Source organism: Papaver somniferum, chromosome 4 (assembly GCF_003573695.1).
Source record: "Papaver somniferum cultivar HN1 chromosome 4, ASM357369v1, whole genome shotgun sequence".
NCBI classification, from domain to species: domain Eukaryota; kingdom Viridiplantae; phylum Streptophyta; class Magnoliopsida; order Ranunculales; family Papaveraceae; genus Papaver; species Papaver somniferum.
Window position 1 is genome coordinate 99,516,509 of NC_039361.1, and position 72,089 is coordinate 99,588,597.

The 72,089-nt window shown below is 36.9% G+C and overlaps 3 protein-coding genes across 3 annotated transcripts; 1 reads left to right on the forward strand and 2 right to left on the reverse strand.

Moving 5' to 3' along the window:
* Nucleotides 1-19,342: 19,342 nt before the first annotated feature.
* On the reverse strand, nt 19,343-21,508 carry LOC113276179 (inorganic phosphate transporter 2-1, chloroplastic-like). Its single transcript, XM_026525752.1, has 3 exons — nt 20,681-21,508; nt 20,384-20,575; nt 19,343-20,288 (listed from the first exon to the last, which is right to left on the reverse strand). The coding sequence occupies exons 1-3, from the start codon at nt 21,422-21,424 to the stop codon at nt 19,467-19,469; spliced, it is 1,758 nt and encodes a 585-aa protein (XP_026381537.1). The 5' UTR covers nt 21,425-21,508; the 3' UTR covers nt 19,343-19,466.
* A 351-nt stretch (nt 21,509-21,859) lies between these two features.
* Nucleotides 21,860-24,177, reverse strand: LOC113276180 (L-type lectin-domain containing receptor kinase S.1-like). Its single transcript, XM_026525753.1, has one exon. It carries the CDS (start codon nt 23,976-23,978, stop codon nt 22,023-22,025), a length of 1,956 nt encoding a protein of 651 aa, XP_026381538.1. The 5' UTR covers nt 23,979-24,177; the 3' UTR covers nt 21,860-22,022.
* Nucleotides 24,178-24,980: 803 nt separating this feature from the next.
* LOC113272877 lies at nt 24,981-25,766 on the forward strand. The gene has a single exon (XM_026522669.1). The coding sequence runs from the start codon at nt 24,981-24,983 to the stop codon at nt 25,764-25,766; it is 786 nt and encodes a 261-aa protein (XP_026378454.1).
* The last annotated feature ends 46,323 nt before the right edge of the window (nt 25,767-72,089 follow it).

The window sequence follows — 72,089 nt, forward strand, 5'->3', positions numbered from 1 at the left end:
CTCGACTCTGTCCATAGACGATCACATTCGTAAGATAACTTATAGGTTGATAAACAAAAGATTGTGGTGTACTTGGGTACCCTCGTCTTTTCAATTGGTATCAGAGCAGGCAAACACGGAGAAATATAACAATCTGGAAATCTCATATGGTGTATTCCTTAATTTATAAATGTCTTTGTTAGAGCATTGCTCGATTGAACCCACCAAGCGTTGGTATGTCAAGTTTGGTTGTCATATTTTAGTGAATAGAAACTCATTTCAAGAGTCGCTTGATTATTTACTAGAGTCAACTTCGTATAGGTTAGCTAGAAAGTTATTAGGATATGGGACATACAAGTATTACTCGAAGACTTGAAGAATGTGAAGAAGTAAAGAGCTACAACGACGACATCATCCTTCCTCTTGAGGTTAATAATATTTTGACTTGAACTGTTTCATTCCTAACGTATATTTCAAGTCGTGTTATATTGAAACATAACTGTGAATCTGTGAATGATTATACTCTAGTTAGACGTAGTATTAAGGTATTACAATACGAAGTATAACGTCTATCTTTTGAACTTCGTATATAAGACATCGACATAATCGTATGAATGTTATTGTGATTATGTATGGGTATGGGTGAAGATTCCGTCCTAGGAAACAATGTTTTGCATTCGTTTAAAGGAAGTACAATTCATAAACTTGTTTTATGAATCGAAAGGGAAATAACTAGGCTTATTGGTATTGTTATTCATTGCAAATATTTGGATTACCAATATGTGTGTTTAGTATAACCGCTCATTACTTGTTTATGTATCTTGGTAAAACTATTCACAAGGCCTGACTTATGTATCGGTATGTTTTTTATTGGTGAAACCAATCTTAAGTAACCACCAAAGATGGTATGATCGATATTTATAATTGGTGTGACCATTCCTAATCATTAGGTAACTGATCCTAGAACTTGGTGGGACTGATCACAAGATGTGTAATCGATCCTTGTAGTAGGTTAACAAGTTTTAGTAATTGGTGTAACCGATCCTATAACTTGTGCAACCGATCACAAGTAAGTACCATAAATAGTGGTAACCGATCCTGGCACTTAGTTAGCCATTTTATGGAAACTAGTGTGACCGATCCTAGTATCCACTTAGAGGTAGAAACGAACTTGTGTTTGGTAGAACCGTTAAACCCATGAATGGTGATTGAATGTTTTTGATCAATCACATAGTTTTTGGAAATCAGATGACGGAATTCTAAACTCGTTTGGAAGTGTGGCAAATCGGTTCCAAGATTGTAAATATGAAAGAGGATTTACAAAGTAAAGATGTCGACATACTTTGAACACGTGTAGTAATTCTTACCTATTATTGTTCAAAGATATTCCTTAATAACTAAAGGAGAATCCCGGATCGAAATAAATTGAGAATCTTTTAATTAAGGTTTTTAGTTTTGTATGCTTTTGATTTCCAGTAATTAAATGCATATCTTTAGAAAATAAAAATTGGTAATGTACATTTACTAATTAGAGATTTTTTACTGAGATTTCGGTCAATATTTGGACAGAGCATTTCCAAGAATTATGAAAACCGTTTTTGGGCGTTTATTGCATATCTTTGAGAATATTCGATTTTGGAAATTCCTTGGTGTCCAAACTTCCATGGTCTACAAACATTGAAGTTTCCATTTTAAGCAAACTAATCCTCAGAGCCAGAAAAACTACCTTGTTGTGTTGTTACTGGTGGAGCCGTCTATTTGGAGAGGAAAGTACCCTAATTAGGCGAAATCTCTTACAACCGCTCGTTTTAAAGACTTCTTTGGGATTGGGAATCTCTACGAGTACCGTTGGTGGGAAACTAGATAATTACAGTTTATTATTAGTTTTCGATTGATTTAATTGACTAACGGTTGTTGAAATTTGATTGCACCTAGTTTGTTTATGCTTGAGAATCTTCTCTTCTGATATAAGATTCACTCAAACTATTTCGAAGTTTCGATGGGGATCTTTATACTGTTTGTAGACCTAAAGTCGTCTTGTGATAATCCATTGTTCACAGACTCAGTTATGTGTGTGATTGATCACAAGAGATTTAAGTTGTTTGTGTGCAGGTGTTTATTTACGATCTAAGAAGATTTGAAGACAAAGAAGATTTCTTATTTGAGTTCATAATCTTTGGTGTGCACAAAACTTGATCGGCTGGGGATCCAACTATAATCGGTTTATCTTTTGATAGATTGGATTGATTAGTTGAGTAGATCGACATCAATACATTTCTTTGTGATTCATAGTATTGATTGTATAGTCAAAACAATTACGTTGGTAGGTCTTAATTAGATTGATCTAAGAACCCGACAAAGGAGTTTATTGGGATAAACGGAAGAGCCTTTTTTCAAACTCATATCACTTGATTGAAAAGAGTTGTTACCGAACAGATTTGTTGTTCCTTTACTGTTTGTAATACAAACCAAAGGAATTGTTCCAAGTGCGTGACTTATTTCAAGTTGGAGGTGCCGGGATACAGACGGAACTAGGTGAACTATAGATTTAGTTTCTTGGTCTCAACTATACGAAGTTGGTTTAGATTTTGTATAGCGGCATAATCCTGAGAGTATTTATTCCTGGACAAGGTCCCAGGGTTTATCTGCATTTGCGATTTCCTCGTTAACAAAATCTTGCTGTGTCATTTACTTTTATTTTCCTCAATTATAATTGTTCTTATTATAATCTAAAGTAAATCACACAAACGTTGATTCCCAATTACTTGATAGCAATCCTATTGTGTTTGGTTAAGTCCGAAACTATTATCAAGTAATCATACTTCGTTGTTGCATTGTCTCGATCTTGTATCCATAGTCAATCATGCAAGATATCTTGTTGTCGTATTGTCTCGATCTCGTATCCATAGACGATCACACGAAGTGTGAACCGATTAGTTGTATTGTCTCGACTAAGTCCATAGACAATCACTTTTGGAGAAAGTACTTATAGGTGGAAAAGTTTTATATTGAGGTATATTTGGGTACCCTCGTCTTTTCAGTCTTAATTCACGAATAAACCATTTTTAGAAAATAACCCACTTAAGCACGCATACCGGTACGCATACTTAAGCACCCGGATAGAGCTTGTTTTTGGTTCACAAACTCCGGCAGAAATTCACGGGATGTGAACTTCCGACAGTACGCGTACATGTACATGGACTTAGCTCCAGACATCCTAAACCGGTAAAGTACGCATACTTTGGTTCAAGGATTTTGGACTTACACAAGTATGAGTTCATATACAATGTTTATATCCAATCATGGTTATATATTCTAAAATCTCATTTCAATCATTGAAACTTTCTTAGAGGATGTTATATAGTTGTTATTCACAAACTATTTTTTATCAAAGCGATTTTCAAGTTTTTGAAATAATCAACATGACTTTCGTCACGAGTAAAGATGAACTTGGACAAAGCGAAAGCTTACCAACACATATTTCGAGAAATAGATATGTGATATAAACTCGACTCGAAATAGCAAATGTGTATAATCGAAGTCTATATAGCAATACGACTTTTGTCTCAAGATAGAAGATAAAATAGATAGACTTTTGAGTGATAGTGATAGGTGTAGAATACACCATATTTATTATCCATTGTTTATGCTTTCTTTGTTATTTTTATTGTAAATTATGTATTTTACGCGTGTTTTGAGTTTTACAGCTACTTTGGAGTCATACGGAGAAAAGAAGAAGAAATCACCCAAATCGAGTCCAGAAGGACAAAATGGTCCTTTCACAGGAAAACACTATTCGGAGTCGATATGAGCTTAAGGGGAAACTCTGTTTTGGAGGAGCATTAAAGATAGACTAGCTGAGGTTAAGGGACTGCCAACTTGGTTAGCCCCTATCATAAGTGACCACCTGTTATAAGCACCCCAGTCTGGGGTGGTTGCTATCTCTGGGGTATACCATCCTACCCTGATATACCTAACCCTAAATCGAGAAAACACTCCTTTCTCAATCATTTTGCTACTGAAGTTGAGAAACAGAAATAGAGGCGCATCTAGGCAGATGGAGGAAATCAAAATCGACATCGAGGCCATGAGAAAGAAACAGAGAGATAAAATTGACGAGATGAAGAAGAGGAATCAGAAGTTGGAGGGGATATGTTGAGTTTCCGGGAAGTAGGATTCAATCCCGGGTTCCTGAAATTGATTGATCTAGGGTTCCTGAAGTGCTGCAATCGATTGAGAGAGCTAAGAGTTGTACCAGAGAAATTGAAAGAAGGGTGACGGTTCATTGTTAAGGAATCCATGATTGAACTGAGATTTGAATCTGTTGTCGTTAATGGTGCTGTTGAAGCTCAGAAAAATGGGTTAGAAGATGATGATGGGATCTGTGTCAAATCGAGTCTGTGATGATTTAAAGTAATGGGTTTTGATTGAATTAGTTGTTGGTGGTTTGGATGAACGAGATATTGAATATGAGAGTTATTGAAGATGGTGGTGAAGATGGGTTTGATTCTGTGATGAATTTGAGGTTGTCTGGTGTGATTTGAAATGAAAAGAAGGAATAGATGGTGGTGGCTGTTGCGATGAATGAATGCCTGAAGTACATTAGATGAATGTTAGGCTTGTTACAGGGAAGAAGAAGAGGTCGGGATTTGGCCTGGGAATGTCAGAAAACAAACGAAACTCTGTCGGATTTTCTTTCCGACGAGTTAACTCTGACCGGCAATGAACCGATCCAGCTCAGTGACTAAGATCTACTCAGACGACTCAGACCTAAATAAGACCATCTGACTCTCTTCCTCATTGACCGTTGACTAACAAGAGACTGGTAGTTTGACAGTTGAGTATAACAGAACAGTGACGAAATAATCCTTCTGCAATGAAGAATCTCAGGTTGTCAGCGGCGAATTTTCAGTCCGGATTCCAGTGATCCCGAGAACTTTTCAGGCGACCAAAAATACCGAAATTTGAGAAGAATTCTTTAGACTCATGGATTTGAGGAATTGGACTTGAATTTGGAAAGTAAAGATGGAAGATTTGAGAAAGACAAGGATTTGGAAATTGAGCTACAAAAGGAAAGGGATTCTATTCCTAAGAGGATTGCAAGCAAATTGAAGCTTATAAATAGAGAAGTTCTCTACTTTTCTATATACACTTTTGCACACCTCTACACACACAACACTTCTCTTTTCTTTATTCTTTGTGTGAACTCTTTAGCATGAGTAGCTAATTTTATTGACTGGGGATGAATTCCTAGTTCTTAACATGTTTTGAGTTTTGTTTTTAAATCTACTTTGAAGTTTTTTACATGATTATCGTTTGTTTTTACTAATAGGAATCTTTATACATTCATGGTTGATTGATATATTGTTTAGGTGGAAAACTAAATTTATTTGTTAATTGATCTAAAGCTAGTGAAAGTTAGGGGGATAAGTAATCGTTTCTTAACTCTTTACACAAGTAGCAAACACGAGGCCTTGCGGAGGGATTCCGTGGAGAAATTGTGCGTGAAAATAACGTTAGCAAGTAGACCTTGAGCTAAGAGTCTAACTACTAATATCAACCTAATAAGTTCATAAATATTAATGTGTTTAACTAAATTACATCTTGAGTGAGCTACTACTAGGTGGTTTGGTGAATAGAATCTGGTAGTCGAGAACTTCCGTATCCGGTGATACTAGGGATTTAGGGGTTTAGCACTGAACTAGCTGCTTTACCTACGGTTGGTGATAATCTGTGACTAATAAAAAGTGGAAAAGAACATAAGTTGAATCATTGTTTTGCAACGAAGAAGGATTCCTTGGTCTTGTCTCTCGTATTGATTTTCCTTTATCTTTTATTTGCTTTCTTTATTTATTTTGCTTTATAAAATCTAAAACCAAAACCCCCCTTTTGTGACATTATAAGACAACTAAAACCTCTTGCTCCTCGTGGGAACGAACTTAACTACCACCATATTACTTGTTAATTGAGTGGAAAAATATTCACTAATTTGTTGTGGTTACGACACGCATCAGATAGATAAGTTAAAGTCTCCACATCCCTTTTTGCCGATGAAGTTCCACCAGTTCCTTGAGTAGTTCTTCGTCTTTGTATGATGAACGTCGTGGAGTCTAGAGATCAACTACACTTACTATCCTAGTCCGAGACTTAGCTATAAGTAGACTAGAAATCAAGACTTATAGTTTTGACAACTAAACTTGACAAACAAGCTTGAGATAGCAACGCTTGCGAGTTCGACCGATAAGTGCTCTAACAATCTCCCCCTTTATCAATTTTAGTGACAAAACTGTCATTACATGTGGAATACAAAATAAATAAACTTTGCAGCTTCTCATCCACATGCTTGATCTCCTTGGTTCTTCAACATTACTCGAAATCTTCGTCACTTCCAAGTACTCCAATGATTCCAAAGGTATTCAATTCAGCATCATCGTTGTTTAAAATCCGTAGCCATAACTATGAGAAAACAATAGCTCTCAATCATTGTTATACAATGTCATATTATTATTACACAACATCAAAGTTCAATTGTATCACAACTTCGAAAACAATACTACGGTGATATGTATCACTCCCTCTTAGTCAATACTTCATCTCACATGAAAACCACTCCCCCTTACATAATGATCCGAAAACCAGATGTATTTGTATTGTGAACTACACTTAATTCTCCCCCTTTTTGTCAATAAAATTGTCAAAGGTACGAAAACTAGTGCGATCCTAATGAAATTTCCATAGAGACACTTCATGACCAAAAAAAAGTACATATCATCTTTTTTAAATGCAATCATATAGTCGAAACTAAATGCATTCATCAAGGAGTTTATAAAGATAACCCCTATAATATTCCACATCCGCACTCCCCACAAATATTTGGAAATAAGCACAAGTTCAATTAAGAACTCTCCCCCATAAAATGTCATTCCCGAAAGAACAATAAGAGCGACCTTATTTTCACAAGAAAAGAAGGATTTCTTTGGACATTAACAAATCACATAAGAATATGAATTTGTATCCAAAAATCTCAATTAAATTAACCACAAGAGAACCCATTATTAATTCAATAGGAAATGCTCACATAAGAGAACTTACGGAGCCGCACAATATTTACCTAAAGAATATGGATCAGGGAAGATCAATACTGCGGAATAAACGAAGATTCATTCTATTTCTCATCACCATTTGCACAATGACATATAATAGACTTAATCTTTATAAAAAAAAAAGTTCATCCTTTCTTCCATCAATATTTGCGTAATGACATAAAAGGCTTAACTTTTGTTTGTCAAAAGTTCATTCAGTTTTTTATCAATACTTGCATATCGACATATGAAAGACTTAACTTTTGACCACGTATGGGACAATCATAGTTCACGGACACAAACATACATATCCCATCACAAGTGCAATATATAAAACCATAAAGATTAATACTGCAAAATCATCTTCCAAATCAACTTTAAAATTCAAATAAATAAATCTAAAAACATTGCGAGATGAAAACGTTGGACATAGCTATGTGTACTCACAATAATGGCCATTCCAAACCCTAGTTATCCTTCTTAAGAATACAAGAATAAATTCTCATAAGAAGTTTCCTAGACAAAAACAAACCAAACTCTAAACCAAAAACTGATAAAGCACGAAAAACTAATCACCATCTTCATCATCGGAGACCATATGGGTGGCTTGAATCTTATCCATGTCATCCTTGATTTCTGGAAACTTAGTAGCAATCACAAGTAATTTTTCTTGCACACAGCTTACCTTGGCACTAATCTTATCAACACCTTTAAGAATTTGATGAAAAAGATTCATGGAGGAAGTATCACATGAGCCATCAAGGTTGTCACATCTTTGTCTCTTTCAAGCATTCTCCTTTAACGTTTGAAAGTACATGGAAAAACAAGCTTTGGAGTTCCAATGGAGTTTCCAATCGAAGCAATGGAGAAGGTGCGAAAAATTTGCTCAATCAAGCATGCATAGCCTAACTTCTTGTTGGGAGATTCATTGATAACATTTGATAAATGATAAACCCACAAATGTCGAGCCTTTGAGTTCCCAACTCAAGGAAATATACCAACTCCGCAAACTCATGACTCCAACGAGAATTCTCAATCGTGGAGGGAAAAAGGTTAGATATACCAAGTTTTCCAAAGGACATCAAGGGAAGACTAAGACTATTGGTAGGAAATTTTCCCATATTCCAATCAACACTTTTACCACAGAGACCAATATAAATGGTTTCATAAGAAGGTCTTTCATGACTAGGTCTTGGTAGGCGAAAACTCCCAAGGGGGATTTTGGTAATCTTTGAAATCAACTCTCTATTTACATGAATCCTTTGTCTATTTATCATGGTCTTGAATTCCATGTCATCACAATTAACATCATAGATGTTAGCATAAAAGATTCTTGTAAGAGTGTCAAAACCTTCACCAAGACCATCAAAGATATTTCCAAGATTGAATTTTTCAAAACAAATCAAATTCACTTTGTGCCCACTAGTAAAATCCAACTTCTTTTCTAGAATAAACCCATTAGAAGAAATTCTTTCAAAAACCTTCCCACAAGAATCATTTGACAAATCTAATTCCAATGGAATTTTGATCTATTGGTAAGTTCATGCTAGAAGAAGATGAAGAACCCAAGTTTTTTGTACCCTCTTTTGAAACCTTGAAATTATTCATGAGATCTTAAACAACAAGAGATTAGTGGAAGAGATGACTTACTTGAAAAGTTTCTTGAAAACCCCTTTGCACCATTTGACCTTCAAGAAGGATTAATGGAGAAAACACACAAACCCTAAAACGTTCATGAATGCGGACAATATGGGAGGAAGAAGACGCTTACCCTCTTTTTATATACCTAATAATGGGCTTGAACCCGTTTTAGAACCGCGAAAGGAATGTGGGATTTCTTAGGTGATCAAATACCAAGGTTATGCAACTAGCGAAGGCACACAAACGTGCGAAACGACAGTGCAAAAAAAAATTAACCCGTGTACAAACAAATCAAACTGTTTCTTGCCCCATCTCAAGATATATACAAATGGGGTAATGCCAACAAGTTACCAAGTGGCGAGATGTGCAGAGAGATCCTCATGCACTATTTCCGGTTGATATTTGTGAACAGTACCAGTGATATAATCATAGTAATGATGATAATCAGGGTTAACAGACCTTTATAGCTTCATTTTCATATGCCCAGAAAGAAGATTTTTCCGATGTCTTACACCTGTGTCAACACGAGAACCCGTTTTATTGGACCCACTTGTGTTGACAACGTGTTTAGTTCGTACATCATGATTGCATGATTTTACATGTACCGAACTTTTATCGGATCGATTCTTATTCTTAACCGAGTTAAGCTTTTCTAAGAATCTAAAAACGTTTTCAAATGCTCTAAATAGATCTTTGTCAATTGATCCATCACGATAGTATTCCTCAAAGAGATTAAGAGTTAATCTAGTGAGATTCTATATCTTTGAGTGTAAAGAACGTTTTCTCAATCTTCCTTTCTTTTTAATTTTTCCTTTAGATTTTTTCTCATCATCTAACATTTCCAAAGTCTTAGATGGAATGAGACTATCATGAGAAAACAGAGGTCTGGTCCATAATAATCTCTAAACAATCTTTAAGGAAATCTGGCGTGCGTTACAGATAACGAGAGAAAGTTTCCCAAAGAAATTTCCCATAAGGGAAAACTTTAAGGATCAGTGAACACAAACTTATTAGGTTTATAGTGTTTGCCCGCTCTGATACCAATTGAAAAAGTGGGGGTACAACAACCTCACCCAATATTTCGCTTAGCAATCTGTATGGACTAACCCCAAGACACTTTCAAGAGAATCAACTAGACAGTCAGACTCAATCTTAAGAAAAATATATCAAAGAGTTATATCTCAATCTCTCAATTCAATCTGCAATCAAACAAATAATAATTTGCGAGCCCGATTAAATATAAGAGAGATAATTAAACTTTAACGGTACCAAAGACCAATGTTCAAGGATCAATCAATTTCAATCAACAACCAAAGGTTGGATTTACCAATTGATCGATTCAACGCACAACCAGTGATATTTCAATTATATAACAAAATATAATGCAGAAAAGAAATAACACAGACACCAGAAGTTTTGTTAACGAGGAAACCGCAAATGCAGAAAAACCCTGGGACCTAGTCCATATTGAACACCACACTGTATTAAGGCTCTACAGACACTAGCTTACTACAAACTAACTTCGTTATGGACTGTAGTTGAACCCCAATCAATCTCACACTGATCCAAGGTGAAGTTGCGCTCCTTACATCTCTGATCCCAGCAAGATACTAAGCACTTGATTCCCTTAGAAATACCTACGAGTTTTGTTCCGTATTTTGATAAATCAAGGTGAATAGGAACCAATTGATATACCAGACTTATATTCCCAAAGAACAGCCTAGAAATATCAATCACCTCACAATAATCTTAATCGACTAGCGAAACAAGATATTGTGGAATCATAAACGATGAGACTAAGGTATTTGTGACTACTTTTCTATCTTGCCTATCGGAGAAATTAATCTCAATCCAATCTTACGATTGTACTCAAATCGATAGAAACAACAAGATCAGATCATGCTACTACAAAGAAAATAGTTGGGTCTGGCTTCACAATCCCAATGAAGTCTTTAAGTCGTTAACCTACAGGGTTTCGTGAAAAACCTAAGGTTAAAGGAGAATCGACTCTAGCTTATATAACTAGTATCGCACAGGAGGTGTGGGGATTAGGTTTCCCAGTTGCTAGAGTTCTCCTCTATATAGTCTCCAAATCAAGGTTTGCAATCTAAGTTACCTTGGTAACAAAGCATTCAATATTCACCGTTAGATGAAAAACCTGATTAGATTCAAGCTAATATCTTTCAACCGTTAGATCAAACTTAGCTTGTTATACACAAATGAAATGTAACTTCATTTAGGTTTGAGTAACCGTACCTAAACGCTTACACTTAGTTGGTTCAACAATAGTTAACCAATGGTTAGCCATATGAGCACTTTCACATCAACCTTATTCATCTTCACCATGACTAGTTCAAATGACTCAAAAGAACTAGTTAGAGAGTTGTTCAATTGCTTAGATCTCATAGAAGTATACAAGACACAATCGAAGCAAAAACGGTTTTGATTCACTCGAATTAGTTCATGAACATTATAGATGTAGCGCCCCCTAAGCTAGCAGCTAACTAATCCAAGCGATTAACTAAATAAAGAGGCACTACGAATCAAATTCAAATATTTAAAAATTCAATTAAAAAATCTGCTACAAAATTTATCCCAAAACTAACCCCGCTCAGAAAATATATATACATGAACTTCCCTCAAATGATACATATATAATAGTCAATTGGTTTACAGATACAATAACCAACATAATAAACATAGCGGAAGTTAACTAATGAACGGAGTCAACACTTGTGGCTTTCTCTGTGCAACTCAGATCTGTCTCTGAAAACTGAAAGTGGGAATAATTAACATTTAACCTCTAAGTAATCATAAACAAGATTAAGAAAAACAATAATGTTCTTCCCAGACATTAAATAGTGACCAAGCCACTGAGATACACAAACACGAATATGGACAAGCTCTTTCTTCAAGCAATGTATACTATGGTTGTGCAATTCCGAACTCGCAAATCCACACCTAATCGTAAATATGGATGTCGACAATTCCGAACTCGCAAACTGTCGACCGATATAAGCATAAAAGCTGAATTCATGTAGATATAAATGCGAAAGAGCATATCCTCACAGAAGTAAACAAACATGTATATGGACAAACTCCTTCTTCAAACAATGTATACTATGGTTGTGCAACTCCGAACTCGCAAATCCACACCTAATCGTAAATATGGATGTCGACAATTCCGAACTCGCAAACTATCGACCAATATATCATAAAAGCTCTAGGTATAAATGTGAAGGAGCGTATCCTATATACCACACGCGGAAATTCTTATTTCCTATAACAATTCATATGAAAAACAAACATTACAAGTTCTTTCCAAACCATGGAAAGATTAACAAATCAACAAAAGTATAGTGATGCAATTTAAACAAAACATGGAATGCACACTAGACAATGCATGAGCTTGTTAAGCACAAACTTTTTGTAAAATAAACAACAATGGTTATAAAAGAGTCAAATGTATTCCCACCTCTTTTGATGACAAGCCACGCCTACCTCAAGATCCACTGGTTCGTCCTTTGAATCGATCGTTGTTAATATGGACTAACTATTAATCACACAAGAAGTCTAAGAAGCTAGCCAAAATGGCTCATACAAGAAACATACAAATCTGTCTAACGGTTCAAGCTCATTAATGGTTCTACACATCTTCATTATCCATCTCTTGCATAGCTAAGAGTTTACTAATCCATTTAGATTGATTCTATAGTCCATAGCTAAGTCTTATGAATATCTACAACTTTGTAGAAGAAACCAAAGGTTAATTCGGATCATAAGCGGTCCAAACACTAATTAAGATTGATGACCCTAAGCCCAAGCCCATGTGCCTGATCCGGTACGGCCCACTAGTCCGGCCCACTACACAAGACCTGACCCAACTGGGTCAATCTGACGGTCAAAGGGTCAACTAACAGTCCACGTCAAGTTAAAGTCCAGGGTCAATGGTCAAATGGTTAACTCAGTCAACTAACTGAGTCAAATCGGGATCATAACCAAATACTGAGTTAACTGAACTCAGTCAGCTAAGAACAAACCGAGCCAGACTGAGTAAGCTCAGTCAGACATGCTAAGGTTCAAGCCTGAGACATTGTACAGGACAAAGGTTCTTCACACAACTGCAACTCTAATCTCAGTTTAATGTCAATCTATTCATTACACCAATTCATTCATTCATTCAAATTATAACTTCAAATCACAATTACAAATACAAGTTACAACTATAAAATACCTGCAATTGCAGTTCCAAGCTTTCACTCTTTCTACCAAACTACTAGCTCAACTTCACCACATTCATCTAACTCTCATTCAACACAGTCAACACTTTAACTTCTCTCTGGTAACACCTCTACATACTCTCTTTTATTTCACTTACCAGCACCAACGCTCAGTTCAACCCAGTCCAGAATAACATCACTTAATCACCATTATATCAGTTGAGTCTGTGTCAGTTCTATAACTTCAACTCTTCGTCTCGAGCAACATTCATTCAGTGCCATCATCACTAGTCTTATAACTGTAACACTAGAACCATCACCATATTCAGTCAACTCTACCAGCACAACTGAATCTCCTGCTCCACCAGAAACAACTAATACCACCATCCATACACCATACTCTCAGTATTTCTTGTCCCTGAGATTTCAACTTCATCTCATCCATGCTCAATCTCAATCTCAACACTTCTGCAAATCCTAACTCATTTCCCACTTGAACCTGTACAATTCATACAACCTCCTAGCTCAATCATTCAATTAAACCTCAACTCAAAACACCCACACCAACACCAAATTGTCATCTTAAAAGAAAATCTCTCATTCCTAACATCATTCATCACTACCTGTATCTTCTCAGCTCATTTCCAACAATAACAACATCACCATCTAAAATTGCAACATACAAAATCCCCATACCACCTGCATCATCACCCACACCAATTCATAACACCCATAATCAATATAAAAACAGACACCACCACCACTTCTAGCCATCATTCTTCATCTGATATTCCCTACTTTAACCTTATTCAACAACCCATAAACTCAAAACTAAAATAAACAACTAAACTAGATTTACTGAGATCGAGCAATTACCTCAAAATAACCTTCCTCAAGTAACTGAATTCTAATTGTTCTTCACTTTAACTCGATTCAGCAACACATCACCAATCATCAACTCCTCAGCAACCCATAATCTTCATCAGCATCATCATCTCTCAGAAAAACTCTAGAATAATTCATAACTCCAAATTCGAGATCAAAACATCAATTCCACTCCTCAATGAATCAAACCCATCCTTTAAATCAATCCCCTAACCAACAACTTTATCTACTGGTTCTTATTTGAACTTCTTATAAAACCCTAACTCTTGATTCTATCACCAGAACGACCGTGCCGCTTCAATTAATCATCAACCCAGTTATTCTTCATCCACCAACAACTCAATTTACTTATCAATTCCATACAAATTTATATTTCAAACTCAAAACCCTAATTCTATATCTTTTCTGATTTAGTACTTCATCTTCTCTCCTCGTCCAGCCAAGAACCAAACCACCACCAACAAACAATCCCTAATGTTTTGCCTAAATCACTCGACCTCACAGCCTCAGAAGCCTCACATGAATTCACCAGAGGTGAAGAACAGAGAAAGAATAGCAGAAGAAGAAGAAGAAGAGAAGAAACGGGAGAGAGACGAATAAGAAATGAAATGAATAAGACTTTCTCGATCTGATTTGGGAGATAAAACCAAGAATTACGGACAGCCAGGTCGGTCAGAATGAAAAATAACTATTTTGCCCTTTTAACTAATCTTATAAAATCTTCTTCGTCCGATATCCGAATGACGCATTGGAGTAGCACATCTCGCACAACTTTTGGAGACCTAATCGTTGATACTAGTTTCGTATCTTGATCGTTGTTAGATTAGTTCCTAATAATTAACGTTTGTATTAAACTAATCGATTTATTATCGGCTAAATCGTCACTTGACTGGTCTAACAGAGTTGACAAACTTGCGGGTCTTTACAATAGCCACGGTTTGCGAAGATTGCATTCCTTAATTTATAAATGTCTTATTTCACGAATAAACCATTTTTAGAAAATAACCCACTTAAGTACGCATACTTAAGTACCCGGATTGAGCTTGTTTTTGGTTCACAAACTGCAGCAGAAATTCACGGGATGTGAACTTCCGACAGTACGTGTACAGGTACATGGACTTAGCTCCGGACATCCTAAACCGGTAAAGTACGCATAGTTTGGTTCATGGATTTTGGACTTACACAAGTATGAGTTCACATACAATGTTTATATCGAATCATGGTTATATATTCTAAACTCTCATTTCAATCATTGAAACTTTCTTAGAGGATGTTATATAGTTGTTATTCACAAACTATTTTTTATCAAAGCGATTTTCAAGTTATTGAAATAATCAACATGACTTTCGTCACGAGTAAAGATGAACTTGGCCAAAGCGAAAGCTTATCAACACATATTTTGAGAAATAGATAAGCGAGATAAACTCGGCTCGAAATAGCAAATGTGTATAATTGAAGTCTATATAGCAATACGACTTTTGTCTCAAGATAGGGGATAGAATACATAGACTTTTGAGTGATAGATAAGTTCAAGTCTCCATATACCTTTTTGTCGATGAAGTTCCACCAGTTCCTTGAGTAGTTCTTCGTCTTTGCATGATGAATGTCGTGGAATCTAGAGCTCAAATACACTTACTATCCTAGTCTGATATTTAGTTATAAGTAGACTAGAAATCAAGACTTGTAGTTTTGGCAACTAAACTTGACAAACAAGTTTAAAATAGCAACGCTTGCGAGTTCGACCGAGCAGTGCTCTAACAACAAAATCTTGTTGTGTCTTTTACCTTGTTTTCCGCATTATAATCGTTATTTTAATTAGGTAAAATACACAAGTATGTTAACTCCGTAATACTTGATATTTATACTATAGAGTTTCAGTTATTTCAGAACCTATTATCAAGTGCACACTTTGTTGTCGTGTATCAGCTCGATCTTGTATCCGTAGTCAATCACACAAGTGATCTCTTTGTTGTATTATATCGATCTCGTATCCATAAACAATCACAAGAAATGTGAACCGAATTGTTGTATTGTCTCGATTCTGTTTATAGACGATCACATTCGGAAGAGGATTTATAGGTTGTACTCCAAAAGGAAGTAATATTTTTATGCGTAAAGGTGGAAGTCAGAATATCAAGGTCTTTTTTTATGTGTTGGCTAGGAAGTAATATTTTTGTACCTATAAAGGAGATGTTGGGCCAGCATCAACTGCGCTGGTTTGGGCATCCCCAGCGGAGACCGCCAGAAGCACCTGTTTGCATAGGACGAATTAAGTGTGGGGAAGGAAAAATAAAGCGCGGGGATGACCGAAACTGAGATGGGATGAATTAATAAAATGAGACATGAGCCGGTGGAACTTACCAAAAGAATAGGCGTTTGACAGAAATGCGTGGAAAGCATCAATCCATGTGACAAAGGAATGTTACCTGAACTCAAAGTGAATACCCTTCAACTAGAGAACGTGTAAAACATCATAGCAGAATTGGGGTGGGTGGGTGGGTGGGATCACCACTTCGTAGCCCTGTAGCTCGGGCATGGATTAAGTGGATATGCCACTCTAATGGTTGTGAATACATAAACCCGTTATAGGAGCGTGTTCACTCCCTGTACCAAAATGAACGCGGTGCGGAAAAGCGCCAAGGATTGTTGCTCCGCCTGTGTATTTGTACAGCCTGTACCCAAACTGGGATAAAAGGAGCAGGTTGTGTTGAGGCTGGCAAGCCGACGTAAAATCTATCATACTTTCATGAGTTGGAATTCATTCCTTATCTAGCCCATCCCGACTTTCGGGAAAATAAGCCATGTTTTCGGTTTTCGGCTAGGAAGTTGGAAGCCATGGTTAAATAAAAGGGATATTCTGACTTTGGGTTACAAAAAAGTGACTAGAATTGCGTTTGGGTCGCCCTAAAATTTTAGTTAGAGTTTGGGTCATAAGACCATCGTTGACCGGGTTGACAATTAGGAAAGTGAGTTAAAACATGAAATGACCAATTAGAATTCAGGTTTTAATTTATTTACTAACTTTGCCACTTGAATAATCTAACAGTCGTTTCTTTTGCAAACCACTGACATCTCCTTCGACACCAACATCTACCCCAGATACAACTCTGAAACGAAGATCGATGCTCATGCTTTGTTTCTCTTTTTTGCTACTTTAGATTCATGACATATCATTTCAATTGTAACTTATGAATCTTTGGGTACTATATATACCCTCATTCATGTAATAGCCCCTTTAAGCTTTTAATAAAATTCATGCTTAAAAAAAGAATATCTCCTTCGACACCTCCAAGAAAATCATTTCTATTTTTTAAAAACCTTCGGAAGTAATAAGAAACCCCTTCTCATGAGTGGTATTATCTCTTCCTGAACTTGCAGCGAATGTACAACTTATAAGAACAACAGCAATGAGATTTAGAAAACCCAAACCATCAAAATCCAGTAGACCTTCACCACCGCCACCATTATCCAGAAAACCCATCATCATAACTTCTTTATCCTTTCGTCTAGCAATGGAAACAAGAAATTTTAACTTCTATTTCTAAATTCTCAGAGAGACAACCAATTTCCAATTGAAGACCTAGAAAAAAAAAATTGTCCAAATCCTAACCAGCCGTTGTTAAAGATGATATTTCGGTTTTCTTAAATTACCTTGATGATTCTACTATGATCCTAAACCCACGGTAAAGAAATAAACCTCTACATCTTTTAAAGTCTCCATGTCTTCTCCTATGGATTTTACATCTAACTCATCTCACTGTAAGATCATTTGTAAGATCGAAAATTCTAATTCAAGTGCTAGTGGTGATACAATTGGAACATTAGCTTGTTTGCATTTGCATGGTGATAATGGAAATGTTAGATCTGTTTTTTTTTTTTCTTTTTTTGAAGTTATGAACATAATATGGTATGATTAGTGTCCAATCTGGTTCAGTATTGGCATGTTAAGGATGATTGAATCTAGGTGGTTCGCTGGAATTTATGTATCATCATCAGAATTTTTTTAATTTATGAATTTTCTTCCAAATGCTATTTGTTTCTGCTGTAACAGTATTTCCTTATTTAATGCCGGTCAGTGATGGTTTGGATGCCCACCTATAGTCCTACAAGGGCTATCAGCCAAACAAACTATTTCCTTATTTAATAGAAAGTGATGGTATGTAACCGACCGTGTTAACGGTAACTTAAGGGGTTGAATAATTAATTTAAAAATGAAAATGATTTTCTAGCTGTCAAGACGGTCAACGACAGTTCTGTGACCCAAACTCTAATTAAAAAAATTTGGTGACCCACATGTAATTCTGGTCACTTTTATGTGATCCAAAGTCAAAATATTCCTAAATAAAATGGATTCAAAGTAAAGGATATTGTTGCGGATCAGTCTTTTAGAATTTGAGTGATTATGGAGTATGGAAATGAGACTTATCTTTGTTTTGTAATTTGATGTATCAGAAATAATAATGTGCCATAGAAAGTGTTGGGAGATATTTATATTTAAAAAACATAATTTTGTAATATTATATCAAACTTATAGAATTAGTGTGGTGGTATTATTTTGGGTTCCCACACTATAGACTTGGATTCAAGTCTTATCCCATGCATTTGGCTAGGTATATTATATATATCTATATTACTTAAAAAATCCGGGAGAGCGGGGCCTTGGAGGTCTACTGACCGTTTTATTACTGTTGTGGAGGATTTTAAGTATGCAGTTATTATTGATTTAATTCTCATTAAACCGAATTGATTTCCTTTGAGTTATAAAAGACAGTTTTTGGAGAAGATGAATTATTGAGTTTTTTCATCTATTTGTATTCTGAGCAAGTGTAAGATATAGTAAGAGTTGGTTCGATTTCTCAAGGTGCAGAGAAATCGAACAAGAGAGAATCAACTGTTTTATCCCATAGGTGTTCGACAAGTTTTTGACTGCCAGCACAATCAAGAGGCAGAGTCGCGAAATACCTTAAAGATAGCGACCTAGTCCGCGACTCAGCTGTTTGAGATTTATTTTGTGTGAATTTTCTTTATTGTTTCCAACAGAAAGCAAGAGCAACACAACTTGTTAAGATTATTAGTCCCACATTGTTGGGTTATCTAAGATCCTGCGGTTTATAATCTCTTAGGGCCTCTCCACTCATTGCCAATTGGTTTTGAGTTGGATGCCATTATTCTAACATGGTATCAGAACAGGCTATTTGTGTCGAGTCAGTTGACCGCACCTTTACTCCACGTCACCCGATTTATTGTCCACTTGTTAGACCCAACGAAGCTATACGTGAGGGGGCGTGTTAAGAATATTAGTCCCATATTGTTGGGTTGTCTAAGATCCTGCTGTTTATAATCCCTTAGGGCCTCAACACTCATTACAAATAGGTTTTGAATTGGATGCCCATATTCTAACACAACTGAAGAAGCAGCAAACTTTCATTGTTATTTTTAAGTTTGTTTTCATCTTTTACAAAAGAAAAGAAGCGTTTTCTTTAGATTTTCATTGAATCTAAAGAAATCCAATTTTTATACTTCATTGCACACATAATTTATACTAGTAAAAAGAGAAATTCTTTCTACAAAATTCAAAAAGAGACAATTATTCTAAAATGAGACAATTATTTTCTTGTTGTCTTCCTGTTTTGGTTTTAATCTTCATTCAATGTACATATCAAAGTAGATTTGCTAAAAGTTTCGACAAGATCCATGTGTATAAAACAGCTAGAGCTGCACCAACCGGAAGGGTAACAGCCCAAGAAGTGACAATTTCTTTAACCGTCTCGGATCTCACACTGTTCAATCCCCTTGCAAACCCAACACCCATCACTGCGCCCACGAGAGTATGTGTAGCCGAGATTGGAAGTCCCAAACTTGACGCAAATAGAACTACTAAAGCCGCTGCAAATTCGGCAGCAAATCCCCTAGTTGGTGTCAGCTCCGTAATTTTATTTCCAATTGTTGCCATGACCCTATATCCCCACATCATCAACCCTGCAACAATTCCAAATCCTCCCCAAGCAAGAACATCAATAGGAATTACAATCTCAGCTCCACTGGCATTTCCTTGAAGAATAGATAATGCAGCAGCCAATGGACCTATTGCATTCGCGACGTCATTCCCTCCATGAGCAAAGGACATGAAGCAGGCTGATAAAACTTGCATGTATCCAAAGACTCCATAGACAATCTTGAGTTGAGTTCCAGTTGGCCCTGCAACTTCGCTGAGGAGCCCAATGTTGCTACTGTTATCAAGCTTATCTGGTTCTTCTGCTGATAATTCAGATTTTTCCAGGAGGTGGCCAAGTTGCTTGTGGATAACCTTGCTAACTAACACTGCACCTGTAGTTCCACAAGCCAGGGCCTGGGCAATGGCCACAAGCCAAATTTTGCTAAGTGGAAAAGCTACAAAGGAAGTCCCTGTAACACCTACAAAGACAGCAATGGGTGCAGCAGCAGCGGCGGCTTGTCCTGGATTTGGCGCGCTATATACGAACTATAGGGATAAAAATGACAAATAGAAGTAAAGTTTCTGAAGTTTCAAATGCTTTTTCTTACTGCATAGATGCCTAGATCAAGAAAATAACATACCCTGCGGATGCATTTGTAGACGAGAAATGAAGCAACTGCTCCAATTACAGGGGAAATAACCCACGATGAAACCACACGAGCTAGTGAGCTCCAAAAGACAGCACCAACCCCCCCATATACAAGACCAAACCCTACCATTGCTCCTACAATGCAATGTGTGGTGGAGACCGGCCAACCATAGTATGATGCAATCTGAAATACAAATGAAAAATTCAGACATTGCAGTTGAACAGCAGTCGGAAACTGTAATCAAACAATAAGGAAACTAAGTACTTTTTATGGGTTTTGGAGATGCACCTGCAACCAAGTACCAGAGGCAGCCAGAGAAGAAAGCAAGCCAATGAACAACAATGAATCCTTCCCTTGAAAAACACTAGCAACAACTATACCTTTCTGCATCGTACTTGAAACATGAGTCCCCATTAATAATGCCCCCGAGAATTCAAGTACCGCTGCCGTCATTACTGCTTGCCGCAAAGTTAGTGCACCTGACCCCACCGAAGTTCCCATAGCATTTGCAACATCATTTGCTCCAATATTCCAAGCCATGTAAAACCCAAATAAAAGTGTTACATATGACAGCACCTTGGTCTTCAGACTCAAGTTCAGCGATAACGTCTTCATCAAAAATGGAAGAGTAAGAGCTGCAACAGCAATGCATATTGAAATCGCATACGCTGTATTAGATGAAATATTAAAAGCCTTGGCCATTCCGGATCGATTATTTGTTTCTTGCAGTTCTTCTCCTTCATCTCCGGCTTCAGCAAAAGACGATAGAGTTGCCGATGGGTTGATAAATTTAAGATTTCTTGGTCTAAGATTTAGAAAGAAAGACTTCGGCGGTTGTGCTTTGAAAAGTAGTGTACTGCAACCATGCTTATCTTCTGTTTTGAAGATGTGAGTATCACTAAAAAATGAAGAAGAACTATGTCTACATAAGTAGAGATGAGAGTTGTGAAGTAAAGGAAGAAAAGCTTCACGTTTTCCTCCTCCTCCTCTCGCCAAGTTTCTTGTGGGAGAGAAGCAAAGAGATGGAGTCATCTTTTTGGTAGTAAGAACTGTAGTTGAACATAAACAAAAATGGCTGTATTCTTGGTATTAGTCTATGGATTAGATTAGTTGTGGGCCAAGGAATCTCAACCAAATGAGAAAAAATAAGTGAATTTCTGTACATTTTGATTCTTATTTTTTATTTTTTTTGGACTGAATTCTTTTTGATTCCATTAATAAAAAAGTTTTGTTTTTGTTTTAGATTGGAACTGAGTGGTGGATTTGGTTTGTGTGGAATTCTTCTTCAAATACTCATATCCACACAAGTCTAAACACAATGAAAATATCAGCAGGGGAAGAGAACAATCATCCAACTATATCCCACTCTATCCGAAGGATTATATGGTTGTACTTGGGCTTTCATCAAGTGTATGTAGGGACCATGACCTTTCATCAGTCTTGATCATATACGGTAAAACCTCGGAAGAAAAAAATGGCCATTCAAGATTCTTCATTATTTGCATATAACTGAGATTAGTACATTAGAATCAAGAAAAAACAGGTAATATTTTATGGTTCCATTAAGAATAGAAGTCAAAGTCTCCGGCATGGCCGTGCAAAGCCGGAGTCATTGAAGAATGAATACAAATCAAACATCTTCACCACTACCACCACTTCTTGAAAGATGAGACAACAAATGTCCTGGTTGAGCCACTAATGAAGAACCTTCACCTAATAAAACAGCAACAACTTCTTTCATAGTAGGTCTTTGTTTAGGAACAGGATGACAACAAGCTAATCCTAATTTCAAAACATTTTCAATCTCATCAGTTTTATATTCTCCTGCAATCCTTACATCAACACATTTACTCAACTCTCCTTGTTCATATAATTCTCTAACAAAATCTATCAATAACAATTCATCTTCAGTCCAAGTAACAATAGGTCTTCTGCCACAAACAATCTCTAGAATCACAACACCGAAACTATACACATCACTAGCTTGAGTTGGTGATGCTAACACTGCCAACTCTGGTGCTAAATAACCCAATGTACCTACTACTCTTGTAGTACCTGGAACTTGGCCATGTTGATACAGCTTTGCCAACCCGAAATCGCCTAATCGTCCTCGCATTTCTGCGTCCAGTAGTATATTACTCGACTTAATATCGCGATGCAAAACAACTTGATCCCAACCATAGTGCAGATAATGCAGACCTTCGGCAACATCGATCATAACCTGTTTTCGTCCAATCCAATTCAGAACTTGTTTCGGCTTATCGAATATCCAATCGTTTAAACTTCCATTAGGTAAATAATCATACACTAACATCAACTGGCTTCCTTTGCGGCACCAACCCTTGATATGAACTAAATTCTTATGCTGCAATCTACCCATACTCGAAATCTCTGCCATGAATTCTCTTAATCCTTGTTTTGAATCATGAGACACACATTTCACTGCAACTTCAGTACCATTTTGTAGAGTTCCTTTATATACTTTACCAAATCCACCAAACCCAAGTAATCCGTCACTCGAAAACCCTTTTGTCGATTCGTTTAACTCTTCGTATGAGAATCTATGTGGCCAGTATTCTAACTCCCATTCCTCAATCTCATTATCTTCTTCTTCTCCACTGTGAAATTTCCCATTTTTTCGAAACCAAATCCAATACAAACAGAGGAAACAGAGTGATGTGCCAAGAAAAGAACCAATTACAATTCCGGCTATTGCTCCAGCTGAAATGGAAGAAGAGCTCGATGAATCCGGTGAGAAAACCGGTAACCCCGTAACATTAATATCTCTAGCGATCGATCCGGTATCGCTAAAACTCCATGCAAGGATTCTTTGAGGTTCAATCCAAGTTACTTTAGAAGCTGAAAAACCAATAAACATTTGATCTGAGACATAATTAGCGATGATCGGATCTCTGTAAGTCAGTAATGGTTTCGACGGCTTCGAAACCCCAACAGGAGCAATAGTAACATTAATCTCGAGCTGGGTTCCATCAAATTCAATCCAAGCTCGAATATTTTGTCCATTTCTCATATTCACAGGTACAAATTTATCACCATTTGATGAATTATAGTAACCAGCAGTCTGGGTTTTTGCTGATTCGATGTTGTTTAGATCAATACCAACATGATTTTCATCTGGATCATTGAATTCTGGATTTCTTCCTGTATCAAATTCAATAGCCAATAATGGAGATACTGTAGGGACTGTTGAATTTGAGAAAATTCCGAAGTATTGACCTGAGATTGCACCTGGTGGTGAAGTTGAATTTGAGAGAACAAAAGCTAAACCAAAACCAGGACTTGATGTAATTTGCGGAAGAATAGAGAATATGAAAGAAGTAGAGAATGATGAGATTTGGGTATTGTTATTAGTGTTTGGTTTTACGGGTATTGGAATTGGATAAAAGGCTCTACCAATTGAGAACTGGTTAGTATCATTTGTTAATCGAATAACAGAAGAATCGACTTTTGCATCCTGGATTAATGTGAGATCAGATATGCTGAATGAGTTGAAGAGGAAATCAAGTGCATTAATGGAGCTGTAGGTGGTGAGAAGGATGAGAAAGACAAGGATTTGGAGTAACATTTCATGAAATTGGAGCAGAGTTTCTTAGAGAGAGAGAGAGAGTTTACTGATGCATGGGGTGTAGTTTTAGACTTTTAGTTACCTACCAAATTAGTTGATTTTTCGTTGGTCTTGTTTTCAACATTGAACGCAATGCATATAATACATATTAGTCAAATTAGTATAGTCTCCTTCAAGGTCCAGGATAAGAATGGAAATGCGATGAGATTTTCAACGAAAATCCTGTTTCTCACTTGTTCATCATCAAAGTTTCAAACAAAACCTCCATAATTTCAAGCATTACATTGTTTTGATCATTGCCATTTCAAGGAAAAACTTACCGTTGCAAGGAAGAATTTGTCCAAATAGAAAAAACAAAAATTTGGATACATAGATAATCAATCATAGTGGTTAAAAGGTCAACTTTCTTATATGAAATCATTGTCATTTGATGATCAAACCAACTACCACATTGAAGACATCATCAACAAAGTAAATCATTGGAAAGGTAATCATGCAGAATTCTGACATCAAAATCCTGTGATCACTGGATCAGGGAAGCAGACAATAATACTTTACATTTTCATGGTTTTGCTAACAGAAGGAGAGCCAGAAACAACATTGTTTCTTTAAAAGACTCACATGGTAGATAGTATCATACTAGTAATGACCTAGCTAACCTGCTTACCAGTCATTTTTCAAGAATATCAACCACCACCAATCCTTTGTTTTCAGATTCTTCATTTGATCATATTCATAAGCTAATTACTCCTTCAGATATTGACAGTCTCATGCTAATTCGCACCAAGGATGAAATCTACAATTTGGTAAAAAGCATGCCTAGTTGGAATTCTCCGGGACCAGATGGTTTTCCCGCAGGTTTCTTTCAAACCCAATGGAATACAGTAGGGGATGCCATTACCAATATGGTGCAGGAATTTTTTTAAACTCGGAAATTACCATCTCATCTAAACCATACTTCCATCTGTCTTATTCCGAAAACCCAATACCCATCAACACCAAATGACTATAGGCCAATACTCGTATAAGGCTGCTAAGGGTCGAAGCAGAATGATAAAGGACCTGTGGTTAGTTGCAAATCTTGCAATTGTCACGGAGTTATGGAAGTTACGCAATAAGTCTTATTTTGATGATATGGAAGTTCAATGGCTTGGCTTTAAAGGGAGAGTTTATCAGGTAATTCGTGATAATTCAATTAGAATGAAGGGCCACATGTATAATACTTTAGAGGAGTTACGCATTCTGAATTATTTCAAGGTGCGGCATAGATTATGCAAAACGTCTACCCCAATTGAGATTAGATGGACTCCTCCTAATCAAGATGAAATCATGATCTATTGTGATGGTGCATCTTTCGGAAACCCAGGCCAAGCTGGTTCAGGTGTTATTTTTCGTGATACAAGTTCGGAGGTGCTTGGTGTTCTTTGTGTTGGCCTTGGTTGGCAAAAAAATTTCTATGCGGAAGTATGTGTGATTATTTATGGTGCGATTGTGGCTAAGAGATGGAATATGCAGAGTATTTGCATTCGTTCTGATTCGAAAAGTTGCATTCAAGATTTTCAAAAGGGTGAGTTGCCTTGGCAGCTGGTGCAGAAGTGGAAAATTGCAAAGTCTTACTACATCAACGTTCGTTATATTCATAGTTATAGGGAGGTTAATTTCTCAGTTGATGCCTCGGCCAAGCAAGCCTGTTTGCTGGATGAGGATATTTTTGAGTTTTATGAGAGTAGGCCAGGTTTTATTCCATCTTTGGAATGCCCTGGAAGAGTTTATTATCATTTCAAATAGGTTTTCCAGTGAGTGGCATCACGACTAGTCATTAGGAAGACCTAGTCCCTGTACATTTTTTCGCTTTCTTAATTTTATTTGACCGAGTAAAAAAAAAGACTATAAGCCAATAGGTCTGTGTAATAACTCCTATAAAGTTATATCAAAACTGTTAATTAATAGGATGAAGACACTGATGGACAAAGTCATATCCCCTACTCAGGTTGCATATGTTCCTAAAAGATACTCCCTCCGTTTCTGGAAAATAGATACTTTCACTTTTTCAATTTGGCATATTTTTGGGCTAAAATGAAAAGGTGAAAGTATCTCTTTTCCAAAAACAGGGGGACTATATAAATGATAACATCATCATAGCGCATGAGTTAGTCCATTCAACGAAGAATCAAAGTCTAAGAAAGGGTATATAGCTCTTAAATTAGATATGTCAAAGGCCTTCGATCGACTGGAATGGTCTTTTCTAGATCATATGCTTCAATCTTTAGGCTTTTGCAAAGAGTGACGAGAACTGATCCAGCAGTGCATATCAACAGTTCAAATTTCTATAAAGTTGAACGATAGCTCTTATGCTCAGTATCATCCCTCACGTGGTCTTCTGCAGGGGGATCCATTATCCCCATATTTGTTTATTATAGTTATGGAGTATTTGTCAAGAAGTCTCTTCCTAGCTGAGCAGAATAACTTGATTAAGGGTATCAAGGTGGAAAAAGAAGCTCCTCCAGTTAATTATTTACTTTTCGCAGATGATTGTAGGCTCTTCTTTCAAGCTGATCATAGAGGTATTTCTTCTGTTCTTGATATATTAATCAATTTCGAAGCTATATCGGGCCAGATGATAAACTTTTCTAAATCAGTAGCATTCATTACAGGAGACCTTTCACATCAACAAAAACTGGAAATAATAAACAAACTAGGAGTCAGACAATTATGTAAATCAGATAAGTATTTGGTTCTGTCGGTTCTGCTTGGTAAATCTAAAACTTCATCTTTTGAATCAATTAGTGATGCTTTTAACAACAGACTGAGTGGCTGGAATTCTAAACTCCTAAACCAACCAACCAGAATTACCATGGTCAATTCAGTTTTAAGCTCAATTCCATCGCATTATATGAGTAATTTTAGACTGCGTAAGTATACCTTGAAGCAACTTGATGCTATACAAAGAAAATTTTGGTGGGTCCATAGATCAAATAAAGGTATCAACATCATTTCTTGGAATTCACTATGTAATTCAAAACATGAAGGTGGCTTAGGATTTAGAAATTTAGAACAATTTAACATGGCTCTATTAGCAAAATTAGCTTGGAGACTATGTACAGAATCAGAACAGCTACGGGTTAAACTTCTGAAGCCCAAATTTTCGCCTTATTGTGATTTCCTACATCTTCAATAAGAACACTCTAATTCTCCATGGATTTGGAAATGGATAGAACAGGGCCTCAGTATAGTTAGAAAGTTTTATAGGTGGAATGTTAGATGTGGCACTAAAGTTCTAGTTTGGTACGATAAATGGGTTAAGGGGTTAGATCAACCACCTACTCTAAATAATTCCTTTGCAGAGACGGCTAGAATTGTTTATGTCTGTGATCTCATGTTACAAAATTCAAAAAGATGGAACAATACTCTAGTTAAAGATGTGTTCGATGCAGACACTGCAAATCTTATCCTGAAGATGTAGTTAGTTCAGCATGGTCAAGATACTTTGATCTGGGAACCATATAGAAGAGGTGCATTTACTGTAAAATCAACATACAATGCTCTAACTCCAAGAAGTCGACAATCTCAGATAGTGCCTAAAGCAGTGTGGAAACAACTATGAAAGATAAACACCCCTCATAGGGTTAAACATTTCATTTGGAAATATCTAAGAAACATAGTACCAACACTAGTCAAGCTAAGTTTTTACAAGGAAGACATAACTACAACCTGTACAATGTGTAACAACTGTCCAGAAACCCTAGAGCATCTCATCTTAGGTTGTGACACTGCTAGAGAAATTTGGTTTTCTATGAATATAAATGTCAGTAGTATAAAATCATCTAATATCACAGTTACATATTGGATTATCAGCTGGTTCTCTGAATCAACCAATATGGAATCCAATTCTTGGAACAACTGGATTATTAGAGTAATAATTACTACTTGGGAGATATGGAATAATAGATGCAACAAAGTGTTCCGAAACAAGAAACCAAATATCTTGAGATCACTACAAAACATAAAATACATAGTCAATCAATGTCTTAACTCATGGAATCAGTCTGCATCAGCTTAGTCTTAAGCAATTAATCAGACTCCAACATGGCAACCACCACCGACTAATCATTTTAAAATCAATGTTGATGCTTCTTTTGATATTGAGAATAATGCATATGGTATTGGGATAATAATAAGAGATTCCACATGTACCTGCAGGGAAATCAGAGGTAGCCATGGCAATGGAGGACTGAACGCGGACTAAATGCCTTGCACTCAAAGAAGCAATCATCTGGGAAAACACTTTAAAGCTTCAGAATGTTGTTTTCGAACTAGACTGTATAAATGTAGTTAACTCTTTCAAAGGTACAACCTTGTATGTACAGTGGGAAAATCATGGTCTACTTGTAGAAATAAAGCACCTCTTAGACAATGTAAATAGTAGCTCTGTCAACTATGTTAAAAGAACGGCGAACACTGCTGCTCATAAGCTAGCAAATAAGGATAGAAGATCTAAAACTTCGTTTCAGTATTTTGATAATATCCCAGAAGTATACTCGGGCATGTTAATGGATATTTAATTTTGTAGATTGCTATCCTGTACATTGCTTTATGTTTAATAAAATCCTTCTTTTGTGTCAAAAAAAAAAATTGTTTTGATCATACCACTTTTCTCTATAATTCATAAGCTCTATTTAAACTTACAATCACATCTTATTTTACTTCATTAATCATTAAAAGCATCAACATACATCAAAAGTATTTAAACATCCAACAATTAAATTAAATTAAACGCCGGTGGTAAGAGTTTTTGGCAATACATAGATATTTCTAAGTGCCCTAAGTTTTGTTTACATTGTTCCATTGTTGGTCATGATGAAACTGAATGTAAAATGAAGATTAACAAGAAGCGTGTTGGTAAGGAAAAATAGATTGTTCCCGCGGTTAATCATTCTATAAAACAGGTTTGGCAGGCTAAAACCGAAAAACTGATGAGAAAAAGAAAAATCCTTTGAACGTGGGATCTAAGAAGGATAACATAAATGATGCTCCAGCTGAAACAAGCAACAGATGTGATGACATTGCTACAAAGTTGGAGAAGGAGCTTGCTAGTTCAGAAGTTGAGTATCGCGCAGCTCAAGAAAAATTGATAAAGTGTAAAGCTGCTCAAGATGTCCATGAAACTCATGCATAACGAGCAAATCTGAATCATAATGGGAAATTTACTCAAGTGGATGTGAAGGCCAAATCTAGTTCTCCTTTATATAGCTTTCAAATTAGGGTTTCCTTAGTTAGCTTAAAAACAAAGCACTCATTATTCACCTTTAGATGAAATCAAATATCTTTCCATCATTAGACAGACATAGCTTGTCACACACAAATGAAATATACTTCATTTAGATATGGGTAACCGTACCTGAACGTGTACATAAGGTTGGTTCAATAGTAATTAACCAAGGTTAGCCATATGAACACTTTTGTCTAATCCACATTCATCTAACACATCTAGATCAACTATGAAGATCAATCAATCATGAATGATAACCATATAATCTAATTATGTTATTCATAGAGTTGTTTAATTGTTAACAATCACGTAGAAGTATATATTATCCAATTGAAACAAAATCGAAATGATTCAAAAGAATCAATTCATGAACACTTAAGCCACAGTTTGGAAAGATTGCATTCCTTATTGTTGCCAATTTTAGAACTTGAACCACTTAAGTTTGCAAACAGGTACGCAAACTTAAGTTCCGGAAAATGGTAGTGAACCAACAGTTTACAAAAGGGTACAGAAACTTTAGTTACGGACCAAACTCAGGTGAATAAGTTCGCAAACAGGTATGCAAACTTAGCTCTCGGACTTCAACAGTTAAATCAGTTTGGGAACGGGTATGCAAACTTAAGTACCCTAACTTAACAGTTGAAACAGTTTGTGAACGGGTATGCAAACTTGGTTTCCGGTATTGAATTATATCAAACAGTTCGCACACTTAGTAGACAAACTGTAATGTATCCAGACATGGTTTTTGCTCTTAACTCCCATTTCAATTATTGAAACATTCTTAGAAGACGACAATGGATGTCTCACACACACCATTTGCTAATAAGCAATTTTCAAGTGATCGAATGATCAATACAAAACTTTTCAAGTTGACATCAAATGACTGTCTCACACAAATCATGTAAGACGTTTCAAGGCAATTGCCACTAGATCATCTTTTGACATAAAGTCAAGAATAATGATAAATGTAGCTAAGACAGAAAAATACCAACACATATTTCGAGAAACAGATAAGCGAGTTATACTCAGCTCGAAGTACCAAATGTGTATGATACGAAATACTATGTCGTATACGACTTTTATCTCAATAGGAGATAAGTAAGAATAGAATAAACTTCTGAGCATAGATAAGTTTAGTCTCCACATACCTTTTGTTGATGAAGTTCCTATGAGTTCTTCAATAGATCTTCGTCTTCAGTTGTAAGCGCCATGAAGTCTAAAGCTCAACTATACAATCTATCATAGTCCAAAACTTCTATAGGTAGACTAGAAATCAAGACTATAGTTTTGATCAACTAAACTTAACAATCTCCCTCGTTGTCAATTTTAGTGACAAAACTATCAATACATATGAATTACAAAATAAATAAGACCTTATAGCTTCTCATCCATCATGCTTATTGATTTCCTTGGTTCTTCAACATTACTTGAATTCTTTGCCCCTCCAAGTATTCCAGTGACTCTAAATGTGTTCGACCCAGCATCATTGTTGTTGAAAATCCGTAGCTATAACAAGATTGTTTTCATATTTTATACAGTGTCATAGTATTATTACACAATATCAAAGTTCAATTGTACCATAACTTTGACAATAATACTATGGTGATATGTATCACTCCCACTTAGTCAATACTTCATCTCACAATGAAAACCACTCCCCCTTACATAATGATCCGTATACCATATATATGTAGTGTGAACTACAAAATAATTATCCCCCTTTTTGTCAGTATAAATTGGCAAAGGTACAAAAAATTATGGGATCATAATGAAATTCTCATAGAGATAATTCATGACTAAAAGAGAACATATCAACTTTGTTTCAATGATTTCACATATTCGAAACTTAGTGTATTCATCAAGGAGTTAATAAATATAGAAAATAACTCCTATAATATTCCACAGCCGCACCCCCACAAAGATTTGGCAATTAAGCACAAGTTCAACTAAGAACTCTCACCCATAAAATGTCATTCCAAAAAGGAACAACAAGAGCGACCTTACTTTCACAAGAAAAGAATGATTTCTTTGGACATTAAAAAATCACATGAAACATGAATTTGTTTCCAGAAAACTCGAATAAATTAATCCACAAGAGAAACTCATAGATTAATTCAATCGTAAATGCTCATCATAAAAAACTTATAGATCCAAATAGTACTTTCACATAAAGTGGATTAGGGAAAGATCAATACTGCGGAATATTCAAAGATTCATTCTATTTTTCATCAAAATTTGCATAATGATACCATAGACTTAACCTTGAACATATAATCTAAAAGTCCATTCTATTTTCCATCAATATTTGCATAATCACATAATAGACTTAATTTTGAGCTTATATGGAATAATCACAGTTCACGGACGTAAACCACATATCACGTACAAAATTATTTTTTGCAATATATAAAACCAATAAAGATTAATACTGCAAAATCATCTTCCAAATAACTTAGAATTTAAATAAATAAATCTAAAAACATTGCAAGATGAAAAACGTTGACAATAACTATGTGTCACAATAATTGCTATTCCAAACCCTAGTTATCCTTCTTAAAAAACACAAGAATAAATTCTCATAAGAAGTTTCCTAGACATTATTTAAGCAAGCAACAAATTATTTCACTTACTTTGAAGACTCTTCTCATATTCCCTATAATCATCAAGCTCATCTTCGATTAGATTAATCCTGGATTCAAGATTATCCATCTTGTTCCCAAGTCTTTTGTTTGAAGATTCGAATTCACTCTTCAAGGCACGTACTTGTTCCAAGATAAGATTCATGGTTAATGAGAGTTTTTTAAAATGAGAGACAGTAGGATTCACATTGGACGCGGAATGACGTTTGTCTTCACACATCTCATTATCGGAGGAACCAAAATGAACTTTCTTAGAGGGAAAGAAAACAGTCCAGACATCATCTTCTTTACTGGAAAGACTTGATGAGGACATGATAGAATATTATAGATGAAATGCTTGCTTAGAGGAATGAAATCTTCCAATTTAAAGGGAAGAAGATATGGAATAAATTCCTAAAGGAACATTTGACCAAAACCCCTAACAGAATTTTGGATATCCCAAAAGGACTTTATTAGGAAAACCGTTTAAGCACAGAAACGATTCTTGGATCAGAAAAATAGAGTTCCAGAACGAGATACAGAGAAAAGTCATCAGAAAATAATGGAAATCTTTTTACATCCCTCTTGAAGATTATAGTCCTTGTTCAAGGGAAAAACAAGAAAAATCTCAGAACCTATTACAGATTGTAACTTCTCCCATTCAATGGAGGATCGGGAGGATTCTCATGAGAAGAGGAAGATTTTGTTAATCCGTGTTTCTGATTTCTTTTTATGGGGAGACGATCAAGGGTAAATGTTTTCCTTTCCTGCAATGTTCTGAAAGCCCTGTTTATCTATTTTCGTAAACTATGAATGGTTCTGACTATCTCTTTCGAAAGTGATGTAGAATTCTTATGATATTTTATTTTCTCCTTCTAATAACGTAAATTAGTGGAAAGATATTTTTGAAGAACCTTTGTGCACACTGTTTCTGGGTGATCCTGGTTGTTATACAAGGGACACAAATAACATGTTGTGCCATTGTATTTTATGTCTTTCTCATTACAAAAGGGATTTGAGTATGACATATTTTCAGGAGTAATATGTTGATTGACTTTAAAAGAGTTTATCGAAGATAATCGATTTTTCTTTTTGAAATCACGGTTGTGAGATGTCGCTTTTTCTTATCTTAATTTTTTCAGTTGACATTCCAGATTTTCAATATTTTTAATCCAGGCGTATGTCTCCAGTTGAAACATACTCTTCATTGATTACAAATCTTTGGTTAAAAGATCAGTTTTCTTTTCTTGGGAAGTTAGATCGTTTATCATGGAACAATCAGAGATGTTAGAAGGACAAGTGTGATTATCAGCAAAGTAGGTGAGAGAACCTTCACAAACTTCATCCTCAGGACAGTAGTCAAGAGTTTCCATCCATGCTTTTGTTAACTTACTAACCTCCTTATTAGAATAACCAGAGCACATAGCACAAGTTTCATTATCATAGTTTTTCTATCATTTCCATTGATTGAAGACAAATTCTTTTGAGACTTTCTTTTTCTCTGTTTTAGGGTTTTCTTTAACTGTTGTACAAACAGTGAGAGAGTTGAATTAAAGCAATTCTCATCCTTTGTATCAATCAATTAAGGACATAGAGACTTTGCCTCAGATGTAGCAACGGGATTGCAAGACATGCGAAGTTTCTCTCTTTTACTCAGTTCAAGATCAAAAATATTTATCTTCCCAACAAGAGTATTTATGGAAAGTGTATCAAGGTTATAATTTCCTTCAACGATGGCATGCTTCTTAGAATCGTATATAGCTGGCAATGATCTGAGAATTTTCATCACAATATCCTTTCCAGGAATATTCTTACCCTATGCAAAAGATGCATTAACAATTTCAGACATTTTGTGATTAAATTTATCAAACGAATCTTCATCATCCATACGAAGGTTTTCCCAATCATAATTTAGGTTTTGAATCCTAGCTTCCTTTTCAGAGGTATTCCCTTCAAATACGGTTTCTAAGATATCCCAAGCATCTTTAGACTTAGTGCATGTAGTCACATGATGCTGAAGATCTGGGGTAAAGACATGGATGATAACATTTAATCCATCAGCGAATTTTGCTTTGCAGCGAGAATCTCGGCAGGATTATATGCACCAATATCCTTTAGAACAGTTACACCGCCTTTTGTAACAAACGAAGGATCATGATTGAAAATCACATAGAGATACTTCATGACTAAAAGAGAACATACCAACTTTGTTTCGATGATTTCACATAGTTGAAACTTAGTGTATTCATCAAGGAGTTAATAAAGATACAAGATGACTCCTACAATATTCCACAGCCGCACTCCCCACAAAGATTTGGTAATTAAGTGCAAGTTCAATTAAGAACACTCCCCCATGAAATATTATTCTCAAAAGAACAACAAGAGCGACCTTACTTTTACAAGAAAAGAAGGATTTCTTTAGACATTAACAAATTACATGAAACATGAATTTGTATCTAGAAAACTCGAATAAATTAATCCACAGGAGACCTTGTTGATTAATCTAATCGGAAACACTGAACATAAGAAAACTTATGAAGCCATACAGTACTTTCAGATAAAAGTGGATCAGGGAAAGATCAATACTGCGGAATATTCAAAAGTTTATTCTATTTTTCATCAATATTTGCATAATGACACAATAGACTTAACTTTTGACGTATATGAGATAATCATAGTTCACGGACGTAAACACACATATCCAATAACAAATTTTTGCAATATATAAAACCAATAGAAATTAATACTGCAAAATCATCTTCCAAATAACTTAGAATTTAAATAAATAAATCTAAAAACATTGCAAGATGAAAATATGTTGGCAACATCTATTTGAAATCACAATATTTTCTATTCCAAACCCTAGTTATCCTTCTTAAAAGACAAGAATAAATTCTCATAAGAAGTTTCCTAGACAAAATAAAAAGACCAGTCTTCTTTGTTAATATCATACCTCTCCATGACTCAATCATAAAAAGTATTATCGATATCCTTGATTCTTTTTACCGTAGAAACTCCATGTTCATAAGTTAGAACATTCACCTTTCGATCAACAATGCGAGCAAGTTTCCTGGATTTGATGCAATCAGAGATGAGCTTTTTATGGTTCCATATCAAGACCTTTTGATTTTCAAGGATTTTGGTCTGACCATCAATGAGCTGTTTTGCAGTTGAAGATTTGCAAATTCAACCTTTGAGTCATTCTGAAAAAGAATTAAATTATTGACAGATTCACTAATCCAGTAGTTGTACTCCTTTCTTGCAATCATCTTTTTCAAGACAAGTTCTTGAACAAAATTGCATCCTTTGATGTCTTCTTCCATCTCAAGGTTTACTACTTCCGGAGTTTTAGAAGAGTTCTACATAATTTGTATTTTAATAGGGGTGGAGAAAATACTATATATATATATATATATATATGAGAACAATAGAAAGAAACCCTTGTTGCGGAAACCCTAAAAACTCATGAGAAGAAGAAGAGAACACGAACGTTTGCGGACCGGTTAAAGAAGGTTGATGGGTCAGAAAGGATCCAAAATAAGGAAATACACTTTTCATTCAGTTATCTAGTCTGTTTTCATATCTTGATAATTTAGAGAATTCACTACAAACTAGAGCATATGAAAATTAAAGAAAACAACAAGATCAGATGATAACATACAACGAACTTGAGCATCCACAAATATCATCCTTGCAACTCTCAATTTAGAAAACAAGGATGAGCATACCTAGAGCTAGGTAGCAGATCTAGAAGTAATCCCACTGCGGTAATTGAGGGAAGAGTTGTAAATACCTTCTGAGTGCTTGTGTTGTGTATTCTTTACCTTCCTTTGGTTATATCTCATTACAGTCGAATTAGACATAAACCCTTTTAAATGTCCATGAGAAGGATTTTTCTGAGGATTAAGTCTAAGACCTCCAGAGATTGGTTCCAGAGGATCAGAATTTTGAGAATTCCATCTCCTAGACTTAGGTCTACCAGACTTATTCTCATAATAACTGAGAATGTGTACATTTGTGACGTATGGATTTGCATCATAAAGAGGAACAAGATTCTTGTAACGATTTCTAGAGGAGTGATGGAAACCTCTATTATGAGAGTTTTGGTTTTCTGCAGGAATGAAGTCCATTGTAGATGTATTCAGACTATTTACTCCGTCGACAGTAAAAAGAAGTAGATTTTGAAGGCCAGAAATCTATTTCTTTCAAGCAAAACAATGTAGGACATTGTAATTCTTTTTCCCGCAGAAAGAACAGGTTCGTGGATAAGAGACATTGGATGAATCCTGTTTTATACTCATAGCCTTTTTGGAAAACCGAAAGTCATGTAGCGGACACTTTCTTTGGACTAGTTTTATTTATGCTAGGTAATACCACATGAGTATTAGAGATAAGCACAGAAGAAGGCTTACACACTAAAACAGATTTTTCCTTTTTCAAGGAATCGCACTGTTCCTGGGCTAGTGAAAGAGATACACCAAGTTTCTCTTTTTCAACATGAAGGTTGTTCAATTATGATAAATGAGTCTCCATTAAACGTTCTTCTCTAATTGAGTATTCTTTAATATTATCTTCCAGCAAACTAATCTTTTCATGTTGTAGAGTAGTTTCTTGAACAAGGTTTTCGATATTGTTAGAAAAAAAACTCAACAATACTAGAAAGTTCTCGTTCTCTACCAATGGACTTCTCAAGTTCATCAGTGAGCTGAGCATATTTTTCTTCAAGAGATCTAATTTTGGAGACTAGAACATTAATAATCTCAGCAGATTTTTTAAAAAATTCTGGTGATCTCCATTTCAGATTTGACATAGTGTCAATTGTCACTTTAGTGGGAATGTTATCAGAATCTGATAGAAAAAAATTTCTACCTCAAAATTCAGAAGAATCAGCTAAGGAGTTATCCTTTGAGGTAAGGCGAAGAAATTTAGCATAATCAAAAACTTTGGAGGACATCTCTATGTACGTAATCGCGAGATATACTTTTGTCCACAAAAATCAGATTGCTACAAACACAGACTTATGAGGTCTTAGCGTGTTTTCCTGCTCTTATACCAATTGAAAAGCGGGGGTCTAACAACCACACCCAATATTTCGTTCAGCAATCTGTATAGACTAACTCTAATATAATTCTGTGAGAATCAACTAGACAGACAGACTCAATCAAGAAAATATGTCAGTCGATGGGAAAAATCGATTTGCTGGTTTTTTAGCTAACATAAAGACGACCGTGTGGATGGAGGATCCTCAACCGAGCAAACTGTTTATCCTCAAACAGATGCACTGCACGAGAGTGTTTTGAGTTCGAGAGGTCAATTTGTAGGATTCCGACCTAAACCAAGACAATGGCCGTTCCAGAGTCAATTCGGTCACAAAGAAGGAAGAGGGTTGATTTGTAAGAGGGAAGCTGAGAAGTGTGTGAGATAAATGATGATTGTGAATGTGTTTAAGGTTTCTACAAGTTTTCTGTGAATTGTTGAGTTCGAATAAGTTCTGGTTGATTGATGGAATTCTTGAGAGTGATTGCTCAATTAGAATTCTTCTGTTAGACGAACGTTGTCCCTCTTTTCAATCATGGATTTGGAGACTTATTTATATTGCCAGAATAGTAGAAACATTAATCTCCAGTAAGTGTGACAGTTGCTCGAGTGAAAGCGTGGGAAATCGTAGTTTAACCAGTTCCAAGTCGTGCAGAGACTTGGTTGATTGTCCACCCACTACTTTGCTAACTCCCTCAACTTCTTGCATGACTTACTCACATTTCTCATCGTGTATGAACACACGTGTCGTAGGCCTCCAGACCAAAACCCTAATTAATATCCCCCATGTGACATGATTGATGTCTCACGAACGTGGAGTCTGCAAGGCAGACGTATATTTGATTAGTCTGTCATTGACTTGATTAGACGATGAGTCTAAGTATTGTTCGGTCGAGCATGATTGTTGAATGCTCTAGGATTCATGAATTGAACATGTCTGCTGGGACGTATAGGTCTCGAATGGATGATGTTGATAGTTGAGTCATCATGATGAATATTGATAATCTGAGCAAACATTGCTCGTATGATGAATTGTTGAATATTGATAATTGGATCAATATTCAAGCAATTGAGCGAGTATTGCTTATTCGATAAACTACTGAATATTTTTAATTGAATCAATATTTGAGCATCTGAGTAAGTATTTCTCATTCCATAAATTACTGAATATTAATAGTTGAGTGAATATTCTAGCAATTGAGCAAGTATTGGTCATTCGATAAATTACTGAATATTGATAGTTGAATCAATATTCGAGCAATTGAGCAAGTATTGCTCATTCGATGAATTATTGGTAGCATGACCGAATAAAATCTTAATTGGTAGTTGTACTGAATATTGTATAATTAATCTGGATGTTGATTGTTGGATTAACGTAAAATTATTAGTGTTTGAACTCGCTCAGAATTATGATTTGCAGAGCATTTGTTCGAAACCCTAATTTTGATCAATTGTTGGTCAATTGATGATTTACTGAAAATAAGTCACTGAGTGAAGGAGGGAACGGCTACATGGGATGATGGCCGAATATGTAGCTCCAAGTGCTCGAGTGAGCATGCACCAAAGTCCTTTGTTGACCAGTTGGTGAACGGATGATCAAATGCGGGTTTGATCATTTATTAAAATAGTGCTCGTGTGAGAGTTAGGTAGTAAAACTTAGTTATGAAGAGATGAGGGACCGACCAAGAGGTCATGGGACCGGCCTTTGGTGGTCATGGGACCAGTTGACGGTCGATTGACTGAGTCTCAAGTTGGTAGAAGAGAGTTTGGACCCAATACGAATAATTGATAGTAAATTAGGTCAAAATTATAAAGATGTGTGGGACCGGATCATTGCAAGCCTTAGGGCCGGACTTGGTCAGTCAAGTAGCATGCTTGTGTCACCATGGTGTCTGTGTCTCAGTCCTGAAAGTTTTGGTATTTTTTTTGGTGCACGTTTGAGAAACATTTTGGATTTTCAGAAGAGTTTGATCTTGACTGAAACTCTCGATTTTGCTCGAATGAGCAAGTGGAACTTTGATCGTGCGACCAATATTTTGAAAATATTAATATAATAATATTTTAATACTTGAAGTGAGTATCCTAGTCGGTCATGTGACCGTTTGACTTTTTGGCTTTTTCATGGTTTGAGCAATATTTGAGAAAATATTGAAAACCTAGGGTTTTTGCTCAAACGATGGAGTTCCATGAGATGATGGAAATAATAATATGAAAAAAATAAGGGATTGTAAGGTGTGGGACCAGCCAATGCTAGGGAATGGCCGGCGGATAGGTGGCCCGGTCCCGTGACACCTTTCCCTATTTTTTGTTCGATGAAAGTATGGAAAAACTAAGAGTTTGGCTCAAACGAGGGAGTTTGCTCAAATGAAGGAGTTTCCATGAGATGAGGGAACAAAATAAAATAAAATAACGGGAGAGGGGGACCGTCCACGGCGGCATGACCGGCCGGCAGGTGGCCCGGTCCCATACTTCTTGTTTATTTTATTTAATATTATTTTCTTCATAAGTTCCTCGTTTGTCCATATTTTCGAATGTTCGTTCGTGTGCTCGGTGGTCGTTCGTGCACTATTGTCAAGTACACTTGCACCATTTTCTCGGGGCTTACTCGGTGGTGGCCCAGACGCCCGATTGTTGAATATTTATTACCAATTCATGAAATTCAGCTGAGAATGATTCATGAAAGGGAGTAATAAAATGCGTTGAGTATCTATTACTAATTCATGGAATCCAGCCGGGGATTCAGGGAACAGAGTAATGAGATAAAATGGTTATCTATTACTAATCCAAGGAATCCAGCTGGGATCAGCCATGGAACGGAGTAATGAGATATAATAGATTATTTTTTAGAAATTCCGTTGGCGAATTGCACACTAGAATTAATCTATTTGCAGAATCGAGATATGAGATAGTTGAAGCATCATATTCGTTCCGGGGGGTGTACAAACAGGAACAATGAATGGCGTGACGTTCTGAAGGCTTTAATCTCTCTAACAAACATATGTCTAGGAACCGCCCAATCATTAAGAGATTTTATACACGGTCTCTCTACGTAGTCAGGTAACAACAAGCAGCGTGACGTCCTGAAGGCGTTAAGCCCTCTAACAAACGTTATGTCTAGAGAACCGCCTAATCATTTTGATTCTATGTAGAGGTGATGATGAAATGTGTGAGGCATCGAACGCTTATCTAGGAGGCCTTTCGAGAAACATATTCATTATAGCTCTAAGAGGAATGTTCGCTCAGTCAGAGATTGTGAAACGGTTCACAGATTGTAAAATATGAATCGTCACATACATTCCTGAAGCCGGGTCAGAAACATGCAGTATCATGATTTTACGATTTTGACCTTTGTCGGAAATCCATCATCAACATTAAGTCCCCTGCTTAGTGAGGGACAGTCATGTTTCACAGTAAGCACTAGATGGTGATTTTCTGTAGACAAGATAAGTGATTGAATCTTAATCATACAAAGGTATTTTTCAGAATCCCCGATTTTCTCCAATGATGTCATGTACGAGAAAATGCACAGGTAAGGACCCTGACGGTATGATAGAGTGTCATATCATTATTACGGAGAGACGAGGCACTGCTGATTTGGACGGTCAAACGTCCGGCTGCCGGTTTAGCGTTTATGGGCCCAACCCCAAAAAGGAAATCCTTGTTTTATTAGGTTCTTGGTTTGCTAAAGATGTGGTTATGCTGTAGATGTATGCATCTACATGCCTGGAATATGCCCTGTAAGGGTCGTGAAGGGGTTGTTCATGGAGACGTTGTTGCAGGGCTATTCAACGGAATACCTGCAGATTTCCTTATTCACGATGTCGATAAGCCTGTGGTAAGTGCCATCGCTCTGGAATATTCTATTGGTGCAGTCTGTGATGATAGTGTTGCGATTCATAGTAGTGATGTCGTAGAATCCCTTTCTACGGACCTACTCAATGTTGTTCTTTAAATACAGTTTACAACTGTAACCTGCATCCCACACCAGTGTAGGCTTGCATTTTCAAGGGAGCTGAAGACTTTTATTGACAGGATTATTAGTAGTCCGGGTAGCTAATCAGCATGGTTGCAGCTGATCCTTCTTCCAATCTGTACTTTGGATCTGTTCAGACCGAGGAGCTCAGCTGAAGAAAATTCAGGCAACATGAAGAGATTGCAGGTTGAGGCTATCAACCATGAAATTTCAGTTTGGAGGAAGCCTGGTGGCTTCTCTGTCCTGGTGAATAAATTGTTGCATCAGCCTGTTCACGTAGGATCTAGGAAGACAGACTCGAAGAAGCAAGGAGATACCAACATGGTGGCTTGCCGAAAAAAGATAGCTTGCGACAATTTTGTTGCAGCAATACGGGTACTTTCCTCGTATGGAGTGGCTCCATGCAATGAGACAACTTATCTTGAATTTCAAGACAAACACCCTCATGCGCCTCCACTTTGCCATTCCCGATGATGATATCATGGTCGACCCAATCACTGTTGACTCCCGTGCTGTGTTGGGAGCTATCAAAAGCTTCCCAAAAGGTACGTCGCGCGGTCGTGATGGCCTCCGTGCTCAACATTTAGTTGATGTGATGAGTGGAGAGGCAGCATCAGTAGCGGATAATTTACTCGCTTCGATTACAGGGGTTGTCAACCTTTGGTTAGCTGGAAAATTCCCTGAGACTCTAGGTGAGTTCATTGCAAGCGCGCCCTTAAATCCATTACTTAAACCCGGGGGTGGTATTCGACCCATTGTTGTAGGTACTGTTTGGCGAAGATTGGTTTCGAAGGTAGCAGCTTTCTCCGTCGGAAAAGACATGAGTTCTTACTTAGGTGACTACCAATTTGGAGTTGGAGTGCCTGCTGGGGGGGAGGGGGGAGGGGTGGGGGAAGCATTTTACATGCTGTGAATTGCTTACTGAAGATGAAAGGGCACCCAGATTAAATGTCAATGTTTCTCGTTGACTTTTCTAATGCGTTTAATATGGTGAGCAGATCTCAACTCATCAAGGAAGTTCGTCTACATTGTCCAGGTATTTCCCGCTGGGTAGAATCTTGTTACTTACGACCTAGTAAGCTCTATTATGACCAATATATTTTGTCGTCCGCACTTGGAGTTCAACAAGGTGACCCCCTCGGTCTCTTGCTGTTTGCGTTGACACTTCACCCTCTAGTGAAGTCTATTGCTTCTCAGTACAAGCTTGATTTACACGCTTGGTACCTTGATGATGATACCATTATTGGTGATACTTTGGAGGTGGCCAAATCCTTGAGCATAATAGAAACTAAAGGGCCAAGTAGGGTATTTCATCTTAATGTAAAGAAAACCGAAGTCTTTTAGCCTTCTATTGATCCAAGAAGCACGGCTGAGGGTGTCTTTCCCCATGACATTGGTAGACCTTCTAATGGTGTTAAAATTTTAAGTGGACCGGTGAGTTTGGATTTGAACTTTATTAGTTACATGATGTTGAACAGGGTGAATAAGACTGTTCAATTAATGAATGCAACAAAAATAACTCAAGGATCCTTAAAGCGAGATGATATTACTTCGAAATTGCAGTGGTGTATCTAGATTATATTTTGCAATGCGTACTACCAATCCAGCAGCCTTGCAACCAGCCACTGATCTTTATGATGACCATCTACTTAAGTATTTGAGATTACTAATCACTAGCGACGGTGCTGGTTTTGCTCCTTTACAGCAGAGGTTGACTACCTTGCCTATCGAAGATGGTGGTTTGGGCATTTATACCATGGCTGACACTCGTACCTACTGTTACCTTGCTTCCCAGAGTCAGATAGTTTCAGTGCAGAAGATTATTCTTGGTAATTTATCCCCAACAAACAAAGGCTCTGCTTATCAAATGGCTCTTCAGAACTTTATCCAGGTATTTGAATTACCTCCTTCTTATTGAGTCGATGATACTTCCCCCACTTCCATGCACGCCCTGGCAGTCACTTATTTTGATGCAGTTAAGAAGCAAATCCCAGACCAATTTTCTATGTCTGCAAGAGATTCCATTTTGTGGAAGTGTAACCGTGTCAAGCATGCTCAAGATTATTTATTAGCATTACCTATTAGTGGGATTAATCAGAGCCTCGGGCCTAGACAGTTCCGAGTTTTGCTCTGTTATCGCCTTGGTATCCCTTTGTTTGTTGAGAATGGTTTATGCTCAAGTTTTAAAAAATCTATGGACATCTTTAGGGACCATGCGCTTCATTGTGCTAAATATGTTGGAAGTAAGTTTCATCAGGATCTTGTTCGTGATGTTATGGCCGATATTTGTTAGAAAGCTGGTGTGCCTGCGCGTAAGGAAGTCATTCTTTGTATGTTGTCAGATGATGGTAAAGATTTGAGGCATGCTGAGATTCTTGTTCTTAACCGGGAAAATGGCCAAGATGTTTGCATGGATGTCACTGGTGTCTCGCCCTTCATTGGTGATGGTATTCGTTCATTTGTCTCAGGAAAGGCTATTTCTAATGCGGTTTCAAGAAAATCATTAAATATTTAGACAAGTGTACTTCTTTGGGATATGGTCTGGGTGTCTTAGATTTCTCCACTCTAGGGGAGATTGGTGAAGACATTTCGTGCTTTTTCAAGCGTTTAAAGAATTTCTTAGTTAGTACTGACGCGAGTAGTGGTTTTGTTAGTTTTATTTTCCATAGACTAGGCGTTGCTATTAAGAGAGGAGTTGGAGCCCAGCTTGTCGCTAGGCTACCAACCACAAGCTCTGTTTGATTTGGTTAATTTATTTATACATTAGGTTTTTGGAAATAAAAGGGAAGAAACCCTAAAAAAAATTATTTTTCTCCAACCAACCGACCAGTACTTCCCTCTCCTCTTCACGTTCGTGGAAAAAAAAATTTGTTTGAAGTTTCGCCGGCACCGATCAAGGTACGTGAATTTTTTTTTTTTTTGTGTGTTAGTTGTTCTCAAAAAAAAATTTCATATGTATACGTGCATGCATAGGTCTTATGAAAAATTTGTTTTTTAGTAAATAGACGTACGTCCGTCGGTTTAGGAAACGGACGATAATCCCTATCTTAAGAGAGATTTTTTTTAATAGACCTGCGTCTAATGATAGAATTTTGTTTATGAGTTTTCACGAAAAGAAAATTTATTTGGAATATGTGGACCTTTGTAAAAATAGAAAAAGACCCATTCGATTTTTTTTTTGTTTACGTGAGTTATTAACTCACGATATTTTTTTTTAAATTTACGTGACTTGTTCAAGTTTTTTCTTAATACATGATTTGAAGTTTATACAAAATCAAATTTTGATTTTCAACAATTGCTAGAAGTAAACAATTTTTGATAAAATATTGTTTCTATGGATTTTGTGATTTAATAGTGTATGCTAATACAATAGAAAATCAATTAACGCTCACACGGTGAAGATTGTGTAATCGCTCACATGGTGAAAATTATGTGAATTGCTCACAGTTTTATGAAAAATCAAGTTTTGATTTTGAATAATGAATTTTGCTCGTCTCTGCAGATTCGAAGGAACGAGAAAGTTTTCGAAGTTTTTGCGTCATAGTCACTACTGCTAGTGAAGTTGTAAATAGGTAAGAGTTTTGAAAGTTACCATTTTTGTAGATGCACACTTTCATTCCATGATCCATTGTTTTGTTGAATGATGTGCTGAAGTAGAAATGATGTATGTATGTCACATCAACTTTTCAAAGATGACTAATTCTCACGATGACACCTCCAAAGATGATGCTTCCAGAGATGATACTTCCACAGATACAACCTCAGGAAATGATACCTTTGTAGATAGAACTTCTGTTGAAGAAGAAGAAGAAGAAACAGCTGGAACAAATAATATTCCAAACATTGATGACGATTTCTTTGTGGTTCAATATAAGCCTGAAAAACGTCTCCCAGGTTCCTCGTTTCGTCTTATCATAGATCCCATGGATATTGTTCAGAGAAAATTGGTGCCTCCTCAAGTGACTATTCGAGTTTGTCTACAAGGAAGACATTATGCTGGTTCACGCATAGACTTCAAGCTTTCTCGAAAACCCTTAACAGACTTCTCTGGAAGGGCAAGACATATGTTGGGATATATCCATGTGAGAACCATGTTGGATCGTGCACAAGTGACACGAGCTATTCAAGCAGCTGGAGATTTGTCGGTTTACCATGATGTCAGAGGTATAGTAGCTTTGCTATATCGTTGGTGCGTTCCTACTTATACTTTCATATGAAGGTGGGGAGAATTTACCATCACTTTAGAGGATGTGGTTGCTTTATTGCATCTTCCTGTCATGGGTAATTTCCTTGCAACACTTTCGACAGGAGATAATGCAATATCTGATGTCTTGACAGCTACAATGCATGATATTAACAAATTATCCAGCAAATCTTGTTATGCTCAATGGTTGAAGAACTGGTGGCCGAGAGAGAAGCTCCTGAAAGATCTGTGGATGGCATATTAAACATTGTTGCTTTCTTGTGTCTGTGGTTATCCAGATATGTATTTGAAGATAATGGAAACTTGTTGAAGCCATTCATGATTCCCTTTGCCATTAAGATAGATCAAGGTGATAAACTTCCCACCGGTAGTTTATTTCTCGGTTCACTATTCTCCAATTAAGATTCTTTTGTCGTGGATTCTAGTGTTTCCAATGGTTTTCTGAAAGTTGAAACATATGTTAATACAATAATGTTCCTCCAAGCCTTATTATGGGAGCGCTTCAAGAATTATGCGCCAATTCCTCGTAGCATAAGTGTCTTAGACAATGAGTCTGAGTTTAATTTTCATCCTTGGGTGTTGATTCCTCTTTTTGTCTAACAGTTGATCACCTTTAATGACGATGAAGAGACTATTACTTTAGAATCTGGTGTAGACCTGAGTGACGGTGAGAGATCCTTCATATTGAGTTATACTCCTGGTTATTTAGTATCAGTAATACATGTGAAATTTCTGGTGGAGGAGTATAATATTGATAGAGAAGCTTGGAAAATGGGTCTTGATCAGTGTGTCCAGGATGTTCGGAAAGAAAAACCATCGGTTGACCAACTTAAAGATTATTTAGATTGCACACATTCGAGTGGGCGTGAATATCTGTACCCTTGCTCTGACCGGGTCGCCTATGCAACTCTAGGTTATGTAACTTTCTGGAATCAGCAACTTGATCATTTATATGATTTTGTAATTGCTGCTCAAACTCCGGTACAAAAACCTCCTTCTGTTGAGATGGTTTCTGAGCGACCAAGGTTGAAGTATCCTTCTAGTGGTGATAAACGAAAAGTACTTCCAGGATGTTCACAAGTAAGTATTCTTCTTATGACTTTAATGGAGACATAATAATCACCTCTTAATTATTTCGTTAATTTTACCATAGGATGGTCGTGTAGTGAGACCTCGGATTGGTATAGACTTAACGGAAATTGAAGAAAGTCCCCGAGGCGGAGAACCCAGAAGTAGGAACTACGAGATGTTACCGAATAGTATACAGTCCCCATCCGCTTCTTTGGTGAGTTGTTAGTGTTTCCTTTATCACGGTTTTGCTTATCTGTGTAATTAGGATCCCAAAACAAATATTTGTTAATTTATTTCAGAATTTTTCTCGATCATTGACGGTCTTCATCTTGCTCCTGGTAAAACAATTCAGAAATCCAGCACCGATGAATAAGTTGATGTAAGTATCTCTTCCGTGCAAGTGATCATGGCATCTCTTTGAATGAAATAATAACAATTGTTGTTGATGTATCCAGGAGGAGACTATCACGGATAAACAACACGTTGATGATGCACATTCTTCCTTGGGGAATAAGGAGATGGATAACCTTCACAACCCGGAACTGAATGGAGATAATAGTAATACTACTAATGATGGTTTCGATAACCTCAATCCTTCAAGCGGCCTAGAAACCCCTCAAGTAAGTGTTCCTCCTGTACTATATTCATAGAAGTATAAAATTGATGATTTTTGGATGAATGAATGAGAACCCATATGAATGAATGAAATTTTTTAACGAAGTACGTCGTCAGAAAATTCAGAATTCAGTCTTTTAACAAAAACGCTGTAGAATCTTCGTCCGATGTTGGATTTTCGCGATCTACCCATGTTTTCTCATTCCCAGTAAATTTCCAAGATTTTTCAAAGAATATTTTTGAGTTTTGATCATGTTTAGAGGCGGAAATAGGCGAAACAGTAAACTTCCAGGAGACTTCCAGAAATTTTTCAGCTGGCATGTAGTCCAATGTTTCGGCCACATATCTTTGCTCGTTTATCCAATCGTTATGAAATTTTGGTATGTTGTAGATAACATCCATACAAAGAGAATGGTATATTACTCAACCTTATATTCCTTACCAATTACTCCCAGTTCGTCGCTTTGTACAGAGCAGTGTAAAATCACTTCAGACAGGCTTGTTGTAAAACGCCTTTTCGTGAAATTTTGTCATTTGTTTGCATCTTGGACACATAATGAAGCATCTTGATGATGTTGTTTTACTTCACTTCTGAACTTTATGATTACCATTTGAATTCCAAGCTTGAAATCCTCTAATTCATATCCTCGTTGTATTAGGTGGAAAACGATGGAGTTGAGCATAATGGAGCCAGTAATGATGATTCAAGCAACTTCGGGGTTATTGATAAAGAGACAACAATCTATGCACTCCAAGGACATGAGAGAGTCATTACTGAAACTGTTGAGGAGACCGAAACTCCAATTGTTGTTGCTTCAGCGGTGGGAGAAACCGAGCCAAGAGTAGAAGAGACTGTTCCGGAAGGAACTGTTGCCATGACTGTTGAAGTTGCGCTAATAATTGAGAATCACAATGTGGTGCACGAATACCCTAATGTAGGGATTGTCTTTGATCCCCCATTCGGTAAGTTACTCTCATATCGTACATCATTTGGTGGATTCAGCATTCCCATTGGACACGCCAATATGTATGAGCAGCCGTGGAAGATGGATGGTCATATTGTTGTTACAAAAGACCCCAAACGCAGTTACTTCTTGACAATGCAAGTAGGAGCTATCTTGCGTGTCATAGATGATATACGAACCAGAGCTAGAAGTACTGTTACTCAAGATGTACTCTTTGATTGGGAGTACAATTTGAAGAAATCTGAAGAACTTGGTTTCAACTTGAAGTGGCTTTGTCAGAGGATCATATCATATCCTGGGTCTTCCCTAATTATATGAAATTTGGTTTCCACCCAGGTGGAACCATTTTATTTTTTGAGAATTAATGTAGTATGTGTAAGAAGAAAGCAATACGGAGATTGCTGGTGTTGACAAGAGAAGAAAAGGATGAGAAATCAGAAAGAATAATAGGGTTCAAAGATGAGAAGAATAGATTGCTCTGAAAGAGTTTTTTTAATTATAACTTGATAATAATAATGTGTGTCTCTAAACAAGAAGGCTTAGACTTTATATAGGCTAACATGACCGACTAAAAAGATAATAAAAGGAATTCTACCTAAACTAGGAAAGTAAAGGACTTGCAAAGCAAGTAAACTAAAACAGACGCAAGGGATTAACAGTCATTGTTGATACAGACGTAAGGGATCAATAATGATTGTTGATACAGACGCAGATGTCCTACATCAGTCCTCCCTTCTTGAAAGAAACTCATTCTCGAGTTAGCTAATAACAAGATCTTTGATATCTCCATATATCTCTTTAGGCATCGGGCAGTCATCAAAGAATACGTGTTCTTTTCCTCCATGAAAAATGTAGATATCATTTTTATCAGCTTACCACAATCAAACTGAAAAGGCGAAGGTACCAATATATACCTCAAGCTAAAACTTTTCCTACCTATAAGTCCTTTCTCCGAAAGTGATTGTGTATGGACTGAGTCGAGACAATGCAACTAATCGGTTCACACTTCGTGCGATTGTCTATGGATACGAGATCGAGACAATACAACAACGAAGTATGTTTACTTGATAAAAGGTTCGGACTTAACCAAACACAATAGGAATTCTTATCAAGTAAATATGAATTAACGTTTATGTAATTTATTTTAATTATAATAAAACAATTATGATGCGGAAATATAAAGTAAATGACACAGCAAGATTTTGTTAACGAGGAAACCGCAAATGCAGAAAAACCCGGGGACCTTGTCCAGAATTGAATACTCTCAGGATTAAGCCGCTATACAAAATTACACGAACTTCGTATAGTTGAGACCAAGCAACTAAACCTATAGTTCACCTAGTTCCGTCTGTATTCCCACGCCTCCAACTTATGAATAAGTCATGTACTTGGAACAATTCCTTTGGTTCATATTTTAAACAGTAAAGGAACAAAAAATATGTTTGGTATCAACTCTATTCAACCAAGTGATATGATTCAGACAAAGGCTCTTCAGTTTATCTTAACATAAACTCCTTCGTCAGGTTCTTAGATCTATCTTATTCTCAACTACCGAAGTAATTTTTAAGATGTTGCAATCAATACTTTTAATCACCAAGAATTATATTGATGCCGATCTACACAACTAATCAATCTAATCTACCACAAGGATAAACCGATTATAGTTGGATCCTTTTATACCGAAACAAGTATTGTGAACACCAAAGATTATGAACCCCAAACCAGAAATCTTCAATATCTTCTTTATCTTCAAATCTTCTTAGATCTTCAATAAACACCTGCACACAACAACTTGAATCTCCTGTGATCAATCACGCACAGAAAAGAGTCTGTTAATAATGGATTATCACAAGATCATCTTTAGCACTAAAAACAGTCTAAAGATCCATATCGAAACTTCGATCTAGTTTGAGTGAATCTTATATCAGAAAAGAAGATTCTCAAGCATAAACAAACTAGGTGCAATCAAAGTTCAACCATCGTTAGTCAATCAAATCAATCGAAAACACAAGATAAACCGCAATTATGTAGTTACCCACAAACGGTACTCGTAGAGCTTCTCAATCCCAAAGAAGACTTTAAACTGAGCGGTCGTAAGAGATTTCGCCTAATTAGGTTACTCTTATCTCCGAATAGGCGGCTACACCAGTAACAATACAACCGAGGAAGTTTATTGTCACGAAGGATTAGTTTGCTAGAAATGCAAACTTCAAGTATTTATAGACAAGGAAGTTTGGACACCAAGGAATTTTCAAAACCGAAATTATTCTCAAAGATATTCAATATATTCTAAATTTGGTTTCCATAATTCCTGGAAATGCTCTGTCCAAAAGAATGACCGAAAATCTCTTTGGAAAATCTCAACTTGTAAATGCACATTACTAAGTCTCATTTTCCTAAAATAAAATTAACAACTTTAATTAAAAGATTCTTAACTTATTTATATTTCGATCCTGGGATTTTCTTCCAGTAGCTATTAAGGAATAACTTTGAACAATAAAAGATACATATTACTGCACGTGTTCAAAGTATGTCGACATCCTTACTTTGTAAGTCCTCTTTCATACTTAAACCTTGAAACTGATTTGCAACACTTCCAAACAAGTTTAGAATTGGTTCAAATGACTTTCAAGAACTATGTGATTGATCAAGAACACTCAATCACAAATCATGGGTTTAACGGTAGTACCAAAACAAGTTTCGGTTCTACCTCCATGTGAGTACTGTGCATAGTCACACTAGCTTTCTAAAATTCAGTTGACTAGGTACTAGGATCGGTTCCCCACATATATATGGTATCTAACTTATATGTGTTGCACATGTCCATAGGATCTGTTCCTCTTTGCCTAAAAACGTGTTGCACAAGTCCATAGGATCGGTTCCCCTTTCTGCTACAAACTTGATGCACCTCATACAAGGATCGATTACCCTTTGTGATGTGTTGCACCTCTTCATAGAATCGATTCCCTTTTACCCAGATTCGGTTCAACAAATCACAAACTCGATCATAACATCTCAGGTGATTACTTAAGATCGGTTTCACTAATAAAAGTCATACCAATACATAAGTCGGGCCTTTGTGAATAGTTTTACCAAGAACACAAACAAGTCGTGAGCGGTTATACTAAACCACACATATTGTATGTTCACAAGATATGCAATGAATAACAATCCCAATAACTCCTGGCGATTTCCTTTTCGATTCATAAACAATTTAATGAACTTACTTCCTTAAAATACATGTAAAAACATTGTTTCCTAGGATAAAATCCTCACCTCATACCCATACATAATCACAATAGCATTTAAACGATTACATCGATGTCTTATTGTTTGAGGGTGAAAACGGTTTCTGCTGATTTCGGTAATTTCGGGTGTGTGGGTGAGAAACGAGTCTAAACCCTAAACAATGTACTTCAAGGAAGTAATTTAAATTCGAGAAATCAATCTGTACAAATCCGTCCTAAACCAAGAAATGGTTGTTCCACACTTGCTTCGGTCACAAAGAGGAGGAGAAGGGTTGGTTTTGGGGAGGGAAGCAAAGAGAGTGCTGAGACCAGAATAGTTGATTCTGGAAGAGTAGTTGTTTTGTGACTTGTATCAGAAAGTGGGAAGCTAACAGATGGGAAATCTAGCAAACGTTTTTTGAGTGTTGTATGCTCCTGACCAGAACTTGTCGTTCGGTGGAAATAGTTAATGCCTATTTATACAAGTCAAAGTGAAACGTACTCTGGTCTCATTAAGAAATGGAAAACGGGTGAGTAAATTGGAGGAGGTGGTAACCGGTAACGCTTGGAATTGATGTTCCATAAAATAAAGTGTTTCACCATTACTCCCTGTATTTAGTAACCGCCTCATCCTTATGACACTTTCTTATAACGAGCGTAGTGTACGCCGCACGCTGTAAACCGCCAAACTAATACCCAATGAGCATCCCCAATTTGTGACATGTGTTGATGTCTCGAGTGTTTTCGTGAAAAACATGTAGCATGTTGTTGTTGTCTGGCAAGTTGATCTTGGGAGACTTTCCAGCTCGGTGGTGACCTTCAGCAGTCGAGATTTTGCATCTTAAGAAGAAGGTAGCTGTCGATTATTGCAACCTTTCGTTTGGTAGCCAGTGGCATGAAAGCATAATCATTATGGCTTTAATATGGCCCAGTTTAGGCGCGGCCAAAAGTTAGGGTTTTGGCTTTGTTTAGGCGTGACCAAACTAGGGCCAAAGGTTGCCATGTGTTAGCTGGTAACCTTGGACGGCTAAGATCTGCATCTTAGATGAAAAAGTGGTCGTTGATTGTTGTAGGCCTTCGTTTTCGTAGCCGCATAGGGAAGTTCAGCATGGTATGGCGCGGAAAGGTGGTTGGCATGCCATTGGCACATGTGGCATGGCGTGCCTTGGCGCGGTTTGGCGTGGCCAAAACTAGGGTTTTGGGCCAAAGGTTACCATGCGTTGTTTGGCGACCTTGGACGGATAGGATTTGCATCTAGGATGGAAGGGTGGTCGTTGCTCGTCGCACGCCTTCGTTTTGGTAGCCGCATGGGGAAGGACGGCATGGTATGGCGCGGCAAGGTGGTTGGCATGCCATTGGCACATGTGGCATATCGTGATTAGGCGCGGTTTGGCGTGGCCAAAACTAGGGTTTTGGGCCAAAGGTTACCATGCGCTGTTTGGCGACCTTGGATGGCTAGGATTTGCATCTAGGATGGAAGGGTGGCCGTTGATCGTCGCACGCCTTCGTTTTGGTATCCGCATGGGGAAGGCCGGCATGGTATGGCGCGACAAGGTGGTTAGCATGCCATTGGCACATGTGGCATGGCATGCTTTGGCACGGTTTGGCATGGCCAAAACTAGGGTTTTGGGACAAAGGTTACTATGCCTTGTTTGGCGACCTTGGACGGATAGGATTTGCATCTAGGATGGAAGTGTGGCCGTTGATCTTCGCATGCCTTCGTTTTGGTAGCCGCATGGGGAAGCCCGACATGGTATGGCGCGACAAGGTGGTTGGCATGCCATTGGCACATGTGGCATGGCATGCCTTGGCGTTGTTTGGTGTGGCCAAAACTAGGGTTTTGGGCCAAAGGTTACCATGCGTTGTTTGGCGACCTTGGACGGCTAGGATTTGCATCCAGGATAGAAGGGTGGCCGTTGATCGTCGCACGCCTTCTTTTTGATAGCCGCATGGGGAAGGTCGGCATGGTATGACGCGGCAAGGTGGTTGGCATGCCATTGGCACATGTGGCATGGCATGCTTTGGCGCGATTTGGCATGGCCAAAACTAGGGTTTTGGGACAAAGGTTACCATGCGTTGTTTGGCGACCTTGGACGGCTAGGATTTTCATCTAGGATGGAAGGGTGGCCGTTGATTGTCGCAAGCCTTCGTTTTGGTAGCCGCATGGGGAAAGCCGTCATGGTATGGCGGGGGAAGGTGGTTGGCATGCCATTGGCACATGTGGCATGGCATGCCTTGGCGCGGTTTAGCGTGGACAAAACTAGGGTTTTGGGCCAAAGGTTTGGCATGCCATTGGCGCATGGTGCAGCTAGCATGGTTGGGTCCAAGGCAAGGTGCGGTTGGCTTGGCATGGTGGGGCCAAGGGTTTGGCATGCCATTGGCGCATGGTGCGGCTAGCATGGTTGGCATGCCTTGGTGCGGTAGAGTGGCTGACATGATTTGCCATTGGCACAGTGGTGCGGCTGGCATGGTTGGCATGCCTTGGCGCGGAGATGTGTCTGGCATGGTTTTCCATTGGCACAGTGGTGCGGCTGGCATGGTTGGCATGCCTTGGCGCGGAGATGTGTCTTGCATGGTTTGCCATTGGCACAGTGGTGCGGCTGGCATGGTTGGCATGCCTTGGCGCGGAGATGTGGCTGGCAAGGTTTGCCATTGGCACAGTGGTGCGGCTGGCATGGTTGGCATTCCTTGGCGCGGTAGCATGAGAATTAGGGTTTGGCATAGATAATGTCAGTCAATGTTAAGGGTTCTGTCGTGGAACATGACACATAAAAAAAAGGTACCCTGGTAATTCTTACGTAGGCATGCTGATCGATTCAATAAATGTGCTAATGGTCATGGTGACGTCATGTCAGATGTACGGTTTTATGATTTTAACCCTAAGCTATAAACCACCATCAACACTTATCTACAAAGTTTAATGGTTAAGCAATAAATTTCATATTGTGTTCCTTAATACTATGTCTATCTAGAGTGTTCATGCTTCGCAATTTCGTTTTCAATATGCACGACTTGAAAGATACGTTAGGGAATGAAACAGTTCAAGTCAAATATCAATAACCTCAAGTGGAAGGATGATGTTGTCGTTGCAACTTCTTACTTCTTCAAGTCTTCGCAATACTTGTAATGTCTCATATCCTAATACTTTCAAGCTAACCTATACAAAGTTGACTCTAATACATAATCAAGCGACTCTTAAAATGAGTTTTGATTCACTAAAGTATGACAACAAAACTTGACATATCAACGCTTGGTGGGTTCAACCTATGCTCTAACAATCTCCCACTTTGTCAATTTTAGTGACAAAACTCTTACAATCATATGGATAAACAAATTACAATAATTCATTACACTAAAATAAGACGAAAATAAAGATAACTCTATTTTTTTCATCAGGTTCTAATTATCCATATAACTTAGACCTTTCAATTTTAAACAAGACAAGTACTAGGTTAGTTAACTATCATTTCTTGTTAAGGCATTCGATTAGACTTCAATAACCGAAACCTCCACTTTTATAAGTTTAACTAAGATAAACTTAGCTTCTCTTATCCGGAATCGAATTGGACTAAACAATCCATCCGATAAATCTTTTCTTTCGTTAAGACATAAATAATTCATACAAACCAAAATAAATCAACTTGCATAATTATTTACCTCAACCAGAAGCAATTGAATCAACATGAGTATTAAAACACCGTAATTGCCCCGAAATTTTGTAAGCCTAAAAAATTGATACCACACAATAAAGCAAGATGACAATAGTTTTTCATAACCGGAAACAATTGAATCACACACACATCCATATACACATCATGGAATAAAACATCAATTGTACTGAAATTTTGTTAAGCAAAAGCAAAATATATCAGGCTTTTCTTAAACAGGAATACAATTAACTAACAACAATATTACCTCAAATTTCGCATCCACTTCTCCAATATGTTTGCATCTTCTTCCAGGGAGAATTGATATCGAAATATCATTATGTTTTCATCCTTATGCAAAACAAAAGAATAAAAACAACCAACCTTTACCAGAGAAAAGTTGAAAATCAGTTTTAACAATTGCAAGCAAAAGTTGAAAACCCTGGAAACACATATGATTTTATGCTAAACCAAAACCGATTCAACATATTGTGACTTTTTCACATATTGTTTCTACCAGAACCCCTCATGATCCTTTGATAAAGCCTACCAAAATGGGATAGAACTTAATCCTGCTAAATCAAAAAGTCACCCAAACCATAAGGGTTCACAACATTATGAGATCGAATTATCAAGGTAATAAAACCGAAATCAAACATCCCATAAACATCCATAGCAATAATAAAGCATTCAAACACAGGCTATGAAAATCAAAACCATCACAAGAAAAATTATAAATCAAATAATTTTATTCATAATAGACCTAATACAATCAGTGAAAATCAAAAATTGATGTCTATCATTCCCTTCTCAGTTCTTGTGAAGATTTCTTTTAAAAACTGGATTCAAATTCTTCTGAGCACTTCCCTTTTCAGTAGATAGTTTGTTCATCTCAAACAGTTGAGAATGAAGATTAGCTAATACTTCTTTTAAATCCTTTATCATCAGCTCATGATATCTAATGCAACCTTTAACAGTAAGAATCTATTTCCTTAAAGAATCTTGAGAGTTATCATGAAGAGAGTCATCATGAGTTTCAGTCATAACTGATTCGTAAAGTGCTAAATCATCAAGATATGACCCTTCTTTTACCGATCTCTCCATTGAAATATACTAGTCTTCTTTCGGACAGGAAGAGGATATATAAGATGGGAGAAAATAACTGAATAATTTGGTTTATGGAAACCGAGACTATTTTTCCCAAGAATAAAAGATATCCTTTATTTTTCACTAAAGAAACAGATATGAACAACTTGGCCAGATTTATGCTTCCTCACAATCAGAATTTTGGGCAACAAGTGAGGATGCATATTTCAACACAATCAATGTGTTGAGGTGAGACTTATTCTCACCACAGTTAACAAAGACATCCTTAGGATGACTTATAAACACAATAGATTGTGTTTCCTTCTGTTCTTTCTTTCTCTTGTAATTACAAGAGTTTTAAATCTCCTTTTTTGACCTCATAACTTACCAGTCTTCTTTATTCCCTTACTAAGAGCTTTGATAAGTTTATTTTCAAGAAGGATTGTAGTGAAATTATTTTCTCCACATGAAGAACTTATCATATTATCATAAAAACTAGTTTCCGATTTTCTTGGTTTTCCACCCAATTTTTCTTGTTCATATTTTACCATAAGGGTTTTATCTGAGAGGAATTTCAAAAGGTTTTCAAGTACCAGGCTTAACCTTTAATTTTCCTCAATCTCCAACTCACGTTGTTCTAGGAGTTGATTAGACTCGCAGAATTCATCATTGTTAGAGTTGGAAAGAAGTGCATTACACTTAGATATTTCTTCATTGGATTCTTCATCTGGAATATTATCAAGAGTGGAGGCACAAGCTTTGTGGAACTTTTGATTTCTTCTGCTGGGACAGTGTTTTGCCATATGTCTGAATCTACGGCACTTGAAGCATTGTACTTCAGCATTACCCTTTTTATGGAAAACCGATAGTGTATCAAGAACATGTTTATCAATAGCTAAGATGTCCTTTATTCGTTACGCTAGAAGCACAATAGTTGAGTCAAGATCTTTTTCAACATATACCTTGTCCTCTTGGCAACGTTTCTTAGTTTCATTCTTCAGCAGAATTTCTCTATCAAAGATCTTTAACTTTCCTACTAGAGAGTTTCGAGAAAGTAGAGAAAGATCATTACCTTCTATTATGGCATGTTTCTTAGACTCGTATCTGGATGGTAACGATCTTAGAATTTTTTATACTATTTCCTTTTCATGTATAACCTTTCCAAGAAAGAAAGATGCATTGATAATCTCAAAAAGTTTAGAATTAAACTCCTCTAAAATATCGTTATCATCCATTTTGAGATGTTCCCATTCAGATGAAAAGGAAAGAAGTCTAGCTTGTTTTTCAGATTCATCTCCCTCGAATACGCTCTCAAGAATATCCCATGCCTCTTTAGAAGTTCTATAGGTCAGCACATGATGTAGAAGATCATGACCAACAACATGTATGATGGCATTCAAACCATCCGAATTTTTCTTTGCAATATCTCTTTCTTCAAGAGTATAAGACGCTAAGCGTTTAAACTCTGACTACGAATAATCCATCGGTTGTTGGTATCCGTCTTCGATTAATAACCAAGTATTAAAATCTCGGGATTGAAGAAAAGCTTTCATAGACGATTTCCATAATGGGTAGTTTGTCCCATTAAATCTTGGCGGCACGTTAATTGAAGTCGATTCATGAGAACTCGAGTTCATTCTTATAGGTTGGATCGCACCAAACACAGATTGTTAGATATTTTCGTGTTTGCCTGCTCTGATAACAATTGAAAAGGCGAGGGTACCCAAATATACCTCAAGCTAAAACTTTTCCTACCTATAAGTCCTTCTCCGAAAGTGATTGTCTATGGACTGATTCGAGACAACGCAACTAATCGGTTCACACTTCGTGTGATCGTCTATGGATACGAGATCGAGACAATACAACAACGAAGTATGTTTACTTGATAAAAAAGTTCGGACTTAACCAAACACAATAGGAATTCTTATCAAGTAAATAAGAATTAACGTTTATTTAATTTACTTTAATTATAATAAAACAATTATAATGCGGAAATATAAAGTAAATGACACAGCAAGATTTTGTTAACGAGGAAACCGCAAATGCAGAAAACCCCGGGACCTTGTCCAGAGTTGAATACTCTCAGGATTAAGCCGCTACACAAAATTACACCAACTTCGTATAGTTGAGACCAAGCAACTAAACCTATAGTTCACTTAGTTCCGTATGTATTCCCACGCCTCCAACTTATGAATAAGTCACGTACTTGGAACAATTCCTTTGGTTCATATTTTAAACACTAAAGGAACAACAAATATGTTTGGTATCAACTCTATTCAACCAAGTGATATGAGTCGGACAAAGGCTCTTCTGTTTATCTTAACATAAACTCCTTCGTCAGGTTCTTAGATCTATATTATTATCAACTACCGAAGTAATTGTTAAGATTTTGCAATTAATACTTTTAATCACCAAGAATTGTATTGATGCCGATCTACACAACTAATCAATCCAATCTACCACAACGATAAATCCATTATAGTTGGATCCTTTTATACCGAAACAAGTATTGTGCACACCAAAGATTATGAACCCCAAATCAGAAATCTTCAATATCTTCTTTATCTTCAAATCTTCTTAGATCTTCAATAAACACCTGCACACAACAACTTGAATCTCTTGTGATCAATCACACACAGAAAGGAGTCTGTTAACAATGGATTATCACAAGATCGTCTTTATCACTAAAAACAGTCTAAAGATCCCTGTCGAAACTTCGATCTAGTTTGAGTGAATCTTATATCAGAATGGAAGATTCTCAAGCATAAACAAACTAGGTGCAATCAAAATTCAACCATCATTAGTCAATCAAATCAATCGAAAACACAAGATAAACCGCAATTATCTAGTTTCCCCCCAACGGTACTCGTAGAGATTCTCAATCCCAAAAAAGACTTTAAACTGAGCGGCCGTAAGAGATTTCTCCTAATTAGGTTACTCTCCTCTCCGAAAAGGCGGCTACACCAGTAACAACACAACCGAGGAAGTTTGTTGTCACGAAGGATTAGTTTGCTAGAAATGCAAACTTCAAGTATTTATAGACAAGGAAGTTTGGACACCAAGGAATTTCCAAAACCGAAAATATTCTCAAAGATATTCAATATATTCCAAATTTGGTTTCCATAATTCCTGGAAATGCTCTGTCCAAAATAATGACCAAAATCTCTTTGGAAAATCTCAACTAGTAAATGCACATTACTAATTCTCATTTTCCTAAAATAAAATTAACAACTTTAATTAAAAGATTCTTAACTTATTTATATTTTGATCCTGGGATTTTCTTCCAGTAGATATTAAGGAATAACTTCGAACAATAAAAGATAAACATTACTGTACGTGTTCAAAGTATGTCGACATCCTTACTTTGTAAGTCCTCTTTCATACTTAAACCTTGTAACCGATTTGCAACATTTACAAACAAGTTTAGAAATTGTTCAAATGAATTTCAAGAACTATGAGATTGATCAAGAACACTCAATCACAAATCATGGGTTTAACGGTTCTACCAAAACAAGTTTCAGTTCTGCCTCCGTGAGTACTGTGCATAGACACACTAGCTTTCCAAAATTCGGTTGACTAGGTACTAGGATCAGTTCCCCACATATATATGTTATCTAACTTATATGTGTTGCACATGTCCATGGGATCGGTTCCATTTTGCCTAAAAATGTGTTGCACATGTCCATAGGATCGGTTCCCCTTTCTGCTACAAACTTGATGCACCTCATACAAGGATCGATTCCCCTTTGTGATGTGTTGCACCTCTTCATAGGATCGGTTCCCCTTTACCCAAATTCGGTTCAACAAATCACAGACTCGATCATACCATCTCAGGTGATTACTTAAAATCTGTTTCACTAATAAAAGTCATACCAATACATAAGTCAGGCCTTTGTGAATAGTTTTACCAAGAACACAAACAAGTCGTGAGCGGTTATACTAAATCACACATATTGGATGTTCACAAGATATGCAATGAATAACAATCCTAATAACACCTGGCGATTTTCTTTTCGATTCATAAACAATTTTATGAACTTACTTCCTTAAAACACATGTAAAAACATTGTTTCCTAGGATGAAATCCTCACCTCATACCCATACATAATCACAATAGAATTTAAACAATTATATCGATGTCTTATATACAAAGTTTGATGGTTAAGCAATAAACTTCATATTGTATTCCTTAATACTATGTCTATCTAGAGTGTTCATGCTTCGCAGTTTCGTTTTCAATATGCACGACTTGAAAGATATGTTAGGGAATGAAACAGTTCAAGTGAAATATCACTAACCTCAAGTGGAAGGATGATGTTGTCGTTGTAGCTTCTTACTTCTTCACTTCTTCAAGTCTTCGCAATACTTGTAATGTCTCATATCCTAATACTTTCATGCTAACCTATACGAAGTTGACTCTAGTACATAATCAAGCGACTCTTAAATGAGTTTTGATTCACTAAAATATGACAACAAAACTTGACATACCAACGCCTGGTGGGTTCAACCGAGCTATGCTCTAACACAAACATAAAACTCGTAGATCTAGAGATCATAAATCGAAACATCCAAGAAATATGTCTCAAAGCAAGATAAGAGTTGTGCTTAAATTTTCCTTGATCGAACACAAAATTCACGTTACCAAAGATGATAATGTAAACCATGCATGCGACGACCTCCATGATCACACCAACTGTATCCACCAAGAAATGTATTAGAATCCACCAACCAAGTCTTCTAATGTCGGCATAACGTTTAACATCAATAGTGATATCTAAAAGTATTCCGACCAGTGATGCATCAACATATGGTGGTAAGAATGACGCATTAGTAATCTAATCGAATGATCCCAAGTCAATAAATTCATCTTTCAGCTTAATTCCCATGTTACCATCCTTATTCATTCCTGTGTAGTCCAGAGTAGTTGGGTAACTACTAGTTGGTGCTTCAAAGCTTGTCTTGTTCCACGTCAAAAATTGTTTTTCTAGTATGGTTTCATCTTTCAATTTTTTAAACGTGATTGGAACCATAGCACCAACACCCAATAATTCATAAAATGTTCCACAGATTTGGAGTCTCATAGTTGCACTCAAGAAATCAATGGCATATTTCTTTGGCACATATGGTATTAAATTAACGGCAGGTGTTATAAGTACAATATTCCACCAGTCGACAAAAACAACAAGCATTCCATCCGGTTATAAAATAAACCTGGAGATGGAATTCTTATTACAGAAATTTACTTCTAAATCTTTTTCTAATGATACTCTTTTGGAATTTGAGAATATGCGACCACGGATTCTTCCGGCATAGTTCTCAGTACTTATATCTTCTTCAATTCGACAAACAAACTCATTGACAAAAATATATGGCGACATAAAAGCATTCCCATATGATAACTCAACAAGTTGATCCTTGCTAGGGTTTGCGCAAGAGTTCATACGTGCGTTTTCATGAATAAGAATTTGATGATTGATCTCAACAGTAGATAGAGAAAGTAAATCATTATCAGAATCTATAAAATCATTAAGTATATCAAAATATGAAGACTCACCCATGATATATAGCGAATCATGCAAGATCTCTTCAACTTGATTTCCTTTGTCCTGTTGAGAAATATTTATGTCTTCCTCACGAATTGATGTTGTGGGAATCGTATTGGTACTGTTTTCAATTAAAGAGAAATTCTCTTGAGTCGACGACGAATCAATAAACTCTAATAAATCATGCGAAACTTTATCCACCTGATTTTCTTCTTTTTCAGAAACAACGCTCTCTTCTTTGCTAAGAGAAGTAGCCGCAACAGCTAAAGTACCATTAGAAGACGATGAGACTTCTGGAGTTGAAAATGAATCTTCTTTATGTTCACGTTTAGCTTCAGCGAAAGTTACCCGAAATTTTTTAAACTTCTTTTCAGAACTTACAAACTTATTAAAGCAAGTTTTCTCTAACTTTGTTAGGTTATCTGAAACCGTAAATTGTTTTTTATTAATTGTAGCTATAGAAGTATTTCTAGCAGTAGTACTTGCAGTAATAAGATCGGTAAGCTTGATAATAGCAGCATCGAAATCTTCTTGAGTAACGTTTCCAGCCATATGGGATTTTTTTATTGATAAAAGGGTTGCGGAAGCGAAAAACAGGATCTTAGAAAAGATGAAAATATAATATAATATCGAATGATACTAACTAATGTAGTATGTGTAAGAAGAAAGCAATACAGAGATTGCTGGTGTTGAGAAGAGAAGAAAATGATGAGAAATCAGAAAGAATAATAAGGTTCAAAGATGAGAAGGATAGATTTCTCTGAAAGAGTTGTTTTAATTATAACTTGATAATAATAATGTGTGTCTCTAAACAAGAAGGCTTAGCCTTTATATAGGCTCGCATGACCGAATAAAAAGATAATAAAAGGAATTCTACCTAAACTAGGAAAGTAAAGAACTTACAAAGCACGTAAACTAAAACAGACGCAAGGGATCAACAGTCATTGTTGATACAGACGTAAGAGATCAACAATGATTGTTGATACAGACGCAAATGTCCTACATCAAGAATGATGTAGCCATACGCATCCCTATAGATTCCTTCGTGATCTCTGACTGAAACAGGAGCATGAGTGGCTTCTTTTCGAGTGATGCCTGCAGCTCTGAGAGTCTTCAAAGGGATAATATTGACAGCTGTTCCAACATCGACCAACTCTCTCCTGAATTCGTTTCCTTTGAGATTGACCATGGTAAGAAATGCCCAGTCATACATTTCTTTATCAGTGACCGGAGGTTCATGGAGTGTTTCTGGAATGGGCAGACGTTTCCCGGACATTATATGGTTCAAAACCGCGAACATATCCTTCATTTGAGCCTTTGACAGATAAAGCAATTCGCAGATGTGACCGATCAATGACTGGACTGCTTCTTTGACCGGTTGTTCATAGAGTGTGAAGGTTCTAATTGGGAGAGGATTCTTGTGTACTCCTTCAGTCCCCAGTTCCCCTGAATCGGCCTTCTCTTTGAATATGCTTTTCAAAGTTCTGCAGTCACTCGTTGGATGACTGGCATACCTATGAAAGCGGCAGTAGCGAGGATTCTCCATTTCCTCCTATGTTGGCTCTCTCCTAACGGGAGGTAGTTTGATCGCACCGTCTTGAATCCAGACTTCCAATAGTTCGATCACCTCTTCGATGGGAAAAGGAAAATCTGGCTTTTCCTGGTCATTCTGCTGATGCTGAGTCGGTGTTTGTGCGTTTCGAGCTTGGTTGTCCTTCCTTGATGTTTTTGTAGGATGGGACGTTGGAGGAGCGTTCTTATGCTACTGCGCTTCGGATTTCCTCTTACCTCCTTTAGCAACATTCATGGAAGGTTGGAGATTTTACTTCTAGTTGATCAGGCGCCTGGAACTGCCTCGAGTTTCTCGTGGTTCCTCTACTTTTTTAGCTCTTTTTACTTCTAGTAAGGCAGGAGCAGTAGTTACTGATCGCTTGGCTGCTTCATGAAGTTCTGAGAAAGTATGGAACCAGATATTTTCTAGTAAGGCTCTGTAGACCGGGATCATTCCATTGATGCACAAGTCCACCAGTTGTTGTTCAGTGACATTCGAGTCATGAGAATCCAGGGCTTGGACTCTGAACCTTTTCACGTAGTCGTTCGGATGTTCATTGTTCTTCTGAGACATTCTTCCTAAGTCAGAAAGAGCTTTAACCATTTCTCCCCAACTTTTGATGCTCCCTGATGCGATGTTGTTGTACCATGTATATGCTCGACCAGTCAGAGATTTTAAGAACTCCTTCAAACGAACAACATGGTTGTGTTCATGTTTTCCTAATGCTTCAGGAATCGAGAGACATGTTCTCGGGCTTTCCCCGTTCCATTGTAAAGTGTGAGCGTTGGAGAATTATAGCGGGAGAGGGATACTCTGTGTAGCAGTAGTGTATGGAGGTTGATGACGGTGGACAAATGATGCTTGTCTTTTACTCGATCCTCCAGAAAGCGTTCCAGATATTCACGAGTGATGAAACCTGCAGACTCTTTCTATGGTGGATTATCTGCAGCTTTGGGGACTTCATCATCATCCACCACGTGAATTGGAGATATTTCGGGATCAGTGGCTGGAGATGCTTCTTTGTCTTTTCCTTTCTCCTAAGATTTCTCTGACATCTTGTCTGTGAGAGTTTTGAGATAAGTACATAACTCCTTTTTATTGGTAGCCATATCAATCTGATTTTTGGCGAGAATCTCCTGCACCTTCATGAGATCATCTATGGTAGGCGGAGTTTCTCTGATTTCCTCAGGAGACCGTCCGAAGAGAGGATTGCTTCTAATGTTAGTTTGAGGAGAAGTGGTACCGCCAGTACCGTTGTTGGAAGCGGGAGTAGTTTCTGGAGTACCACCGCTATTACTAGATCTAGAATTATTTGGGTTAGAATTTGTAACTGAACCTGACCTAAGATAAACCATTTTGTGAAAGTTTGAGATTGTAACCGAGAGATTAATCTCCCACCGTGGTCGCCAATCTGTAGATGGGAAAAAACGATTTGCTGGTTTTTTAGGGAACAGAGAGACGACCGTGTGGACGGAGGCTCCTCAACCGAGCAAATTGTTTATCCTCAAAGAGATGCACTGCACGGGAGTGCTTTGAGTTCGAGAGATCAATCTGTAGGACTCCGGCCTAAACCAAGACAATGGTCATTCCAGAGTCAATTCGGTAACAAAGAGGGAAGAGGGTTGATCTGTAGGAGGGAAGCTGAGAAGTGTGCAAGATCAATGATGATTGTGAATGTGTTTAAGGTTTCTACAAATTTTCTGTGAACTGTTGAGTTCGAATAAATTCTGGTTAATTTAGGGAATTCTTGAGAGTGATTGCTCAATTAGAATTCTTTTGTTAGACGAACGTTGTCCCTCTTTTCAATCATGGATTCAGAGACTTATTTATATTGCCAGAATAGTAGACACATTAATCTCTAGTAAGTGTGACAGTTGCTCGAGTGAAATAGTGGGAAAGTGGGAAATCGTGGTTTAACCAGTTCCAAGTCATGCAGAGACTTGGTTGATTGTCCACCCACTACTTTTCTAACTCCCTCAACTGCTTGCACGACTTACTCACATTTATCATCATGGATGAACACACATGTCGTAGGCCGCCAGACCAAAACCCCAATTAATATCCCCCATGTGACGTGATTGATGTCTCACGAACATGGAGTCTTCAAGGCAGAAGTGTATTTGATTAGTCAGTCGTTGACTTGATTAGACGATGAGTCTAAGTATTTTTCAGTCGAGCATGATTGCTGAATGCTTTAGGATTCATGAATTGAACATGTTTGCTGGGACGTATAGTTCTCGAATGAATGATGTTGATAGTTGAGTCATCATAATGAATACTGATAGTATGAGCAAATATTGCTCGTAGGATGAATTGTTGAATATTGATAGTTGGATCAATATTCGAGCAATTGAGCGAGTATTGCTTATTCGATAAATTACTGAATATTGATAGTTGAATCAATATTCGAGCATCTTAGCAAGTATTGCTCATTCGATAAATGACTGAATATTAATAGTTGACTCAATATTCGAGCAATTGATCAAGTATTGCTCATTCGATAAATTACTGAATATCGATAGTTGAATCAATATTCGATCAATTGAGCAAGTATTGCTCATTCGATGAATTATTGGTAGCATGACCAAATAAAATATTAATAAAAACATTGGCAGCTGGACCGAATATTATATAATTAATCTGGATGTTGATTTCTCGATCGACATAAAATTATTAGTGTTTGAACTCGCTCAGAATTATGATTTGCAGAGCATTTGTTCGAAATCCTAATTTTGATCAATTGCTAGTCAATTGATGATTTACTGAAAATAAGTCACTGAGTGAAGGAGGGACCGGCTACATAGGATGATGGTCGAATATGTAGCACCAAGTGCTCGAGTGAGCATGTACCAAAGTCCTTTGTTGACCAGTTGGTGAAAGGATGATCAAATGCTGGTTTGATACTTTATTAAAATAGTGCTCGTGTGAGAGTTAGGAAGTAAATCCTAGTTATGGATAGATGAGGGACCGACCAATGGGTTATGGGACCGTCCCTTGGTGGTCATGGGACCAGTTGACGGTCGATTGAGAGAGTCTCAAGTTGGTTGAAGAGAGTTTGGACCCAATACAAGCAATTAATATCAAATTAGGTCAAAATTATAAAGATGTTGGGACCGGACAAGGTATCATGCCCATGTCACCACAGCGTTCGTGTCTCAGTCCTGAGAGTTTTGGTATTTTTTTGGTGCACGTTTGAGCAATATTTTGGATTTTCAGAAGAGTTTGATCTTGACTGAAACTCTCGATTTTGCTCGAATGAGCAAGTGGAACTTTTCTCGTGCGACCAATATTTTTAAAATATTAAAATAATAATATTTTAATACTTGACGTGAGTAGCCTAGTCTGTCATGTGACTGTTTGACTTTTTCGTGGTTTGAGCAATATTTGAGAAAATATTGAAAAACTAGGGTTTTCGCTCAAACGATGGAGTTCCATGAGATGATGGAAATAATAATATGAAAAAATAAGGGATTTTAAGGTGTGGGACCGGAAACGGCTAGGGCATGTCAGGTCGGTTAGGTGGCACGGTCCCGTGACACCTTTCCCTATTTTTTGTTCGATGAAAGTATGGAAAAAAGAGTTTCGCTCAAACGAGGGAGTCTACTAAAATGAAGGAGTTTCCATGATATGAGGGAAACAAAATAAAATAAAATAATGGGAGAGGGGGACCGGCAACAGCGGCACTAGCTTACAATATAGTTTTCTATATACACATTTGAGATTTCGAGCTGAGTTTATCTCGCTTACATATTTCTCGAAATATGTGTTGGCAAACTTTTCCTTCGACCAAGTTCATCTTATAGCGTGTGAAAATTGCCGAGTAACATCTTACATGGTTTATGTGATACAATCATTTGGTGTAGTCTTGGAATGTTTCGTTATGATTATTTTAATATCTTGAAAATTTCTTTGATGTTAATAGTGTGTGAAAACGACTATTGTCATCCTCTAAGAAAGTTTCAATGATTGAAATAAAGAGCTTAGAATCATGTAAGCATGTTTGGATATAAGCATAGTGTGTTATCACATTTGTGTATAAGTCCAAAACCGGGAACCTGAAGTATGTGTACCCTTACGCGTACTGGGGGTTGTTGGATGTTTGGGCAAGTATGTGTACCCGTACGCATACTGGCGGAAGTCTCACATCCATGAATTTCTACTGGAGTTTGGAACGTAAATTGGTATGCGCACCCATACGCGTACTGGCGTAACCAAACTCGGTCCGGCTACTTAAGTATGCGAACCATTTTGCATACTTGAGTTGGTTACTTTCTAAAATAGGTTGTGTACATGAACTTAAACATTTATAAATTAAAGAATGCAATCTTTGCAAACCGTGGCTGTAATGTTCATGAATTGATTCGAGTGAATCAAACCTATTTTGCTTCAATTGTGTTATTATATACTTTTATGAGCATATAGCAATCGAACGGCTCTTTAACTAGTTTCATTTCAGTCATTTGAACTAGTTATGGTTAAGATGAATAAGGTTGATATGAGAGTAATCATATGGCTAACTTTGGTTAACTATTGCCGAGCCAACATGGTGTACACGTTTGGGTACGGTTACATAAACCTAAATGAGGGTACATTTCATTTGTGTGTAACAAGCTAAGTTCGATCTAACGGTTGAAAGATATTAGCTTGGTTGAATCAGGTTTTTCATATAACGGTGAATATTGAATGTTTTTTTACCAAGTTAACTTGGATTGAAAACCCTGATTTGAAAACTATATAAAGGAGAACTCTAGCAACTGGGAAACCTAATCTCCACACCTCTTGTGTGTTACTAGTTTCATAAACTAGAGTCGATTCTCCTTTAACCTTATTTTTCTTCGAGACCCTGTAGGTTAACGACTTCAAAGACTTCGTTGGGATTGTGAAGCCAGACCCAACTATTTTATTTGTAGTTGCCTGTTCTGATCTTGCCCGATTCTATCGTATTGAGTACAATTGAAATAATTGAGTCGGCATTAATTTCTCCGATAGGCATGATAAAAGTGATCACAAACATCTTCGTCTCATCGTCTGTGATTCCACAATATCTTGTTTTGCTAGTCGATTAAGATTATTGTGAGGTGATTGATAATACTAGGATGTTCTTCGGGAATATAAGTCCGACATATCAATTGGTTCTTGTTCACCTTGATTTATCAATAGACGGAACAAAACCTCTTGGGTATTTCTGTGGGAGACAAATTTATTCAATCTATAGACTTTTCTGTGTGAGACAGATTTGTTTATCAAGTCTTCGACTTTGGGTTGTAGCACCTCTTAGTTGTGGGTGAGATCAGCTAAGGGAATCAAGTGCATAGTATCCTGCTGGGATCAGAGATGTAAGGAACGCAACTGTACCTTGAATTAGTATGAAAAATATTAGGTTTCAACTACAGTCCAGTTTGAAGTTAATTGGTAGTAGGCTAGAGTGTTTTTCTGCATTTGCGGTTTTCCTCGTTAACAAAATTCTGGTGTCTGTGTTATTTCTTTTCCGCATTATATTTTTTTATATAATTGAAATATCACAGGTTGTGCGTTAAGATATGTTAAATCATAACTCGGTTGAACCCACCAAGCGTTCGTATGTCAAGTTTGGTTGTCATATTTTAGTGAATCAAAACTCATTTTAAGAGTCGCTTGATTATGTACTAAAGTCAACTTCGTATAGGTTGGCTTGAAAGTATTAGGATATGAGACATTACAAGTATTGAGAAGACTTGAAGAAGTGAAGAAGTAAGAAGCTACAACGACAACATCATCCTTCCACTGGAGGTTAGTGATATTTGACTTGAACTGTTTCATTCCCTAACGTATCTTTTAAGTCGTGCATATAGAAAACAAAACTGCGAAGCATGAACACTCTAGATAAACATAGTATTAAGGAATACAATATGAAGTTTATTTCTTAACCATTAAACTTTGTAGATAAGACATCGACACAATCGTTTAAATTCTATTGTGATTATGTATGGGTATGAGGTGAGGATTTCATCATAGGAAACAATGTTTTACATGTGTTTTAAGGAAGTAAGTTCATAAACTTGTTTATGAATCGAAAAGGAAATCTACAGACGTTATTGGTATTGTTGTTCATTGCATATCTTGTGAACAACCAACATGTGTGATTTGGTACAACCGCTCATGACTTGTTTGTGTTCTTGGTAAAACTATTCACAAAGGCCTGACTCATGTATTGGTATGACTTTCATTAGTGAAACCAATCTTAAGTAATCACCTGAGATGGTATGATCGAGTTTGTGATTTTTGTATGACCGAATCTGGGTAAAAGGGAATCGATCATAGTAAGAGGTGCAACACATCACAAAAGGGAATTGATCCTTGTATGAGGTGCAACAAGTTTTTAGCATAAAGGGGAACCGATCCTATGGACATGTGCAACATGTTTTTAGGCAAAGGGGAACCTATCCTATGGACATGTGCAACACATATAAGTTAAATACCATATATATGTGGGGAACCGATCCTAGAACTCAGTCAACCGAATTTTGGAAAGCTAGTGTGACTATGCACAATACTCACATGGAGGTAGAACCGAAACTTGTTTTGGTAGAACCGTTAAACCCATGATTTGTGATTGAGTGTTCTTGATCAATCACATAGTTCTTGAAAGTCAGATGAACCAATTCTAAACTTGTTTGGAAGTGTGGCAAATCGGTTTCAAGGTTGTAAGTATGAAAGAGGACTTACAAAGTAAGGATGTCGATATACTTTGAACATGTGTTGTAATGTTTATCTTTTACTGTTCAAAGTTATTCCTTAATATCTAAAGGAAGAAAATCCCAGGATCGAAATATAAATAAGTTAAGAATCTTTTATTTAAGGTTGTTAATTTTATTTTAGGAAAACGAAATTAGTAATGTGCATTTACTAGTTAAAGATTTTTCAAATAGATTTTCGGTCAATATTTTGGACAGAGCATTTCCAGGAATTATGGAAACCGAATTTGGAATATATTGCATATCTTGAGAATATTTTCGTTTTTGGAAACTCCTTGGTGTCCAAACTTCCTTGTCTATAAATGCTTTAAGTTTGCATTTCTAGCAAACTAATCCTTCGTGACAGCAAACTTTGTCGGTTGTGTTGTTACTGGTGTAGCCGCCTATTCGGAGAGGAAAGTAACTTAATTAGGAGAAATCTCTTACGGCCGCTTAGTTTAAAGTCTTCTTTGGGATTGAGAAGCTCTATTATTACCGTTGGTGGGAAACTAGATAATTGCGGTTTATCTTGTGTTTTCGAATGATTTGATTGAATAACGGTGGTTGAACTTTGATTGCACCTAGTTTGTTTATGCTTGAAAATATTCTCTTATGATATAAGATTCATTCAAACTAGATCGAAGTTTCGACAGGGATCTTTAGACTGTTTTTAGTTCTAAAGACGATCTTGTGATAATCCATTGTTAACAGACTCTATTTCGTGTGTGATTGATCACAAGAGATTCAAGTTGTTGTGTGCATGTGTTTATTGAAGATCTAAGAAGATTTGAAGACAAAAAAAGATACTAAAGATTTCTGATTTGGGGTTCATAATCTTTGGTGTGCATAATACTTGTTTCGGTATAAGAGGATCCAACTATAATCAGTTTATCCTTGTGGTAGATTGGATTGATTAGTTGTGTAGATCGGCATCAATACAATTCTTTGTGATTAAAAGTATTGATTGCAAAATCTTAACAATTAACTTTGGTAGTTGAGAATAAGATAGATCTAAGAACCTGACGAAGGAGTTTATTTGAGATAAACAGAGGAGCCTTTGTCGAAATCACATCACTTGGTTGAAAAGAGTTGATACCAAAATTTTTTTTGTTCCTTTACTGTTTGGAATACGAACCAAAGGAATTGTTCCAAGTACGTGGCTTATTATAGGTCGGAGGCGTGGGAATACAGACGGAACTAGGTGAACTATAGGTTTAGTTGCTTGGTCTCAACTATAGGAAGTTAGTTTAATTTTGTGTAGCGGATTAATCCCGAGAGTATTCAATTCTGGAAAAGGTCCCGGGGTTTTCTGCATTTGCGATTTCCTCGTTAACAAAATCTTGTTGTGTCATTTACTCTTATTTCCGCATTATAATTATTTTATTATAATTAAAGTAAATTACACAAACGTTAATTCCTATTTACTTGATAAGCAATCCTATTGTGTTTGGTTAAGTCCGAACCTTTTATCCAGTAAATATACTTCGTTGTTGTATTTTGTCGATCTCGTATCCATAGACGATCACACGAAGTGTGAACCGATTAGTTGCATTTTCTCGACTCAGTCCATAGACAATCACTTTCGGAGAAAGGACTTATAGGTAGGAAAAGTTTTAGCTTGAGGTATATTTGGGTACCCTCGCCTTTTCAATTGGTATCAGAGCAGGAAAACACGAAAAGATCTAACAATCTGTATTTGGTGCGATCCAGCCTATAAGAATGAATATAATAAGTGATCCAGTTAACGTACCACCAATATTTAATGGGACAAAGTACCCATTATGGAAATCGGCTATGAAAGCTTTTGTTTAATCCCGATATTTTAATACTTGGATATTAATCGAAGACGGATACCAATAACCGATGGATTATTCGGAGTCAGAGTTTAAACGCTTAGCATCTTAAACTCTTGAAGAAAGAGATCTTGCAAAGCAAAATTCGGATGGTTTGGATGCCATCATACATGTTCTTAGTCATGATCTTCTACATCATGTGCTGACCTGTAGAATTTATAAAGAGGCATTGGATATTCTTGAGAGTGTATTCGAGGGAGATGAATCTGAAAAAGAAGTTATACTTCTTGCCCTTTCATCTGAATGAGAACATATCAAAATGGATGATAACGATACTTTCGAGGAGTTTAATTCTAAGCTTTCTGAGATTGTCAATGCATCTCTCTTTCTTGGAAAGGCTATACCTGAAAAGGAAATAGTACGCAAAATTCTCAGATCGTTACCATCCAGATACGAATCTAAGAAACATGCCATAATAGAAGGTAATGATCTTTCTCTACTTTCTCGAAGCTCTCTCGTAGGAAAGTTAAATATCTTTGATAGAAAATTTTGTTGAAGAATGAAACTAAGAAACGTTGCCAAGAGGACAAGGTTTATGTTGAAAAGGAGATTGACTCAACTATTGTGATTCTAGCGCAACGAATGAAGGAAATATTATCTATTGATAAACATGTTCCTGATACACTATCGGTTTTCCATAAAAAAGGGTAATGATGAAGTACAATGCTTCAAGTTCCGTGGATTCAGACATATGGCAAAACACTATCCCAACAGAAGAAATCAAAAGTACAATAAAGC

What these genes read in the sequence shown, in the direction of transcription:
- LOC113272877 (XM_026522669.1), top strand. Translation starts at nt 24,981, where the DNA reads ATGACTATAGGCCAATACTCGTATAAGGCTGCTAAGGGTCGAAGCAGA.
- LOC113276179 (XM_026525752.1), bottom strand. Translation starts at nt 21,424, where the DNA reads ATGACTCCATCTCTTTGCTTCTCTCCCACAAGAAACTTGGCGAGAGGA. An exon ending in CCTCTGGTACTTGGTTGCAG is followed by an intron (nt 20,576 to 20,680) that starts GTGCATCTCCAA and finishes TTTGTATTTCAG; the next exon opens with ATTGCATCATACTATGGTTG. An exon ending in TCTACAAATGCATCCGCAGG is followed by an intron (nt 20,289 to 20,383) that starts GTATGTTATTTT and finishes TTATCCCTATAG; the next exon opens with TTCGTATATAGCGCGCCAAA.
- LOC113276180 (XM_026525753.1), bottom strand. Translation starts at nt 23,978, where the DNA reads ATGTTACTCCAAATCCTTGTCTTTCTCATCCTTCTCACCACCTACAGC.